This window comes from Oncorhynchus mykiss, chromosome 1 (genome assembly GCF_057628025.1).
Source record: "Oncorhynchus mykiss isolate SJ-2025 chromosome 1, ASM5762802v1, whole genome shotgun sequence".
NCBI lineage: Eukaryota > Metazoa > Chordata > Actinopteri > Salmoniformes > Salmonidae > Oncorhynchus > Oncorhynchus mykiss.
This window is the reverse complement of record NC_143022.1, coordinates 63,101,559-63,164,975: the sequence shown is the minus strand read 5'-3', so window position 1 is coordinate 63,164,975 and position 63,417 is coordinate 63,101,559. Positions and strand designations below refer to the sequence as shown.

The following is a 63,417-nucleotide window of genomic DNA, read 5'->3' as shown; positions in this document are numbered from 1 at the left end:
GCTTCCGTCCTCCTCTGGGTACATTTAGCCTACTCAAACATCCGGCTCAAACAGAGGGATGCTATGTTAGCTAGCTGGCTATGACTATCCAAAACTGGAGCTCTTCTAAGTCAAGGTAAGCTAATGTTTTACTAATTTATTGTCACCGGGGCCCACCCGTGTAACTGCTAAACTGCTTAGTGACTGTACACTGTACTGCATGATTGTAGCGGGTTTACTAACGCATTAGTTCTAATAGCTACAGTATGTTTAGTATGCCACGTTACGTTAGCTAATATGGTGACAACAATGTAGGTTGTGTGTAGTTGTCAACATTTATGATATGGTTTGGCTTTGCCACGTTTTTTTTGCCTGGTTACAGGCTAACTGATGTGTTGTGCATTGAAGTCCACAAGCGAAGGGAAAAGGTGAGAGGAGGAGAGAGTAAACGTGAGAAGGAATACAACGTTGCTGCTATGAAAGTGAACTGTGTATTCATTCCACCGATTCTGTTGAAAAACTTTTCTTAGAACGGAAGCAAACGGAACGAAACTGGGCTAAGCACACCTGAATGTGGCCAATAGAAACTCTCGTTTGCAACTGTTGGACAAATGATTACACCCTAGATCAGCTAGATGCAGTGTGGTTGATTCTGATATTTTCCAATTGGGAAACTCTGAGGTCATTTTTCTACAACGTCTTTCTAAGTCAGAAATGTCCAAGTTGTCTTGAAAGCTTCATAAATTTCCCACTCTAGCTAATTAGCTGGCTAACACTATCTGTTAACAGAGTCAAGTTTACCAATAAAAATCTATTTTTGGATGAGTCATTTCTGTTGCATGTAAATACATTATCAGTGGAGGATCCTTAGAGGAGGAAGGAGAGGACCATCCTAATCAGTGAATTTCAGAAGTAATTTAAAAAAAAAACATTAAAAAGTTATCCTTTAAGATAAAACTATACTAAATATATTAAATAAAACACACTGTTTTGCAATGGCTTACAGTAGTCTCAACAGCACCCTCTAGGCTAGCATGGTGTAGCCGGAGGACAGCTATTTTCTGTCCTCCTCCGGCTACATTGACTTCCATACAAAACCTAGGAGGCTCATACTTCTCACCCCCTTCCATAAACCTACTTGGTAATTTGACGATTTCCGGAGGATGTCCAACCAATCGATGCTTTTGCAGTATGAACTGACACGTTGTCCATCCAATCATAGGAACAGATCATTAATCTAGTGTGGTGTATTGGGGTTGGGCTGTAGAACATCATGGGGGTCATATGTGTGGAGAGGCTTGGTGACTCGGTGACATTGACAGTTAGAGACTGAGATAATATCCCCAAAAAACGGTTAGATTAAAATGAGTTTCTTCAAATTACAGGAAACAAATTAGGTAAATTATATATATTGTTTTCTTGGTTTTAGAACTTAATTTTTGTGTTGAGTTTATTTATTTCAGTTTGCTTTGCTAACTTTAGTAACAAGAAGCTAGATAGCTACCAGAGTGCAGTTTTCTCTGCCAGAATGCCTTCCTACAACAATGTAGCACATTTATTTGATTTTTATTTTATTGCCCAGATCAGATTCAAGCTTCTGGGAAAAAACTGCATCGATCATGTAATGCACAAAGGTCTGCATATTCCAACTGCGCAACACAACGAGAAGGTACTGTAAGAATAAACTGGGATGTTCTCAAGCAGTTTATCGACACTACTGTATTTCTGGCCAAATCATTTTTGGCTTTTCGGGGGCACGATGAAAGGGAAGTTCCTCTTACAAGGAGCTTGCAGAGGAAATTGCACTTTACAATGCTTTACTTACTGAGCATGTGGAAGATCCTACGGTCTTCTCTGGAATGTCAAAATCAATTCAGAATGATTTAATAGCTTTCATTGCATCATCCATTAAAAGTGAGATTAAGAGGTTGACTCAGCTCATTTTTTCACATGGCAAATGGATTAAACCACAGACATCAGCTGTAGCTCGCAGTTGTCAGTTTTCATCAGGTATGTGGATGATCAGTGCTTTATTCTAGAATGTTTCTGGGCTACCTTGATACGTCAAGAGGGTGAGATGCGCAGTTTGAGTTTGACTTTGTGAATTCTCAGATGTCTGAGTTTAATTTAATGGAGAAACGTGTTTGCCCATTATGAAGACGTTGCTGTAATGGACTGTAACCGCTAGTTCTATTTGCAGCGGAGGAAATTACTTTATGGAGAGCGAATTACATTTTCAAATCAGTGATTCATGTGTAACTCAATGTATCTGCTATTTGTATTTACAGCTAAGTCCCCTCCTGTTCCCTGATTAAGCCATGATGGCCCTCTCCACTCCACTACCAGTGTCAACACTCTCCTGACATGAACTAAAGCCATGTCTCACGTGCCCTCTCATCCACTGGTGCATTGAATGTTTCATCTCCATGCACTGTGAGTAGCCCTGTCAATTGACTCTACATACAGTGATGAGAGAAAATCAGATAAACACCATCACATTATTACACATCAATGGGATTTAAAAAAAAATCTTTGCTTGGACTAATTTATTCTTAGCTTTTTTTTGTCTGTGTTGTGTTATGTCTTCCCAGTCAAATCGTGTCCTGCCCCCAGTGGAAGAGTTGAGCTCTTCTCCAACATCATCCATCCATGATGAGCCTGTCCTGCACTGAAGCCTCTGAACACCTCAACCCCTGTCCTGGACTGAAGTCAAGCCTCCGAATACACCCCAACTCATACTCTCATTCAATCACTGCTGTGATATCTTCCTAACACTAAGTAGCCATCTCATTGCCCATAATATTTTAATATACATGTCTTTATTAAATGTTTTAGGTTAAAATCATTTATTTTTTGTAAACACGCATTATCACTTCCGTTGCGGTCTGCATCTATACCGTGGGTCTCTCATTCACCTCCATTTTTTAAATCACTAGCCTCCGCTTATGGTGTTCTAGCTATTCACTTTTCACACTTTGTTAATGTTTGTTTATTCCGTTGCTATGGTCACCGGCAGCAGTCATAGACAATAATCACATCATGACACATACAATCCCCTCTGATCCCCTCTGATCCCAGACCAGCTCACCAATAAGACAGAGATAATTAACATTATATGATTTGATTGGCTAATGGAAAAGGACCAGATGGAATGGAGTGCCAGGAACAGAGGCGATGCCACGTCAGAAAATTGCTACTGCTAGCATCCTTAATGCCGATTTAGGGAGTGTGTGTGTGTGTATGAGAGAGTGCAAGTGAGAGTGTTTGTAAGCGAGTGACGAGAGAGAGAGAGAGTGGTAGAGAGTAGAATGGATGTTAGGTCTTCTGGCCTCCTCAACCTGTACAGACTGCTTTCTCCCATCTTAAACACTCTGTATATAGAGCAGGCCATGCAGAGGACATTCAATAATATTGCATGTGACACAAATGGCTAAACCGCTCAGATACAGTGCCTTCGGAAAGTATTCAGACCCCTTGACTTTTTCCACATTTTTGTTACAGCCTTATTCTAAAATTGATTAAATAAATAAAAATACTCAATCTACACACAATACCCCATAATGACAAAGCAAAAACAGGTTTTTAGAAATGTTTGGAAATGTATTAAAAATGCAAAACAGAAATACCTTATTTACATAAGAACCCTTTGATAACAGAGACTTGAAATTGAGCACAGGTGCATCCTGTTTCCATTGATCCTCCTTGAGATGAGTCCACCTGTGGTAAATTCAATTGATTGGACATGATTTGGAAAGGCACACACATCTATATAAAAGGTCCCACAGTTGACAGTGCATGTCTGAGCAAAAACCAAGCCATGAGGTCGAAGGAATTGTCCGTAGAGCTCTGAGACAGGAATATATCAAGGCACAGATCTGGGGAAGGGTACCAAAAAAGTTCTGACAGAGCTCAATAGTTATTTTGTGGATATGAAAGAACCTTCCAGAAAGACAACCATCTCTGCAGCACTCCACCAGTCAGGCCTTTATGGTAGTGGCTAGACGGAAGCCAAATCTTCAGTGAAAGGCACCTGACAGCCCATTTGGAGTTTGCAAAAAGGTACCTAAAGACTCTCAGACCATGAGAAACAAGATTCTCCGGTCTGATGAAACCAATATTTAACTGTTAGGCCTGAATGCCAAGCGAAATGTCTGGAGGCTACCTGGCACCATCCCTACGGTGAAGCATAGTGGTGGTAGAATCATGCTGTGTGGATGTCTTTCAGTGGCAGGGAATAGAAGACTAGTCAGGATTGGGTCAAAGATGAACAGAGCAAAGCACAGAGAGATCCTTGATGAAAACCTGCTCCAGAGTTCTCATGACCTCAGACTGAGGTGAAGGTTCACCTTCCAACAGGACAATGACCCTAAGCACACAGCTAAGACAATGCAGGAGTGGCTTCAGGACAAGCCTCTGAATGTTTTGGGAGTGGCCCGGACTTAATCCCAATCGAACAGCTCCGGAGAAACCTGAAAATAGCTGTGCGTTGCTGCACCCCATCAAACCTGACAGAGTTTGAGAGGATCTGCAGAGAAGAATGGGAGAAACTCCCCAAATACAGGTGTGCCAAGCTTGTCGCGTCATACCCAAGAAGACTTGAGGCTGTAATCGCTGCCAAAGGTGCTTCAACAAAGTACTGAGTAAAGGGTCTGAATACTTATGCAAATATAATATTTCATTTATTTTTATTGGGTATTGTGTGTAGATTGAGGGGAAAAAACAATTTAATACATTTTAGAATAAGGCTGTAACCTAACAAAATGTGGAAAAAGTCAAGGGGTTAGAATACTTTCCGAAGGCACTGTACATTATTCATTACCTGACTACACCACGCTTAGATGGCTACTGAATCATCATCTTTTAATCTAGCAATATGTCCCCATGGGATATTGAGGAAATCAGTGAGAGTAACGGGAGATGACTGGATGTGGTCTGTTAGCAGTGCCGAGTCTTGGTTTTGCTATAGAGTAGGGCAGAGTCACGACATGTTATTAGCCAATGTTAACATGTGACGAAGGTGGTTTTACATGTCGAACCACTCTTGCCTAATAAGTCATGTTGCCTGAGACCTGTAGACTTGTGTTAGCTCCCTGAACTAACATAGCCATACGATTAGCCAAATTACATCGTACTTATAAGCTAAAGTCTAGTCACTGTTAGCTATGGTTTACGCCACCAATAACATAAAGGCACGCATCACATCATCATATTACTTTTTATTTAAGTAAAAAGAAACCGGTCACGTTTCAAGTGACCAGTTATCTCCCACGAAACACTGTTTTAAATACACCAATGCATTAAAAATGTAAAACAGAAAGCTAACTCCACGGGATATACTGTAGTAAAATAGTGGGATCCTTCACAGGACAGCGCAAGATCAGTTGTTCATAAACTAGCTACATTGTTGTAGAAGTACTGTCAGCTTTAAAATAGCTCAGAGCATCACATAAAACTAGCTCTACATGTACTGTATACATAGGAAATGCTTAACCAGGACATAGTGTTAAGTCAGTGCGTTATGTGAGGAGTGTGACATGTTAGCTGGCAAGATTTCCGCATTCAGTCTACTGTCTACTACTACTATATGTTAAAAGTATAATTTTTCAATACCTATGTTCAAGTATAAAGTTTAAACAGATATATTGACGACCACACCCCCAAAGACAATCTAAGGAATCTCTAATGTTAAGATCTATTAGAACCAATTCTGGTCTACACACCACTTGTTATATGTTTAATAGCGGTATTAGCTTCCCAAGGTAATGCCTAGACTCTAGCTCACCATGCTAACAGTCTCACAGATGATCCAGTTGGTTTCAAGAATGGAATATAGAATTCATATATACATTGTTCTTCATTATACCACAGGTTTTAGAGTGCATATTGTCTAAATGTCTATGGAGATATTGTCCTCCGTCTGTCCATAATCTAACCGTCTCCTCCCCTCCAATAGGAAGGTAAGAACCGTTGTCCAGCGGTGTCCTAGTGACCGTTGCCGAGTCTCGCAGGTAGGTTTGAAGTAGGTTGTAGTCCCCATGGCGATGGCATCAAACTGTTCTGTCAACAGCCAAGCCTCCCAAAGGATTGTCAGAGCGTTCATTATTGTCAATGTGACCACCCAGAACTGTTTAGCTACTGCCCTAACCAACGACTGGTCCTCAAGGGACACCACCACCACATACAGGTGGTAAATTGCCGCAGCCACAAAAAGGAGGTGTGCTGCGGCCATGGAGAGGATGAAGATGATGAAGAGGCGGTGGTTTCCCCTACCAATGCAGCGGTTCAGGAACAGGCAGTGGTGGTCGTAATCCCTCACACACACATCACACAATTTGCAGTGTTTAGTATGGTCCGGCTGGAACAACTAGAGAAGAGAGGGAACAGCAGTGAGAAACACTTCCTGTTTGAGTGGTTAACTTGAGAAGGGATAGATGCGGACCAGATTGATGTCAAATCCGTCACGATTTATGTATTTAAGTTACATTTGGATATATGTCTGTTTTCGTGCATTAAAATGTAGAAGATGTCCCTTTTCAGATTTAGAAGAAGTGACTACTAAATGCTAATTCCCGTTCGTATAATTAGATGGTGGTAGTCGGTTGTTTTTTTTAACCAATGCAGTTGATTGGTAATGATATCAAATCAAACCAAATCAAATTTTATTTGTCACATACACATGGTTAGCAGATGTTAATGCGAGTGTAGCGAAATGCTTGTGCTTCTAGTTCCGACAATGCAGTAATAACAAGTAATCTAACTAACAATTCCAAAACTACTGTCTTGTACATAGTGTAAGGGGATAAAGAATATGTACATAAGGATATATGAATGAGTGATGGTACAGAGCAGCATAGGCAAGATACAGTAGATGGTCTCGAGTACAGTATGTACAAATGAGATGAGTATGTAAACAAAGTGGCATAGTTTAAAGTGGCTAGTGATACATGTATTACATAAGGATACAGTCGATGATATAGAGTACAGTATATACGTATGCATATGAGATGAATAATGTAGGGTAAGTAACATTATATAAGGTAGCATTGTTTAAAGTGGCTAGTGATATATTTACATCATTTCCCATCAATTCCCATTATTAAAGTGGCTGGAGTTGAGTCAGTGTCAGTGTGTTGGCAGCAGCCACTCAGTGTTAGTGGTGGCTGTTTAACAGTCTGATGGCCTTGAGATAGAAGCTGTTTTTCAGTCTCTCGGTCCCAGCTTTGATGCACCTGTACTGACCTCGCCTTCTGGATGATAGCGGGGTGAACAGGCAGTGGCTCGGGTGGTTGATGTCCTTGATGATCTTTATGGCCTTCCTGTGACATCGGGTGGTGTAGGTGTCCTGGAGGGCAGGTAGTTTGCCCCCGGTGATGCATTGTGCAGACCTCACTACCCTCTGGAGAGCCTTACGGTTGAGGGCGGTGCAGTTGCCATACCAGGCGGTGATACAGCCCGCCAGGATGCTCTCGATTGTGCATCTGTAGAAGTTTGTGAGTGCTTTTGGTGACAAGCCGAATTTCTTCAGCCTCCTGAGGTTGAAGAGGCGCTGCTGCGCCTTCTTCACGATGCTGTCTGTGTGAGTGGACCAATTCAGTTTGTCTGTGATGTGTATGCCGAGGAACTTAAAACTTGCTACCCTCTCCACTACTGTTCCATCGATGTGGATAGGGGGGTGTTCCCTCTGCTGTTTCCTGAAGTCCACAATCATCTCCTTAGTTTTGTTGACGTTGAGTGTGAGGTTATTTTCCTGACACCACACTCCGAGGGCCCTCACCTCCTCCCTGTAGGCCGTCTCGTCGTTGTTGGTAATCAAGCCTACCACTGTTGTGTCGTCCGCAAACTTGATGAGTTGGAGGCGTGCGTGGCCACGCAGTCGTGGGTGAACAGGGAGTACAGGAGAGGGCTCAGAACGCACCCTTGTGGGGCCCCAGTGTTGAGGATCAGCGGGGAGGAGATGTTGTTGCCTACCCTCACCACCTGGGGGCGGCCCGTCAGGAAGTCCAGTACCCAGTTGCACAGGGCGGGGTCGAGACCCAGGGTCTCGAGCTTGATGACGAGCTTGGAGGGTACTATGGTGTTGAATGCCGAGCTGTAGTTGATGAACAGCATTCTCACATAGGTATTCCTCTTGTCCAGATGGGTTAGGGCAGTGTGCAGTGTGGTTGAGATTGCATCGTCTGTGGACCTATTTGGGCGGTAAGCAAATTGGAGTGGGTCTAGGGTGTCAGGTAGGGTGGAGGTGATATGGTCCTTGACTAGTCTCTCAAAGCACTTCATGATGACGGATGTGAGTGCTACGGGGCGGTAGTCGTTTAGCTCAGTTACCTTAGCTTTATTGGGAACAGGAACAATGGTGGCCCTCTTGAAGCATGTGGGAACAGCAGACTGGTATAGGGATTGATTGAATATGTCCGTAAACACACCGGCCAGCTGGTCTGCGCATGCTCTGAGGGCGCGGCTGGGGATGCCGTCTGGGCCTGCAGCCTTGCGAGGGTTAACACGTTTAAATGTCTTACTCACCTCGGCTGCAGTGAAGGAGAGACCGCATGTTTTCGTTGCAGGCCGTGTCAGTGGCACTGTATTGTCCTCAAAGCGGGCAAAAAAGTTATTTAGTCTGCCTGGGAGCAAGACATCCTGGTCCGTGACTGGGCTGGATTTCTTCCTGTAGTCCGTGATTGACTGTAGACCCTGCCACATGCCTCTTGTGTCTGAGCCGTTGAATTGAGATTCTACTTTGTCTCTGTACTGGCGCTTAGCTTGTTTGATAGCCTTGCGGAGAGAATAGCTGCACTGTTTGTATTCGGTCATGTTACCAGACACCTTGCCCTGATTAAAAGCAGTGGTTCGCGCTTTCAGTTTCACACGAATGCTGCCATCAATCCACGGTTTCTGGTTAGGGAATGTTTTAATCGTTGCTATGGGAACGACATCTTCAACGCACGTTCTAATGAACTCGCACACCGAATCAGCGTATTCGTCAATGTTGTTATCTGACGCAATACGAAACATCTCCCAGTCCACGTGATGGAAGCAGTCTTGGAGTGTGGAGTCAGCTTGGTCGGACCAGCGTTGGACAGACCTCAGCGTGGGAGCCTCTTGTTTTAGTTTCTGTCTGTAGGCAGGGATCAACAAAATGGAGTCGTGGTCAGCTTTTCCGAAAGGGGGGCGGGGCAGGGCCTTATATGCGTCGCGGAAGTTAGAGTAACAATGATCCAAGGTCTTTCCACCCCTGGTTGCGCAATCGATATGCTGATAAAATTTAGGGAGTCTTGTTTTCAGATTAGCCTTGTTAAAATCCCCAGCTACAATGAATGCAGCCTCCGGATAAATCGTTTCCAGTTTGCAGAGAGTTAAATAAAGTTCGTTCAGAGCCATCGATGTGTCTGCTTGGGGGGGGGGGGATATATACGGCTGTGATTATAATCGAAGAGAACTCTTGGTAGATAATGCGGTCTACATTTGATTGTGAGGAATTCTAAATCAGGTGAACAGAAGGATTTGAGTTCCTGTATGTTTCTTTCATCACACCATGTCACGTTGGCCATGAGGCATACGCCCCCGCCCCTCTTCTTACCAGAAAGATGTTTGTTTCTGTCAGCGCGATGCGTGGAGAAACCCGTTGGCTGCACCGCTTCGGATAGAGTCTCTCCAGTGAGCCATGTTTCAGTGAAGCAAAGGACGTTACAGTCTCTGATGTCCCTCGAATGCTACCCTTGCTCGGATTTCATCAACCTTGTTGTCAAGAGACTGGACATTGGCAAGAAGAATGCTAGGGAGTGGTGCACGGTGTGACCGTCTCCGGAGTCTGACCAGAAGACCGCCTCGTTTCCCTCTCTTTCGGAGTCGTTTTTTTGGGTCGCTGCATAGGATCCACTCCGTTGTCCTGTTTGTAAGGCAGAACACAGGATCCGCGTCGCGAAAAACATATTCTTGGTCGTACTGATGGTGAATTGACGCTGATCTTATATTCAGTAGTTCTTCTCGACTGTATGTAATGAAACCTAAGATGACCTGGGGTACTAATGTAAGAAATAACACGTAAAAAAACAAAAAACTGCATAGTTTCCTAGGAACGCGAAGCGAGGCGGCCATCTCTGTTGGCGCCGGAAGTACGTAAACTTGTGTTGGGGTTGACATCCATACAAGCATTATACTCCAATTTGTGCCTCAACAGAGTGAAATACCCCTAAATGTAGGCAAATTTTGCATGTTTCCATGGCAATTCCATGGTTATGTTCGATTGACTTGTTTATCGCATCTATGCACTTCTATAAATCATATCATAAACACAACTGTTTTAAGCAGGGGTTGGAACCGGTTCAGGGAAAATACCTGAAATAACTGAAAACCGTAAAATAACTACATTTGAGGAACAGAACCAGAGCGAAAGTGATCTATACTATTCCATAACAGAACAGTTATTTTAAAAGCATGGGAACCGGTTAACGTTCTGGGCATTATTTTTTCCAGTCCCACAAAAAAACGCAACAAGGAGTCTATGCAAAGCCCTTGCTGTCACTCAAACGTATTCCAGTGTCTGCCTGCCAGCTGGAAGTTTTTATCAGTGTGTAGGCCATCTGCCTCTCCCCTCCCTCGGAAGCATAGTCTACGGCAGCTACTGACGTTACAAGCATGATTCAAAAATTAGGGAGATTTTTTTATTAGAATGGATTTACTTTTCAATGCTAGTTACAGATACCACAGTTATCACGTTTCACAATGGATTTATTAACTACGGAAAGGTAATTCTCTAAGTCCAACGTTAGTGAAACCAACTCGCTGAAGTTCAAAGACATTCAAAAGTTCCTTCATAGAAGCCACTCCACCGTATGTGTATAATTCCATGGGCCTTGTTCAGATATTGTATGTCATAACAACAAGATGCCCAGCGCGCTCTGCAAAATTTCAGTTGCATCTCGCACACCCTACACTTGTTGTCCAACGCATGTAGCTACATAGCAAGCTGTTCTATCCATTGGTTAAGTAATTTAATGTCTAGCTAAATGTACAAAAATATAGTTTTGAGGTTTAAAAAGGAACAGAAAGAAACTATATAAACCATTACTATGTTTTGGTTAGAACCGATTCAGAACTTTATTTTTCTGGTCGGAACGGAATCCAAAAAAATGATGGTTACGGTCCAAACACTTAGACACACCCTAACACCTCAGCCTTCAAATGAAGTGGATATTTCTGTTGACGTCTCATGACGCCTGAGGAGTATACACTTGGAGGGCTAAGAAGGAAGGAGTCCCTATATCTTGACAACAAAAAAGGTAAAGCGGTTGACCAGATGTTTTCAACTTCACCTGGAAAAATCGTACACATTATATTAGGCAATTTGTCGTTATGAACTCATGAATATGGTGGACACAATTTTGTAGATTTTCCTACTTTGAATAATACTTTTAAGATTAATTGTAAAGAATCCTACTTCAATTTGGAATTTCATCCCTCATTATTTCTTCTCCCGTTTTGGTGGCTTCAATTTTGTTACTTTGTAACTATAACATTGATAAGATTCCTGCAAAATGATCTGCTTTTCATAGACAAGTATTCGTAGCGTGGTCGTTAATATATAAACATAATTTTTCCCCTCAGGTATTTCATTTGGAACAGTAAGGACATTTTGTATAGAAAGTCTTTCTTTTTTAACAACTGGTTCAATAATCATATCCTGCTGGTGAGTCAACTTTTTAATGCAGAAAGATTGTTACTCAATTATGAGGATTTTTTTTTATCTCGTTACAATATCCCTGTAACACCTAGAGAGTTCGCCATAGTCTTTGATGCTATTCCATCTGGAACTCTCATGTTATTTAGAGGTGTAACCAGACCTCACCTTCCTGACCTACCCTTGCTTAATCCAGTTGACTCTCCAATAGGGAAAATATGTTTCTCTCCTTGCTCCCTCAGAACAACAGATCTATTCGTGCTTTATTTCAAAGGGATATTGTATCCATCCCTTATGTCACAAGTTAATGGAATACATTATCTGTTGGGAAAAAAAGTCTGGTTATTACCACACATACTTGCTTGTTAACAAGGTCAAAGGAGGTCCCTTTCAGAACGATCCATAAGTATTACCCAGCGAATCCTTACCTGAAGAAAGTCAAAAAATACATTAACATTGATTGTACTTTTTGTGTTGAGCACCCAGAAACAGTTTCACATTTATTTTGGCATTGTCTACATGTCAAACAATTATGGAAAGATATTCACGGTTTTATAATCGTTAATATTCTTGATGACTTTTGTTTTTTAATGGGAGAATGTGCTGCTCGGTTTCCTTAACCATAATAAAGATAAAGAAAAACAATTTTACCTTATAAATCTAATTGTGCTAATGGCAAAATTTCATATTCAAAAATGTAAATTCACTAATAAAAAAAACACTGTTCTCTATAAGGAAATCGAGCAGTATATTAAGACCATTATACATTATTTTAATAAGAACGCTGTTAAAACAATCAATATGTGTGCATCTTTTAAGGTCTTTCTATAATCTGTCATTTGTTGTACCCCCTAGCATATGTTATCATTGTCTGTATAGTTCTTGTATGTATACTGATTTTTCTCCAAAAAAAAGAAAAAGAAGACAGGAATGATTTTTAAATGGGCCACCCTTGGCTGGAAATTTGTCACTCATTCATCACGCGATGATTGTGTTTCCAGCCACCGGTAACTTGTGGGTGCTTTATATGCACTACAGTCAATTATGAGTGTATGTCTACATATTAAATATTTCATTATTAATATAAGCCTACTGTGTAATAGCTAGCAAATAAATTAGCTAACTAACGTTAGCCTGCCTAGCTGGAACTTCAGAACTGGAACTTCAGAACAAGGGAAATGTTTCATCTCTACAATTTCCAAAAGATAACCAAACAAAACAATTTACTTTTTACGTAGTAGCAAAATGTCTAACTTATTTGCATTTGTTTATTCTTGTATGTTGACTTCTCCATTGATATATATTTTAAAAAGTTTTCGCAGACTTTTCTTAACGGATGTACAATCGCCGCGAATTGAATTATGGGGAGTTTCAGGCCAGGAGTGAACATAATGGTACACTCACAAAGCTGACTAAAACCGAGGGCTGAGGGGCTTACGTTACAAACTTCCCTTGCTTGGCTACTCATTTGGAACACCCGCCAAGATGGCGACGGGGATTTCCCCCAAGGGCATAAGTGGATGAGGGTCTGTCTTTTAAGTGTTTGGACTGCAACCGATGGTTCTGTTCAGAATGAAACGATTGGAAAGTAATTTTGGTTCCAACCCCTGGTTTTAAGTGACAGTGTTGGCAATTCCCCAAAAATACCCAAAATTCAATTAAGTAACAATATATTTTACATTTGAACAAAACATTTACAGAAAACTCAGCTTATTACATCTGCTGCTATTGATGAACACCACTGTAAAACATTTTATTTTATTTTTTTAAGTTGAGTTAAGTTTTAAATCAAGGCAATCTGCTGCAACACGATTTTTAGTTAACTAAATTTTGGGGCAGGAGAGTTCTGGGTACATACATTTCTTTGTTGTCTCAACACATTTGCCAAAGTTGAGTAATCTAGATAAAGAAAACTGCTGACTGGATCGAGGCGCTGTTTGGTGAGCATTTAGGAAATGTAGTTCTCTGTGGATGTGCACAGTTTTGTTCGGGAATATGGAGGATGGATGAAAAAAAGATGTGGGAAAAGGCATTGATTAATGGATTGGTTCTCCTCACCTCACAGTAGATGCAGAACCTCTGAGGATTCTGTTTTTTCTCCAGCAGGTCTGCTATGGAGGAGAAGCGAGGATCTGCATCTCCCGGTCCCAGCTCCCCAGGATCCTGGGTTAGAATCTTCCAGAACATGGCCAAAACCATAGAGAACTGGACCAGCGACACATGACCCAGAACACTATCCCCCCACAAGCGTCACAGCGGGTTAAGGCTCAACCAACAATATACTACACGTAGGCCACACATTTTTTTATATACAGTGGGGCAAAAAAGTATTTAGTCAGCCACCAATTGTGCAAGTTCTCCCACTTAAAAAGATGAGAGAGGCCTGTAATTTTCATCATAGGTACACTTCAACTATGACAGACAAAATGAGAAAAAAAAATCACATTGTAGGATTTGTTATTAATTTATTTGCAAATTATGGTGGAAAATAAGTATTTGGTCAATAACAAAAGTTTCTCAATACTTTGTTATATACCCTTTGTTGGCAATGACAGAGGTCAAACATTTTCTGTAAGTCTTCAAGGTTTTCACACACTGTTGCTGGTATTTTGGCCCATTCCTCCATGCAGATCTCCTTTAGAGCAGTGATGTTTTGGGGCTGTTGCTGGGCAACACAGACTTTCAACTCCCTCCAAAGATTTTCTATGTGGTTTAGATCTGGAGACTGGCTAGTCCACTCCAGGACCTTGAAATGCTTCTTACGAAGCCACTCCTTCGTTGCCCGGGTGGTGTCATAGTTGAAGTGTACCTATGATGAAAATTATAGGCCTCATCTTTTTAAGTGGAAGAACTTGCACAATTGGTTGCAGACTAAATACTTTTTTGCCCCACTGTAGATATTTATACACATATATATTTACATACACTCAATTAGTATTTGGTAGCATTGCCTTTAAATTGTTTAACTTGGGTAGCCTTCCACAAGCTTCCCACAATAAGTTGGGTGAATTTTGGCCCATTCCCCCTGACAGAGCTGGTGTAACTGAGTCAGGTTTGTAGGCCTCCTTGCTCGCACACGCTTTTTCAGTTCTGCCCACACATTTTCTATGGGATTGAGGTCAGGGCATTGTGATGGCCACTCCAATACCTTGACATTGTTGTCTTTCAGCCATTTTGCCACAACTTTGGAAGAATGCTTGGGGGTCATTGTCCATTTGGAAGAAAAGTAATTTTTCCAACAATTGTTTACAGACAGATTGTTTCACTTATTATTCACTGTTTCAAAACTCCAGTGGGTCAGAAGTTTACATACACTAAGTTGACTGACTTTAAACAGCTTGGAAAACTCCAGAAAGTGTATCCTTCCTGTTTGGCCCTGTCCGGGGGTGTCCTCGGATGGGGCCACAGTGTCTCCTGACCCATCCTGTCTCAGCCTCCAGTATTTATGCTGCAGTAGTTTATGTGTCGGGGGGCTAGGGTCAGTTTGTTATATCTGGAGTACTTCTCCTGTCCTATTCGGTGTCCTGTGTGAATCTAAGTGTGCGTTCTCTAATTCTCTCCTTCTTTCTCTCTCTCGGAGGACCTGAGCCCTAGGACCATGCCCCAGGAATACCTGACATGACTCCTTGCTGTCCCCAGTCCACCTGACCGTGCTGCTGCTCCAGTTTAAACTGTTCTGCCTTATTATTATTCGACCATGCTGGTCATTTATGAACATTTGAACATCTTGGCCATGTTCTGTTATAATCTCCACCCGGCACAGCCAGAAGAGGACTGGCCATCCCACATATGCTCTCTCTAATTCTCTCTTTCTTTCTCTCTCTCGGAGGACCTGAGCCCTAGGACCATGCCCCAGGAATACCTGACATGATGACTCCTTGCTGTCCCCAGTCCACCTGACTGTGCTGCTGCTCCAGTTTCAACTGTTCTGCCTTATTATTATTCGACCATGCTGGTCATTTATGAACATTTGAACATCTTGGCCATGTTCTGTTATAATCTCCACCCGGCACAGCCAGAAGAGGACATCCCACATAGCCTGGTTCCTCTCTAGGTTTCTTCCTAGGTTTTGGCCTTTCTAGGGAGTTTTTCCTAGCCACAGTGCTTCTACACCTGCATTGCTTGCTGTTTGGGGTTTTAGGCTGGGTTTCTGTACAGCACTTTGAGATATCAGCTGATGTACGAAGGGCTTTATAAATAAATTTGATTTGATGGCTTTAGATGCTTCTGATAGCCTAATTAACATAATTTGAGTCAACTGGAGGTGTACATGTGGATGTATTTCAAAGCCTACCTTCAAACTCAGTGCCTCTGTTTGACATCATGGTTAAATCAAACAAAATCTGCCAAGACCTCAGAAAAAAATAGTAGACCTCCACAAGTCTGGTTCATCCTTGGTACCACGTTCAATAGTATGCAAGTATAATCACCATGGGAACACGCAGCTATCATACTGCTCAGGAAGGAGACGCGTTCAGTCTCCTAGAGATGAACGTACTTTGGTGCGAAAAGTGCAAATCAATCCCAGAACAACAGCAAAGGACCTTGTGAAGATGCTGGAGGAAACCGGTATAAAAGTATCTATGTCCACAGTAAAACGAGTCCTATATTGACATAACCTGAAAGGCAGCAAAGCAAGGAAGAAGCCACTGCTCCAAAACCGCCATAAAAAAAGCCAGACTACGGTTTGCAACTACACATGGGGACAAAGATTGTACTTTTTGGAGAAATGTCCTCTGGTCTGATGAAACAAAAATAGAACTGTTTGTGTTGGTGCTTTGTTGCAGGAGGGACTGGTGCACTTCACAAAATTGATGGCATCATGAGTGAGGAAAATTATGTGGATTTATTGAAGCAACATCTCAAGACATCAGTCAGGAAGTTAAAGCTTGGTCGTAAATGGGTCTTCCAAATGGACAATGACCCAAGCATACATTCAAAGTTGTGAAAATTGGCTTAAGGACAACAAAGTCAAGGTATTGGAGTGGCCATCACAAAGCCCTGACCTCATCGTGTAGAAATTTTGTGGGCAGAACTGAAACAGCGTGTGCAAGCAAGGAGGCCTACAAACCTGACTCAGTTACACCAGCTCTGTCAGGAGGAAAGGGTCAAATGTCACCCAACGTATTGTGGGAAGCTTGTGGAAGGCTACCCGAAAAGTTTGACCTAAGTTAAACAATTTAAAGGCAATGCTACCAAATACTAATTGAGTGTATGTAAACTTCTGACCCACTGGGAATGTGATGAAAGAAATAAAAGCTGAAATAAATCCTTTTCTCTACTATCCTTCTGACATTTCACATTCTTAAAATAAAGTGGTGATCCTAACTGACCTAAGACAGGGAATTTTTACTATGTTTAAATATCTGGAATTGTGAAAAACAGTTTAAATGTATTTGGCTAAGGTGTATGTAAACGTCCGACTTCAATTGTATGTATACATTAGGCAGTACAGTATCACTAAGATAAAGGATATTAGGCGGCAGTATTTTGTAGTAGAAACAGACTAGAGAGTGGAACAGTCCAGCTATCATAGTCCCTAGGTAGACGGGGTTGGCCAACCTGCAACACAACAGTTAATGGAACAAAGAACAATACAATGGATGAATATAATGTATAACGCAGACATACACAAACACACAGTTAGGCCACACATAGACACACAGTCTGTACCTCTGGTAGGTGGTCATGCGGTGTAACTGGGAGAAAATACTCCTGGCCAGCCAAGGGAAGAGGACGGCGCACGTTATCCCTCCGTAGCCCCCCAACATCGCTGCGATAATCAGAATCACTCCTCCGATCAGACACGGGAAGAATAATGTCCAGTAGTACAGGACTGGACGCACGCACACACACACACACACAAAGATCCACGCATGCACGGATACACACAAACAATTATACACATTAACATGATTCGTTGGCACACAATGTTTATTACAGTTAAACTTATCACAGCCTCATTAGAGACTAAAGGCGTAGCACTAACTTGGTGACTCTTCAGGTTTGCTGAAGGGTGGCTCCTTCATGTAGCGGGTCAGTAGTTTGGCCAGCTGCAGATGTCTGTGGAAATACAACCCCAACACAGAAAGTGATGGTGGTATGGCAATGGGACAGAAGAGGTTGACAGTGTGATATATTCCTGGGTGGTATTTGTCACACAATGGAAAACGTTAAAACTTTTTGCACCTGAAAATAAAAGTTCCTTATTAGACAAGTCCCTGTTTTTGTCTGTTGTCCTCCGTGTTGTGCCTAATTAATACCCAGGTAAAGGTTAGAGCTATTGCGACCCACCTGAATGTCCTTCCCTGCCTGCAGAGGTCCAGTGGCGTGTGTCCGCTGTAGGTCTTCAAGTGTAGTATCCTGAAGCCTGATCTCTGTAGTAGCGTCCAACACATCTCTATACAGCCTCTCTCTGATGCCACATGGACCGCTGTCAACCCATCCTCATCCACAGTCTCTACCATACACCTCTGACACACACACACATTTTAAATAGTGAGGCAGCAATCCTAAATAGTTGAAGGGTACTGCAGCCGAGTGCTCCATCGGGCCCCAGCTCTTTCAGCAAGCAGCGCATGTTACAGAGGTTGTGCACTTGTTCACCTCTGACTGACTTGAACAGACCTGCCTGGAAATATGGTGGAACTCCCACTTTCCTCCGCCTCCACTAATTTAAAGATTTTACATTTGTGGGAAGTAGTGAATGAGTGCACACTCCAGGAGAAAGGAGATATCGTGACGCACCTAACTCTGTAAGGTAAACTCCATAGCAAAACTCCACAATAGAAAGGGAACATGGTCATCATCAGACTTACTCTCCAAGCATTAAGTGTGTCCACCTCACCTTGTTTCGGAGCAGGTAGCGGATCACCTCGGTGTTGCCAGCATCAGCAGCCAGGTGTAGAGGTGTGACATTGTACATGTCTCCATCGCACCACCTGAACATTCCCGTCTCCCACAGGTACTGCATCGCAACACTAGGAGACACGACGCGGGGTAAGTGTGCGCGTTTGTGTGTGTGCGTGCGGGCGTGACATATGTCACTGATGCACAACACACATACATACTTGGTTCGAGAAAAAGTATGTGAACCCTTTGAAATTACCTGTACTTCTGCATAAATTGGTCGTAACATTTGATCAGATCTTCATCTAAGTCACAACAATAGACAAACACAGTCTGCTTAAACTAATAACTCAAACAATAATATGTTTTTATGTCTTTATTGAAAACACTGTAAACATTCACAGTGCAGAGTGGGAAAAGTATGTAAAACCTTGGACTTAATAACGGGTTGACTCTACTTTGGCAGCAATAACCTCAACCAAACATTCTGTAGTTGTGGATCAGACCTGCACAATGGTCAGGAGGAATTTTGGACCATTCCGCCTTACAAAACTGTTTCAGTTCAGCAATATGCTTGGGATGTCTGGTGTGAAGCACTCTCGAGGTCATGCCACAGCATCTCAATCGGGTTGAGGTCAGGACTGACTGGGCCACTCCAGAAGGACTATTTTCTTCTGTTGAAGCCATTTAGTTGATTTACTTCTGTATTTTGGGTCGTTGTCCTGTTACGTCACCCAACTTCTGTTGAGCTTCAATTGGTGGACATATAGCCTTACATTATCCTGCAAAATGTCTTGTTAAACTTGGGAATTCATTTTTCTGTCGACAATAGTAAGCTGTCCAGGCCCTGAGACAGCAAAGCAGCTCCAAACCATGATACTCCCTTCACCATACTTTACAGTTGGCATGAGGTTGATGTTGGTGTGCTCCTTCCATTCAACTCAACTTTTGTTCCATCTGTCCACATAATATCTTGCCAGTAGCACTGTGGAACATCCAGATGCTCTTTTGCGAACTTCAGATGTGCAGCAATGGTTTTTTTTTAGACGGCAGTGGCTTTTTCCGTGGTGTCCTCCCATGAACACCATTCTTGTTTAGTGTTTTACGTATCGTATACTCATAAACAGAGATGTTAGCATGTTCCAGAGATTTCTGTAAGTCTTTAGATGACACTCCTAGGATTCTTCTTAACCTCATTGAGCATTCTGCGCTGTGCTCTTGCAGTCGTCTTTGCAGGACGGCCACTCCTAGGGAGAGTAGCAACAGTGCTGAACTTTCTCCATTTATAGACAGTTTGTCTTAGTGGACTGATGAACATCAATACTTTTAGAGATGCTTTCGTAACCCATTCCAGCTTTATGCAAGTCAAATTTTTTAAATCTCGGGTCGTTTGAGATGTCTTTCGTTCGAGGCTTTGTTCACATCAGGCAAAGCTTCTCGTGAAGAGCCAACTAAAAAATGTTTTGAGTGTTTTTTAAAGGGTAGGGCAGCTCTAACCAACATCTTCAATCTCGTCTCATTGATTGGACTCCACATTAGCTGACTCCTGACTCCAATTAGGTTTTGGAGAAGTTATTAGCCTAGGGGTTCACATACTTCTTCCAACATACACTGTGAATGTTTAAATTATGTATTCTAATATAGACAAGAACAATACAATAATGTGTGTTTGTCTGTTGTTGTGTTTTAGATGAAGATCAGATCTAATTTCATGACCAATTTATGTAGAAATCCAGATAATTTCAAAGGGTCCACATACAGTTGAAGTCGGAAGTTTACATACACGTATGTTGGAGTCATTAAAACTCGTTTTTCAACCACTCCCCAAATTTCTTGTTAACAAACCATAGTTTTGGCAAGTCGGTTAGGACATCTACTTTGTGCATGACACAATTAATTTTTCCAACAATTGTTTACAGACAGATTATTTCACTTATAATTCACGGTATCACAATTCCAGTGGGTCACTAGGTTACATACACTAAGTTGACTGTGCCTTTAAACAGCTTGAAAAATTCCAGAAAATGATGTCATGGCTTTAGAAGCTTCTGATTGGCAAGTTGACATAATTTGAGTCAATTGGAGGTGTACCTGTGGATGTATTTCACCGTTACTGAACCAGACAGGACTGGCAAAAAAATGCTCTTCACTGACGAGTCGCGGTTTTGTCTCACCAGGGGTGATTACAGTGGTTAGAGCGTTGGACTAGTAACCGAAAGGTTGCAAGATAAAATCCCCGGGCAGGCAAGGTAAAAATCTGTAGTTCTGCCCCTGAACAAGGCAGTTAACCCACTGTTCCCATCCAGTCATTGAAAATTAAAAAAATTGAAAACAAGTCACGGTTTTGTCACACCAGGGGTGATGGTCGAATTCGCGTTTATCGTCAAAGGAATGAGCGTTACACCAAGGCCTGTACTCTGGAGTGGGATCGAGGGTCCGTCATGGTCTGGAGCAGTGTGTCACAACATCAACGGACTGAGCTTGTTGTCATTGCAGGCAATCTCCATGCTGTGCATTACAAGGAAGACATCCTCCTCCCTCATGTGGTACCCTTCCTGCAGGCTCATCCTGACATGACCCTCCAGCATGACAACGCCACCAGCCATACTGCTCGTTCTGTGTGCGATTTCCTGCAAAACAGGAATGTCAGTGTTCTGCCATGGCCAGCGAAGAGCCCAGATCTCAATACCATTGAGCACATCTGGGACCTGTTGGATCGGAGGGTGAGGGCTAGGGCCATTCACCTCAGAATTGTCCGGGAACTTGCAGGTGTCTTGGTGGAAGAGTGGGGTAACATGTCACAGCAAGAACTGACAAATCTGGTGCAGTCCGAGGACCCCCCCTTGTTCAGGGACACATTATTCCATTTCTGTTAGTCACATGTCTGTGGAACTTGTTCAGTTTATGTCTCAGTTGTTGCATCTTATGTTCATACAAATATTTACACATGTTAAGTTTGCTGAAAATAAACACAGTTGATAGTGAGAGAACGTTTATTTTTTTGCTGAGACAGACAGACAGACACACACACATGTAATATTATGTAGCTATGTGTGTGTGTGTGTTCTTACATGTTGCCTCCAGACACTCCATGGTGTAGGGCGGTTTTTCCCTGATGGTCTACTATGCGTAGATCAGCTCCATGCTGCATAATCTGGTGCATCACATATACATTACCATGCCTGGAGAGACACAGACATTACAGTCAATAATAATTACTAGCATTAATAGTAAAATTAATTCTTTACTAGTGCTAGGAACACAAGCTTTTCGCTATACCCGCTAAATATGTATATGCGACCAATACAATTTGATTTGCACTTGATCACTCCCCCTCAAGGATTTCAAAGCATTGGACTGATGTAAGCACAGGCTGGAGGGAGGTTCCACCATATTTCTTACACCAGTCCATTCCTTTCACATCAATGAGGGGGAGTGTACAAGTACACATTTCAGGGAGAAGAGGGAGAGACGGGGGCATTTCTAGATGCTCCAGGGGCCCAACACTCTTCCCCTAGTCCCTTTCCATAGATCTAATAGGACTGGATAGGGGGACCTATTCAATCCATTAAAATCTGCAAATACTGAAGTGGTAGGAGACAGGTAGCGTTACTGACCTGCAGGCTAAATGGAAGGCCGTCATTCCTGCATCACAGGTCAGGTTGGGGTCAGCTCCATTGCTTAGCAACAGGTTAACTATCCAACGGTTACCTTGGAGGGCCGCAAAGTGGAGAGGAGTGAAACCACCCCAGCCTACACACAGACGCAGATACAGACCGACACACAAAGATGATTAGGGTGCTACAACTGTAAATGATCCCATTTATTTTATTACTTAGTCACTTCCAACCTAACCACCCAAAGAGCAGTAGGTCTACTATTGTCTCTATACCACGGTCTTTTTGGCTGCTGTGACTTCCTGCCATACTGTCACAGGAGGTCTGTCTGAAAGGATAGACTGATTATCAATGATCTGAGATGAGTAGTTAAACTAGACATGACAAAATCCCAACAAGAGACATCAGGAGTCGGTTTTCAGCAGTCATCTAAGAACAGTGTGTGGTGATGCATTCTGGAACTGTGATGCTGGACCTTAAATTTTGTATGATTTTAAACTAGGTGGAATATGGCCAGTAGTGGTGTTAACCAATCTTACCATCTTAACACACACACACACTGCTCAAAAAAATAAAGGAAACACTAAATTAACACATCCTAGATCTGAATGAATGAAATATTCTTAAATACTTTTTTCTTTACATAGTTGAATGTGCTGACAAAAAAAAAAAAATCACACACACATTATAAATGGAAATCAAATTTATCAACCTATGGAGGTCTGGATTTGGAGTCACACTCAAAATTAAAGTGGAAAAACACACTACAGACTGATCCAACTTTGATGTAATGTCCTTAAAACAAGTCAAAATGAGGCTCAGTAGTGTGTGTGGCCTCCATGTGCCTGTATGACCTCCCTACAACGCCTGGGCATGCTCCTGATGGATAGAGCAAGACATGATGTCCCAGATGTGCTCAATTGGATTCAGGTCTGGGGAACGGGCGGGCCAGTCCATAGCATCAATGCCTTCCTCTTGCAGGAACTGCTGACACACTCCAGCCACATGAGGTCTAGCATTGTCTTGCATTAGGAGGAACCCAGGGCCAACCGCACCAGCATATGGTCTCACAAGGGGTCTGAGGATCTCATCTCGGTACCTAATGGCAGTCAGGCTACCTCTGGCGAGCACATGGAGGGCTGTGCGGCCCCCCAAAGAAATGCCACCCCCCACCATGACTGACCCACCGCCAAACCGGTCATGCTGGAGGATGTTGCAGGCAGCAGAACGTTCTCCACGGCGTCTTGGGACTGTCACGTCTGTCACATGTGCTCAGTGTGAACCTGCTTTCATCTGTGAAGAGCACAGGGCGCCAGTGGCGAATTTGCCAATCTTGGTGATCTCTGGCAAATACCAACCGTCCTGCACGGTGTTGGGCTGTAAGCACAACCCCCACCTGTGGACGTCGGGCCCTCATACCACCCTCATGGAGTCTGTTTCTGACCGTATGAGCAGACATATGCACATTTGTGGCCTGCTGGAGGTCATTTTGCAGGGCTCTGGCAGTGCTCCTCCTGCTCCTCCTTGCACAAAGGTGGAGGTAGCGGTCCTGCTGCTGGGTTGTTGCCCTCCTACGGCCTCCTCCACGTCTCCTGATGTACTGGCCTGTCTCCTGGTAACGCCTCCATGCTTTGGACACTACGCTGACAGACACAGCAAACCTTCTTGCCACAGCTCGCATTGATGTGCCATCCTGGATAAGCTGCACTACCTGAGCCACTTGTGGTAGCATGAGACGGAGTCTACAACCCACACTAGAGTGAAAGCACCGCCAGCATTCAAAAGTGACCAAAACATCAGCCAGGAAGCATAGGAACTGAGAAGTGGTCTGTGGTCACCACCTGCAGAACAACTCCTTTATTGGGGGTATCTTGCTAATTGCCTATAATTTCCACCTGTTGTCTATTCCATTTGCACAACAGCATGTGAAATGTATTGTCAGTGTTGCTTCCTAAGTGGACAGTTTGATTTCACAGAAGTGTGATTGACTTGGAGTTACATTGTGTTGTTTAAGTGTTCCCTTTATTTTTTTGAGCAGTGTATATACACACACATATACATATGTATCAATATCTGCTGCCTGTAACAAAGCAATTTGCTCATGCATGTTTGATGCTGCAAAGCGATAGCTGTGTGAAAAAGGCTTCTGGAAAAGCTCTGACAACAATCATCTCAGTATGATCACCTCTGACATACTTATTATTCAGCATTTACTTATAGAAGTTAAGAACAAATTCCCGAGAATAACGATATGATAATTTAGGCACACTACCCGGATGTGGCCTTAGAATAGTGTGGTTAGCCCAAAGTCAGTTTCCTCCTTAACTGAAGAAGGCGGGAGAAAATAAAAAAAATATGCATACATTCTTTATGAAACACCATTTTCCACTACCATGCTAGAGTGGCTATTGCTAGTCCCGGATGTCGCGTACCACGTTAAGCCAAGTACCGCGTTAAGCCAATCAAGTTTTAGCAGTCTGTATTTTCACCCCTGGTCTGATAATTTCAAAATGAAAAACAGCCCAAGGCCATTATTCCTCCTCCTCCACCAAACTTTACAGTTGGCACTATGCATTGGGACAGGTGGCGTTTTCCTGGCATCCGCCAAACCCAGATTTGTCTGTCGGACTGCCAGATGCTAAAGCATGATTCATCACTCGGAACGCGTTTCCACTGCTCCAGAGTCCAATGGCAGCGAGCTTTATGCCACTCCAGCTGACACTTGGCATTGCGCATGGTGATCTTAGGCTTGTCTGTGGCTGCTCGGCCATGAAAACCCAGTTTGGAACTCGGTAGTGAGTGTTGCAACCGAGGACACACGCTTCAGCACTCTGCATTTCCGTTCTGGGAGCTTGTCTGGGAGCTTTTATTGATCACATGGTTAGCAGATGTTAATGTGAGTGTAGCGAAATGCTTGTGCTTCTAGTTCCGACCGTGCAGTAATATCTAACAAGTAATCAAACAATTTCACAACAACTACCTTATACACACACAAGTGTAAAGGCATGAATAAGAATATGTACAAATAAATATATACATGAGCGATGGCCGTGCAGCATAGGCAAGATGCAGTAGATGTTATAGAATACAGTATATAGATGAGATGAGTAGTGTATGTAAACATTACATAAAGTCGCATTGTTTAAAGTGACTAGTGATACATTTAAAGTAGCTAGAGATTTGAGTCAGTATGTTGACAGCAGCCACTCAATGTTAGTGACGGCTGTTTAACAGTCTGATGGCCTTGAAATAGAAGCTGTTTTTCAGTCTCTCGGTCTTTGATGCACCTGTACTGACCTCTCATTCTGGATAATAGCGGGGTGAACAGGTAGTGGCTCGGGTGGTTGTTGTCCTTGATGATCTTTTTGGCCTTCCTGTGACATCGGGTGGTGTAGGTGTCCTGGAGGGCAGGTAGTTTGCCCCCGGTGATGCGTTGTGCAGACCTCACTACCCTCTGGAGAGCCTTACGGTTGTGGGCGGAGAAGTTACTATACCAGGCGGTGATACAGCCCGACAGGATGCTCTCAGGATGCCAAATTTCTTCAGCGCCTTCTTCACCACGCTGTCTGTGTGCGTTGACCATTTCAGTTTGTCCGTGATGTGTACGCCGAGGAACTTAAAATGTTCCACCTTCCCCAATACTGTCCTGTCGATGTGAATAGGGGGGTGCTCCCTCTGCTGTGTCCTGAAGTCCACGATCATCTCCTTTGTTTTGTTGACGTTGTGTGAGTATTTTCCTGACACCGCACTCCAAGGGCCCTCACCTCCTCCCTGTAGACCGTCTCGTTGTTGTTGGTAATCAAGCCTACCACTGTAGTGTCGTCTGCAAACTTGATGATTAAGTTGGAGGCGTGCATGGCCACACAGTCATGGGTAAACAGGGAGTTCAGGAGAGGGCTGAGAACGCACCCTTGTGGGGCCCCAGTGTTATGGATCAGCGGAGGGAGGCCAGTCAAAGTCCAGGACCCAGTTGTACAGGGTGGGGTCTTGGCTGATTTCTTTTGATTTTCCCATGATGTCAAGCGACGAGGCACTGAGTTTCAATGTAGGTCTTGAAATACATCCACTGGTACACCTTCAATTGACTCAAATGATGTCAATTAGCCTATCAGAAGCTTCTAAATTCATTACATAATTTTCGGGACTTTTCGAAGCTGTTTAAAGGCACAGTCAACTTAGTGTATTGTAAACTTCTGACCCACTGGAATTGTGATAAAGTGAATTATAAGTGAAATAATCTGTCTGTAAACAATTGTTGAAAAAATTACTTGTGTCATGCACAAAGTAGATGTCCTAACTGACTTGCCAGAACTATAGTTTGTTAACAAGAAATTTGGGGAGTGGTTGAAAAACGACTTTTAATGACTCCAACCTAAGTGTATATAAACTTCTGACTTCTGACTTCAACTGTATAAAGAAATGTCCTCTCACCGTCAACTGCGTTTATTTTCAGCAAACTTAACATGTGTAAGTATTTGTATGAACATAAGATTCAACAACTGGGACATAAACTGAACAAGTTCCACAGACATGTGACTAACAGAAATGGAATACTGTTTCCCTGAACAAAGGGGGGTCAAAATCAGAAGTAACAGTCAGTATCTGGTGTGGCCACCAGCTGAATTAAGTACTGCAGTGCATCTCCTCCTCATGGAGGCACTAGATTTGCCGGTGATGTCTGGTGAGGACCTGCCTTACAACAGGCCTACAAGCCCTCAGTCCAGCCTCTCTCAGCCTATTGCAGACAGTCTGAGCATTGATGCAGGGATTGCGCGTTCCTTGTGTAACTCAGGCAGTTGTTGCCATCCTGTACCTGTCCGGCAGGTGTGATGTTCGGATGTACCGATGTGTTGTTACACATGGTCTGCCACTGCAAGCACGATCAGCTGTCCGTCCTGTCTCCCTGTAGTGCTGTCTTAGGCGTCTCACAGTACGGACATTGCAATTTATTTCCCTGGCCACATCTGCGGTCCTCATGCCTCCTTGCAGCATGCCTAAGGCACGTTCACGCAGTGGAGCAGGGACCCTGGCCATCTTTCTTTTGGTGTTTTTCCAGAGTCAGTAGAAAGGCCTCTTTTAGTGTCCTAAGTTTTCATAACTGTGACCTTAATTGCATACCATCTGTAAGCTGTTAGTGTCTTAACGACCGTTCCACTGGTGCATGTTCATTAATTGTTTATGGTTCACTGGGGATAAAAATAAACAGAATAGAGGTAAGCACAGGCAAAATCCTAGAGGAAAATCTGGTTCAGTCTGCTTTCCAACAGACAGTAGGAGAGAAATTCACCTTTCAGCTGGATAACAATAATCTAAAACGCAAGGCCAAATATACGCTGGAGTTGCTTACCAAGACAACATTGAATGTTCCTGAGTGGCCAAGATACAGTTTACATTGGCTTGAAGATCTATTGCAAGACTTTAAAATGGCTGTCAAGCAATTATCAGCAACCAACTTCACAAAGCTTGAAGGGTTTTTTAAAAGAATAATGTGCAAATATTGTACAATCCAGGTGTGCAAAGCTCTTAGAGACTTACCCAGAAATACTCACAGCTGTAATCACTGCAAATGGTGATTGTAACATGTATTGACTCAGGGCTTGAGTACTTTTGTAATCAAAATAGTGTGTATGTATATATATATTTTTTTTTACAAAAAAGTTAGAATTTTTCTTCCACATTAGATTATTTTGTATAGATCGTTGACATAAAAATTACAATTAAATCCATTTTAATCCGACCTTGTAACACAATTTGTTGTGTTACAAGGTCGGCTTAAAATGGATTTAATTGTAATTTTTTTGTGGAAAAAGTCAAGGGGTGTAAATACTTTCTTAAGGCATTGTATATACATCTTATTCTAAAATTGATTGAAAAAAAAATCCTGATCAATCTACACAAAATACCCCAAGATGATAAAGTGAAAACGGGTTTAGAATTTTTTGCTAATTTATAAAAAATATTTTAAAAAACCAGATACCATATTTAAATAAGTATTCAGACCCTTTGCTATGAGACTCTAAATTGAGCTCAGGTGCATCCTCTTTCCATTGATCATCCTTGAGTCCACCTCTGGTAAAAATGGTCAATTCAATTAAATCAAGTCAATTAAGAACAAATTATTATTTACAATGAAGGGGATTAAACATTTAAATGTAGGACAAAACACAGATCACGACAAATGACACCACAAATCTACATAAAGAGAGACCTAAGACAACAGCACAGCATGGCTTGGGGGTAGAAGCTGTCTCAGAGCTTGTTGGCCCGAGAGCTGATGCTCCGGTATCCGGTACCGTTTGCCGGACGGTACCAAAGTGAAAAGTCTATGGCTTGGGTGGCTGGAGTCTTTTACAATGTTTCGGGCCTTCCTCTGTTTTAGTAGCAAAACGGTACTGTTTGAACTAATGATTACACCCCAGGGTTGAAAAAAATGGACCGCTGCAACCTGATTGAAAGAACACAGTATGCGACATCCGGGACAAGCATTGTAGCATGGTGTTTCATAAATAAAGTATGCGTATTTCCCTGTTTTCTTTTCGCCAATAAATCGAGTTAAAGAGGAAATAGACACCTTTGCAGCCTGAATGGACAATGTTATGTACGAACCGCTCCACGGGGATACATTTACTTGTATAGCCGGCTGCGCACGAAAAGGGTTGGGTTTGTTGAAATTGTCTCCGAAGCAAAAATATCTAGCTACCAGGCCTGTCCTGAGAACAGTCTTGGTTTCCACAAATGCTCTTCTGCAATATGGTAGGCTTTTGGATTTAAAAAAAGATCGAAAATAACATTCATTCCCCAAATGTGTGTACAGTAAATGGTTGGCTAATGCATACTACAAAATGCATAGGCAGGCCTATAAACGTACCTTTCTCTTTGAGGATAGATCGATCATGTTCAATGAAATGTGCACACTGATCAATGTTCCCTCGTTGGATACAGTCAAAAATGTCCCCGTCGATCCTAGGCATCGGATGCATAATGCGAATAATGTGACGCCTGACTATCACTCTGTCAATGTAAACAACACATCTTTACAGAGACGATACATTGTAACAACAATCATACGTTCATTTAGTAAAGACCCTTGTCTATCAAGGATTTTGATTTTTTTGTGGTTGTCTTTAAACTGTCTGCAGTCACGCATGCTACGTTCACGTTAGATTAGACTGCAGTTGGCAGGACAGACCCCGCCTAGCGCATCTGAATAGATATATTCACACGTGACCCGGCTCTGAGTTTTCCTCATCACGACTTGTGCTCCTAGAATATTTTATTTGAAAAGAAACGACTATTATAATGTTAATTTGAGAGACTCTGATGTTTATGTTTTATTTTGATCCAAATGAAATGGACCCTGATTGAACTTTCATTGTTAATTTGTTTCTTTCATGGGAAGAGAACAAACCCCTCTTCACATTATTTAAGATATAATTTAAATATTATTTTGAAATGATCAGTAAATGTAAAAACAAAAAAGCATTAAAATAATTAAAATAAATCTAGATATGTAATATGTCTGCTAGGTTTATGTACTCTTGTTTGTATATTTCAGTTTTTTTGTATTTGTTGTATTCATAATATATATGTATTTTTTAACTTGTGTTCCTAGAAATAAAACCATGCAGTGCTGGCTGCAACCTGGTCGCAGAGCATTTAGTATTATTCTGTATGTAAACCCAATACTCTCCATCTACTATGATATGTTATGGTGGTATGGTATTATTTTGTGGATGTCCATCATCTATTACTTACTATGTTATGAATTACAATTTGTATGATATGTTATGAATTTGCTAAAGCTACAAATGTTACAATTTTGCTAAACATATGACATTTTACTAATTCCAGTTTGTTGTGGCTAACGTTAGCTAGGTGTCTAGATGGCTAACGCTGACGTTAGCTAGCTGGCTAACATTCACTAGGCTAGGTGTTAGTATAAAGGGTTAAGGTTAGGGGAAGGGTTAGCTAAAAGGGAAAAGGTTAGGGGAAGGGTTAGCTAACATGCTATGTAGTTGTAAAGTAGCTAATTCGCTAAATGCTAAAGTTGTCCATGAGATTCGAATATGCAATCTTTGATTGCTAGACGTAACCTTCTGTCATATTTAACCATATCAAACACAACATATCAATCATACTATTTTTACGGTCCTGGATTTACTTTTACTGTTACGGCTAGTCTATGAGACGAGGCTGCGTATATGGATTTGTTGATTTATGTCAGAGAAACTGAACATCTCAACAATAAATCTCTTCCATTGAAAGACATATTAAAATGAATGTTGCTGGCATAGCCAACACTATGTTTAGCTAACTGTACAAAAAGTTTCTACCGTAGCTCGCAAAGTAAACATTATCAGCCAACAGTACATTGGCAAATGAGCCCTTTGCTGCTTGACAGGTAGAGCCCACAAAGTATGGGAAATGAACCTAAACCACTCATACTTGTCAGGTATAGTTCACTTTTATTTTATATACCTCAAATATCAAATTAATGGAGGCCAATATTGAGAAATATCATGAGGCTACCCTCACAAAATTTTCCATGAGCACAAAAAGCTTTATTTCTCTCAAATGTTTAAATCCCTGTTTGTGCGCAATTTATCCATTGTCAGGATAATCCATCCACCTGACAAGTGTGGCATATCAAGTAGCTTATTAAACAGCATGATCATTGCACAGATGCACCTTGTGCTGGGAACAATAAAAGGCTACTCTAAAATGTGCAGTTTGTCACACAACACAATGCAACACATGTCTGAAGTTTTGAGGGAGCATGCAATTGACATCTTGACTGCAGGAATGCCCACCAGAGCTGTTGCCAGAGATTTTATGTTCATTTCTCTACCATAAGCCACCTCCAACGTCGTTTTAGAGAATTTGCCAGTACGTCCAACCGGCCTCACAGCCCCTTTGTGTGGAAAAACTAATTCTGATTGTCTGAGCCTGGCTCCCAAGTGGGCGGGCGTATGCCCTCCCAGGCCCACCCATGGCTGTGCCCCAGCCCAGGCATGTGAAATCCGAAGATTAGGGCCTAATTAATATATTAAAATTGACTGATTTCTTCATATGCACTGTAACTCAGCAAAATCTTTGCAATTGTTTCATGTTGCGTTTATATTTTTGTTCAGTATGGTTGTCAATGGTTTTAGCGGAGCTGGGGGTCTACTTGCCCCTAGGTTCAAAACCAGTAGAACATTCCAACCCATATGGACAACGCTGTAGAGCTGCCTAAAAAAGAACACAAGAATTGGGTTTTATTGAAATGATAAACTCTGAAGAAATACAGTATGTTGGTAATGTTTAATAATAACCACTTGTTGAATTTACTGTTAAGAAAGTCAGTGGCTAAAAGTAGGGGATGCGAAAGACATAGTTAATGGGAATTTTACTGGACAGTTTGAGCGAAAGATACAATGTATAGGCCTAAGGCCTATTATTTTATGATAATCCAGGGTTGTAATTCTCATCAGTACCCGCTGCTCATTTGAAGTTTACACACCAGAAGATGGTGCTATCTACCAGGACTTAGTGGCAGGCTTCTCACACAGCACTACTAACTATAGTGAGAGCCATGTACTTCTTCACCCATTGAAAAACCTACAGCATTACACAAAGTGATTGCCTTTGATGTACAATTATTTATTATCTATTTTATAGTCCTTAGAGTGTATATTAAGTGAGAATAAACTATCAGTACTTATAAAGTAATTATTCATATGGACATATTTCCATACCTTGAGGTGTATAGGGAAGTGCAATATCACAGAAAATATTGTTGTTGATGTTTGGCAACACTTTTTCCCTGCTATCATCATCATCAATATTAGTAACATGACAGGTCTATAACAAGCCAAACAGGTCTCAATGTGGAGTGAGGGACCAGAAGGAAAAAGGAGCAGCGGGAGGCTCCCATGGGATGAAGGTGGAAGATGGTGGAAACAGATGTTCTGTTCAAAAACTAATGGTGGGTCGGGTGAAGATGAGAGTACAGAGAATGAGAGGGCTACAGTCGTGAAAAATAAAGGAAACAAAATCAATGTTGCCTGGAGGATTCGTTCGAAGTCACGAGGAGTATCATGGAAGAGTTGGGTAAGGTGACGTCAGTGAGAACAACAAGACCTGTTCTTACTCGGATTTGTTGTGTGTTCCGCGGAACAGAAGAAGTGTGCTTTTGTGACATGGTGGTGTTGGGCCCAGGTACAGAGAATGGACCAAATGAGGAATCAGGATAAACATAAATAATTCCTGAAAATAAGGTAAAAGAAGGATCACAGTAATACTGAAAAACCAACAAGGACTCGAAAACTTACTCAGGCGACAAACACACAGAGCAACCAAAATCACGCTTCTGCAAACATGGACAGAAAACACAGCTCTTTTCAAAGGGAAATCATAATGAAATGATAAGCAACACCTGAGTAACAAAGAAAGTATCTATGGTTGTCTCTGCCACCCTCTGGTGCCTGAAAGAACCATGACACTTTTGTGCCTCAAAATTATTTTTGAATGGAATGTTTTGTGTATGGATTTCCAAAGCAGGGCCCCTGTCAAGGGAGTTATTTATGGAGGTTGCGCAGGAATTAAATCGGGAAATCACATAAAATATGCCACATCCACCTTATCAAGATACGTTTTGTTCCGTAAGAGAGAAAACAATTCTCCATAAACAACCTGGTTACAATACATTTGCATGGTAAACATTGCATTTCAATAACACATTAACATTTCCTCGATCAGCCTCTAATTCTCTACCTGACTGTCCTGTTTCAACAGGCTGCCCTGGTGTTGTCTGACACAGGAGTGTCTGGGCTGGACTGGGCTGGACATTGTCTGACTTGTAATTTCACTCTTGCCCGTCTGTTTTCTCACACTCAGGTACATGTACAGTAACAAGTGTCTCCTATTTATCCTGTGTGTAACTCCCTTTTCTCTCTGTTTGTTAAGAATGGCCTTGTCATCCTTTTCTGTTTCTATAGTAGTACTGGCAACCTAGTATTGAGTTTCCTGTTGAACAACAGCTCTCCAGGAGAGTAGTCCGGTAGATTAACAAAGCTAGATATGGATCAGTCTTTGAGTCAAGAGCTTTCTTAAGCAGTAGTTTCACTATTCTGACATCTTTCTCGACTAATCCATTAGACTGTGAGTACAGTAGGTTTGATCTGACATACTTGAACCCCTACAGTTTAGCAAAATCACTGAAAGCCGAACAGCTGAACTGTGTAGTGTTGTCCGTATGGACTACCCCTGCGACCCCATGGTGAGCAAAGAATGACAATGTGAGTTATCATCTGACTAGCAGTAGTGTTCTTCAGTAAGGGTAGGAAACAACACATTTGCCACACTGATCCTCCACACGGGGGCCCCTCAGTGGTGCATGGTTAGTCCCCTCCTGTACTCCCTGTTCACCCATGACCGAGTGGGCAAGCACGACTCCAACACCATCATTAAGTTTGCCGACGACACAATGGTGGTAGGCCTGATCACCGACAACGATGAGACGTAGAGCCTATAGAGAAGAGGTCTGAGACCTGGTAGTGTGTGTCCAGGATAACAACCTCTCCCTCAACGTGATCAAGACAAAGGTGTTACGTTCGTCGATGGAAGGATCGGACCAAGGTGCAGTGTGGTAGGCGTACATTTTAATATATTAAATGAACACAGTTAAAACAACAAATACAAAATGAAACGTAACGTCTAGTAGGGCTAAACAGCACAGTACCAAAAACAAGATCCCACAAACTACAGTTGGGACAAGGCTGCCTAAGTATGATCCCCAATCAGAGACAACGATAGACAGCTGCCTCTGATTGGAAACCATACCCAGCCAACAAAGAAATAGAAAACAGATTGCCCACCCTAGTCACACCCTGACCTAACCGAATAGAGAATAAAAAGACTCTAAGGTCAGGGCGTGACAGTACCCCTCCCAAAGGTGTGGACTCCGGCAGCAAAACCTGACTATGGGGGAGGGTTGGGTGGGCATCTAGCCTCGGTGACGGCTCCGGTTCGGGACGTAGACCCTGCTCCACTCGCGGATTCCTCCACATCCGTGAAACTGGACCGTGGATCATCACCGGAGGGTCCGGACCGTGGATTGTTGCCAGATGAACCGGACCGTAGATTGTCGCCAGGGCCTCCGGACCATGGATCGTCGCCTGAGGAACCGGACCGTGGATCGTCGCCGGAGGAACCGGACAGTGGATCGTTGCCGGAGGAACCGGACCGTGGATCGTCGCCGGAGGAACCGGACCGTGGATCGTCGCCGGAGGAACCGGACCTTGGATCGTCAGCGGGGACTCTGGACCGTGGATCGTCGCCGGGGACTCTGGACCGTGGATCGTCGCCGGAGGCTCCGAACTGGGAACCCCCGCTGGAGGCTCCGGACTGGGAACCATCGCTAGAGGCTCCGGGCCATGGATCATCACTGGAGGCTCTGGGCCATGGATCATCACTGGAGGCTCCGGGCCATGGATCATCACTGGAGGCTCCGGGCCATGGATCATCACTGGAGGCTCTGGGCCATGGATCATCACTGGAGGCTTCGTGCCATGGATAATCACTGGAGGCTTCGTGCCATGGATAATCACTGGAGGCTTCATGCGTGGAGCTGGCACAGGACGTACCAGGCTGGAGACACGCACTGGAGGCCGGGTGCATGGAGCTGGCACAGGATATACTGGACCGTGGAGTCGCACTGGTGGTCTTGAGTGTAGAGCTGGCACAACACATCCTGGACAAATGACCACCCTCGAACGGCAAGTGCGGGGAGCTAGCACAGGATGCATTGGGCTGTGAAGGCACACCGGAGATACAGTACGTATGGCCGGCGCAGGATATCCTGGACCGAGGAGGCGCACTGGAGACGAGGCGCGCTGAGCCGGCACCACCCGTCCTGGACAGATGCCCACTTTCGCACGGCAAGTGCGGGGAGCTAGCACAGCACGCACCGGGCTGTGGATGCGCACTGGAGACACAGTGCCTATCACCGCAAAACATGGTGCCTGACCGGTCACACGCTCCCCATGGTGAGTACGGGGAGTTGGCTCTGGTTCAAACACTGGCTCCGCCAACCACCCCGTGTGCCGCCCCAAAAACTTTTTGGGGGGACTGCCTATCGGGCTTCCATCGTGGTCGCGAACCCCGGTGTTTTCGTTGTTCCTCCCTTGCTGCCTCCGTCTGCTCCTATGGAAGGTGATCCTTTCCGGCCAGGATCTCCTCCCACGTCCAGGATCCCTTACCGTCCAAGATATCATCCCATGTCTAGGATGTCTGCTCCTCCTGGCCACGCTGCTCGGTCCGTTTGTGGTGGGATCTTCTGTTACGTTCGTCGATGGAAGGATCGGACCAAGGTGCAGCGTGGTAAGCATACATTTTAATATATTAAATGAACACCAAAAAAACAACAAATACAAAATGAAACGTAACGTCTAGTAGGGCTAAACAGCACAGTACCAAAAACAAGATCCCACAAACTACAGGTGGGAAAAGGCTGCCTAAGTATGATCCCCAATCAGAGACAGCGATAGACAGCTGCCTCTGATTGGGAACCATACCCAGCCAAAAAAGAAATAGAAAACATTGATTGCCCATCCTAGTCACACCCTGACCTAACCGAATAGAGAATAAAAGGCTCTCTAAGGTCAGGGCGTGACAAAAGGAAATCGTGGACTACAGGAAAAAGGAACGCCGAGCATTCCCCCATTCTCATCGATGGGGCTGTAGTGGAGCAAGTTGAGAGCTTTAAGTTCCTTGGTGTTCACATCACCAACGAACTATCATGGTCCAAACACACCAAAATAGTCCTGAAGAGGGCATGACAACACCTTTTCCCCCTCAGGAAACTGAAAAGATTTGGCATGGGTCCTCAGATCCTCAAAAAGAGCATGGTTGCATCACCACCTGGTATTGCAACTGTTTGGCCTCCGACGCAAGGCACTACAGAGGGTAACTAGGGCCAAGCTTCCAGCCATCCAGGACCTCTACATCAGGCGGTGTCAGAAGAAGGCCCAGAAAATGATCAAAGACTCCAGCCACCCTAGTCATAGACTGTTCTCTCTGCTACCGCACGGCAAGCGGTACCGGAGCGCCAAGCCTTGGTCCAAGAGGCTTCTACCCCGAAGCCATAAGACTGTGAACAGGGGGTTATGAACATGTCTTGGTTTAAATCGTTTTAAATTGGCACTTGTGATTTTTGCGGTATTTTGCCAGGACGCTGGGAAAGATTTTCAGGAAAATAAGAATCCCAAGTGTGTATACCAAACATTAGGAACACCTTCCTAATATAGAGTTTCTTGAGGGTATGGTCAGGGAACATAATTACAAATCATTTGTAGACAGCAAATTGTACACAAGAAGCCCAAACGCTCTCTCCCCCTCTACTCTCTCCTTTTATATCATCCATCCCTAATGCTAAATCCTTCTCCCTCCTGTCTCCTGATTCGGCCTCTTCGACCCTACTCTCCTCCCTTTCCGCATCCTATGACTCGCACTGTCTCCTTTCCTCCAGGCCAGCTCGACCCTCCCATCCCGCTCCGTGGCTGAGTGACTCCTTGCGAGCTTACGTAACAGGGCTGCGGGCAGCTGAGCGAAAATGGAGGAAAACTAAACTTCCGGAGGACCTATTATCCTTTCACTCCCTGATCTCTACCTTCTTCCTCTGTATCTGCTGCTAAAGCCACTTTCTCCCACTCCAGATGTCAAGCTTCTGTCTCTAACCCTAGACACTCGTTTCCACCTTCTCCATATGACTGAATATCTGGTGTTTTGTGTCACTTCCACTTTTAGAGGCCTTAACAAACGCTTCCAAGCTGGCAGCAACTACAAGGCAAAGCAGACCAAAATGACATGGCAAAATGCTCAAGATTTAAGACTTTCTGCCACCCCAATCTGTACCCTATACATTTTAAATTGATGGGGCACTACTACCACCACAGGTGAACAGGCTCGTTGGAATGGCTGGTGCGGAAAAGGTGGAATGGTATCAAATTCATCAAACACGTGATCTCCATGCGTTTGAAGCAATTCCATTCGCTCCATTTCAGCCATTATTATGAGCCGTCCTCCTTTCAGCAGCCGCCACTGACTACCACATACAGTTATTACATTTCTACGGCACTCTCACTAATGGGTGGAACAAAAAAAAGCCTCTTACAAGGCACGTCTCAAAATACAACCTTGTGTGCCTCCCACCACCAGATGGCTCCTCTCCTCCCCGCACTCATCCCTTGTACTCTCCAAACAACCCCCTGCACCCCTCCCTACATTCTCCCTCTTGCCCCCCAGCCACCTCTCAGGTTAACAGGCCATGAGGTGATTATGTCTAAGATGATGAAGTAGAGTCTGTTGTCGTAACTCTGTTAACACATACACCGCATTCATAAAACACCACTGTACAGAGGCTACGCATCGATCTCACACACTTACACACAGATATGTCCATGTTTATGGGCAAACACACACACACACACACACACACACACACACACACACACACAGCCCATCTATCACCTAGAGGAGCACGTCTCGCCAGCGTAGAGACCACATTGTTTTAAGATGATCTTATTTGCCTGTGATGTGATTTTGATTACAAATAAAAAAATGTAGGGTATTACAAACCACTTATATATCTCCACATCTCAGCTCCTAAATAGAAAACCCTCTCATAATATTCGGACAATTCTGCGCTTCCAAACTTGATCAGTGCATTCAAAAGCAAACATTGTCATTGCAGCTGACATAATTTTTTACCCCAAATTCATCAGGGGGATTTCAATGGCTGCACTTTGAGTACTTACACCCAGTATGTGACCTGTCTAACAAGGAAAAATAAGATCATTGACTTATGTTACGGCTCGGTCCCCAAAGCGTATTCATCCTTGGCCAGACCTCCACTGGGTGGATCAGATCGTAACACTGTTTTTCTACGACCAACTTATGTGGTGTGTTAGGACAATCAGAAATCAGACATTGCCAAATGGGTACTTTCCTACATTTTCACGCAGCAGGCCAGTTAGATCTACTTCTATGCTTGCAGAGGCACGCATGCTCCTTCAATGTTATCAGGACAGAGAAACCAGACTCATACTCATTGCTCATGGAGCACTCCAAACAAAAGACAATGAAAAGATTGACAAAACTCGCAATGGTTATGAAATAAATAAAAAGCTTGCTTCTCACAAGTGTAGTAGGTTGTGAACTCCACAAATAACGTTTCCACACCGATAATGTTAAACGACTGGAATTCTTTTGAGTCATAAAAGTGCATTGAAATGACTTAGGAACTGTGCATGCTTTGCAGAGGTGTGTGGCGACTTAGAGACACCAGTTAGTCCTCTCTCTCAAACCCTTGTACTTTTTTGTCTTATGTTGCAACTACCCCATATTTTCCAGGGATATTCTTATCATGTTACTGAATGTATCCCAGAGTATTTTTTCAGATTTTGTTATCAACAAATACGGCGAAAAGTACAGCAAATGCTAAATGTACATCAAATCAACAGTGTAATGTTTGGATTCAGCCTTGTGTCAGGTGAACTGTTCTGTCCTCACCTTTGGTCTACATGATCTCCAAACTGTTCCCTTTCATTTACTACCATGGTTATGCGTATGCTTTCCATATTTCTTCTGTAAGAAACATTTAAATGTAGCCCTATCCATAGAGGCCAATTCACACGAGTGTTCTGTTTTAAAAAAAAGTGGTTGTCATATTGTCAAGTTTTCTAGCTAGCTTCTAGTCTAGTGTGTTTGATATGCAATGCGATCTCCTCCTAATGAACAGTGTTGAGTGTCCTGATGAGAAGGCAAACTTTTCTAGCTATGCCAGGTAAAAATCGGGCGACATGAGCTCATTGTTACGGAGGTATCCAAATGGATGTAAATAGAAAAACAATTCAAACGCGCATAAAGAGATCTGCACACCTAGATTGTACAATATTTGTTCAAGTCTTGCCATAGGTTACCATGCCAATTTAAGTCAAAACTGTAACTAGGCGACTCAGGAACATTCAATGTTGTCTTAGTAAGCAACGCCAGTGTACATTTGGCCATGTGTTTTAGGTTATTGTCCTGCTGAACAGTGAATTTGTCTCCCAGTGTCTGTTGGAAAGCAGACTGAACCAGGTTTTCCTCTAGGATTTTGCCTGTGCGTAGCTCTATTCCATTTATTTTTATCCTAAAAAACTCCCTAGCCCTTTTGACAGTACATGGGTGTGATCATTCTACAGTGTTCCCTGCAGCGTACGCTCAAACCGGTTTGATTAGAATGCTTATTTAGAACATCCGGTTTGAAGCAACAGTAACTGTTTGAGCTGGCAACACTGTTTTTTCCACATAAATATTTTGCACGAACACATTCCTTACAACGTTATGTCCTGAATGTGACCAGTTTATTTTTTGGATGCAATGTTCAGACATTGACATATTTACCTAGCTCTTGACTGACAGAAACCATAATATGAATTAGCTAATATAAATTACTATTTACAATTCATCACATCACGGGTGAGCTCATCATTGATCTAAATAATCTGACGTTGGGTAGTTTGTGCATGCCACCATGTTTGTTTTTTCAGGTCAACCAAAGATAAGAAGAGGAGACAAGATGCGTTTGGTCTGTTTTCAGTATGCATGTTGAAGGGGGTGTGTCATCTACCATCATTCACTTCCGGAAAGTTTACTCGAAAGATGAGTGAACCATTACTCACCTCATTTTGTTATAACATCTTTTGTCTGATAGACATTTACCTGACACCCAGAATGGTGCCACACATAGCTTGGGAAATAGCTTAGCATTAGCTCATCATAATCAGTACAACCTTCAAAAAGTATTTTACACACATCATATGTCCATTACAATCCATGCAAGAATCGTAAAGCAAGATACCAGTACTGTCACCAGCACTCTAAAACATGTGAATAAAACAGTAAATACATTATGCTCCACACATACATACGGTATACTACAGAAGAAACAACAATATATACAGAACATAAGGCACTTACTTTGACTGGAACGCATACATGTCCAAAGTTAGTATTTGTACAGAAAACAACAAGGAAGGCAATAGGAGCGCCATCCAGAAAATGTGACAGGGGGAAAAAGTTTGTGCTAGATTGTGCAAATGTCTGCATACCTGATCGGGGGAAGCACTGGGGAGGTGCTTGGGCTCTCATTGAAGAGAGAAGTTTGTCCCATTCAGCAAAGCCTCAACTTGATCAAGACAAAGGAGATGATCATGGACTACAGGAATGGAGGGCGGGGCATGCCCCCATTCTCATCGACGGGGCTGTAGTTGAGAATGTTGAGAACATCACCAACAAACATCACCAACAAATAATCGTGGTCCAAACACACCAAGACAGATGTGAAGAGGGCTTGACAACACCTATTTTCCCTCAGGAGACTGAAAAGATTTGGCATGGGTCCTCAGATCCTCAGAAACACTCTACAACTACAGCTGCACCATCGAGAGCATCTTGACTGGTTGCATCGCTGCCTGTAAAAACCCGAGGAAATCAGCTCCAAGTGATTTTAATTCGGGAAATCTGAGCGGCAGGTAGCCTAGCGGTTAAGAGTGCTGGGTCAGTAAGCGCTGGGCCAGTAACCGAAAGGTTGTTGGTTCAAATCCCCAAGCCGACTAGGTGGAAACTTAATCCTAATTGCTCCTGTAAGTCACTCTGGATAAGAGCGTCTGTGTCAGGTATTCTAGGAGTAGTGGGTTTGGAGACGCAAAGGACAATAGTATTTATTCCGGTACAAAATGGTCACGACAAAAACACTAGGCGCATTAAACTGACCGGCCCAAAAACAGGACCCAAACAGTCAGGAGAAATTAAATACAAATGCACATCCACAAACCAACAGAGGAACAAGACCGCACAAAAGCAGGCGGGCATAACGGGCTTAAATAGCCCTACCCAAAACCCAAACAAGAAACAGGTGTAACAAAACTAACAGAAAAGGAAAAGGGGATCGGTGGCAGCTAGTAGACTGGTGACGACGACCGCCGAGCGCCGCCCGAACAGGAAGAGGAGCCACCTTCGGTGGGAGTCGTGACAGTCTGCTAAATGATGTAAATGTAAAATGTATTTTCACACATAATAGAGAGACACGTCATCATATACAAATGTAAGAAAGGTTTGAAATTATTATGTTTTAGTCAAATTTTAAATCTGTTCGGACTTCTTGGGGTCAATTTGCAGTCTACAAATGACTTGTAATTGTGTCCCCCCCCCCCCCACCCCACCCCCACCCCCCACCCCCACCATCCGCTAAAGAAGAAATTGTTCCGCGATATGAATTGCCAAGTCTTGGTCCAAAGGGCTTTGGGATAGATGCTGTTAAGAAGCCTTAAGACTGCTGAAAAGCGAATCAAATGGCTACCCGGACTATTTGCATTGACACCCCCCTGTTTTGTTTTTCGGTTGTTTTTTTACACTGCTCTACTTGCTGTTTATTATCTATGTATAGTCACTTTACCCCTACCTACATGTACATGTTACCTCAATTACCTTGACTAACCTGTACCCCCGCACATTGACTCAGTACCGGTACCCCCTTCATATAGCCTCGTTTTTGTTATTTAACTTTATTTAATAAATATTTTCTTAACTCTTATTTTGCTTAAAACTGCATTGTTGGTTAAGGGCTTGATAAGAAGGAATTCACGCTAAGGTTGTATTCGGAGCATGTGACAAATAATATTTGATTTAATTTGATTTGATAAATTGTCCGCAACAGTGAAATTGGCTACTTCAATATGAATTAATGAGGATGCGGAACACACCTCAATTCAAATTGTTGTTAGAAAACAAAATGTCAAGTGAATAAGTTGAAATACAGCCTATAGATAATTAGCAGGTGTCTTGGTTTAAGGGCAGCGCAGGTTAACTGTCCTGTTGAGTAACAATCCAATTTTGGAACAGTGAGTGTATTCTGACATCAAGCACATAAAAAAAAAAACTCACGCTGGGGGCGACCCTTAGAGATATTTGGAAGTCATGCGTGAAAAGGTTAGTCCTTGCTGAAGACAAAGCATAACCATAACACAACGCAGCCACCACCACCACGCTGAAAAATATGAAGTGATGTGTTGACTTTTTTCACATTTTGTTATGTTACATGCTTATTCTAAAATGGATTAAATCATTTTTGCCCTCATCAATCTACACACAATAACTCATAATGAGAAAGCAAAAAGAGGTTTAACATTTTTGCTAATTTATATATATATATAAAAAACTGAAATATCACATTTACATAAGTATTCAGACCCTTTACTCAGTACGGGCTCTTGCTGGGCTACTCAAGGATATTTAGAGACTTGTCCTGAAGCCACGTTGTCTTGGCTGTGTGCTTAGGGTTGTTGTCCAGTTGGAAGGTGCGCCTTCACCCCAGTCTGAGATCCTGAGCGCTCTGGAGCAGGTTTTCATCAAGGATCTCTCTGTACTTTGGTCCGTCATCTTTGCCTTGATCCTGACTAGTCTCCCAGTCCCTGCCGCTGAAAAAAATCCCCACAGCATGATGCTGCCAATGATGCTGCCACCCCCATGATTCACCATAGAGATGGTGCCAGATTTCCTCCAGACGTGACGGTTGGCATTCAGGCCAAAGTGTTCAATCTTGGTTTCATCAGACCAGATAATCTTGTTTGTCATGGTCTGAGAGCCTTTAGGTGCCTTTTGGCAAACTCCAAGTGGGCTGTCATGTGCCTTTTACAGAGGAATGGCTTCCATCTGGCCACTCTCCAATAAAGGGTGCTGCAGAGATGGTTGTCCTTCACGAAGGATCTCCCATCTATCTCCACAGAGGAACTCCGGAGCTCTGTCAGAGTGACCATCAGGTTCTTGGTCACCTCCCTGACCAAGGCTATTCTCCCCTGATTTCTCAGTTTGGCCGGGCGGACTCTTGGTGGTTCCAAACTTCTTCAATTTCCGAATGATTGAGGCCATTGTGTTCTTGGGGACCTTCAATGCAGCAGAAACGTTTTGGTAACCTTCGCCAGATCTGTGCTTCGATACAATCCTGTCTCAGACTCTACGGACAATTCCTTCAACCTCATGGCTTGGTTTTTGCTCTGACATGCACTGTCAACTGTGGGACCTTATATCGTGCCTTTCCAAACCATTTCCAATCAATTGAATTTACCACAGGTGGACTACAATCAAGTTGTAGAAACATCTCAAGGACGATCAATAGAAATAGGATGCACCTGAGCTCAATTTCTCAAAGCAAAAGGTTAGAATGCTTATGTAAATAAGGTATTTCTGTTTTTATATATAATACATTTGCAAAAACCTTTATCTTTGTCATTATGGGGTATTGTGTGTAGATTGCTGTGGAACAAAAAAATATGTATTCAATTTTAGAATAAGTCTATAACGTAACAACAGCCATTAAACTCTGTAACTGTTTTAAAATCACCATTGGCCTCATTGTGACAATGTTTAAATGCTATAACACAACAAAATGTGATAAAAGTCAAAGGGTGAGAATACTTTCTGAAGGTACTGTATCATTGTAACCAGTAGACTTCAGGGAACACGAAATAACATTTTAAAAGGTTTAAATGTCAAACAACATTTAAAAAGGGGTGAAAACATTGACAAAAAAAGAGTAATCTGACACTTTTTCAACCCCTTCTGTGCAAAAAAATATGTAAAGGCTACTTAATATACACCTAGTGGCCAGTTTATTAGGTGAACCACCCCGTTCACGGAAATGGTTGTCTCCAGGACCTTCAGAACTGATTGGAAAGAGGGGGAGAGAGAGTTAAAGAAGAATCACATACTATATTCTGACTCCATCCGTGCTTTAGTCCTTTCTGACTATTTAACGAACAATGCAGAGGATGTTACATTATAGAGATTCAATGGATAAGGCAGAGAGATACCAGTTAACGTGTTTGCTGAGGAGATAATATGGAAACAATACAGGCATAAATCCAGGTCCTTGAACCAATACAGAATTAACCCTTTACAGGACAGCACGAACAGAAAAGCCTGGACCAAGCTATTCAGTTCACAGTCAGTATTCAGATGTATGAGGTATGTGAATATGCAGTCCAGAAACAATGATGACCAGCGGCTAGATATGTTATGAGTAATAATGTACAATGCATTCAATTGCCTTTCGAGAAGCTAAATCGAAGTCCTATCTCTTTCGTGGTTCTGTTCAGTCAATTAAAACAAGCAGGTCATGAAGAGATGAAAAATAGTCCAGACATAAATAAATCACTAAATCATAAATGATTTGGGGCAACCATTGTTGAGGACAAAGCTAAATGTGATAAGCTTCCTGCTAATTTAGTGGTCTAATCCATCAGATATATAATGGAGTGGCAGAACGCAGGGAGAAATGTGATTAACAAGAATTGGAGTAATCACAACGGCTATCAACACACGCCAACCCAGGTCACACAATTGGATTGCATGCGCTTTAACCAAGTTAACACACATAAACACACTCGCGCTCACACACACACACACACAGATCGTCTGCGAGTTAGTACCCCTTTCACTCTGATCTATAAAAATGGACACATACAGTAAGACGCTAACTCATTTAGACCTAATCAGGTTTATCAGCCATTCTCTGATGTGAAAGAGGTCCTAATCTTCAGAGAGCTACAGAACAAGGCTGGAGGGGTAATCAAATAGCACCCTGGCTAACAGCTAAACCTGTATTAGCGAATCAATCTGCATTTGTCTGTAATGCAATAAGGCTCCCGGAGGATGAGATAACAAATTCACCGGCTTATTATGCTTTAAATGTGTTACAATTTGCTACAATTAGATGTGAAAATGAAATCTGCAGATCAGTCCATTTCACCTCATGCTTTAGCAGACTGTGTTGGACAACAATCCATAATACATTAGAGATGTGTGTGTGTGTGTGTGTGTGTGTGTGCGTGTGTGCGTGTGTGTGTAAACCTGCAGCAGTTGTTGGGACTCATGTTTAAGGCCCAGCTCCTGTTGTGTAGAGGATCAGAGAGCTCCTATAACCGTAGACATGAACTTGTAGCTGCTCCAGGTCCTCTGTACTACTCATATAGGAAGATCTTTCTGTAGGGAGCCATCCCTCTACCCTCAGTGAGTACACTATCGTAAAAAAAAAACATTATTGGGTGTATCTACAAATGGCCTGTACAGGTCCGGAAAGATACATGCGTTCTTTTGTTATTTTTGTTTTTCACTGCCTGCAAACACACTGGATGATTCAGAATCCATTGAAGAGCTTGAAAGATTCATTGACGAGAGATACTTACGAGCTCAAAGAAACATGTTGCTGGTTTCGGAGGATTCAAGCACTGTTAAGGACAACAAACCCAATCAACAAATAAAACAAAGCCAAATTGGCCAAGCAGTATCAGTGAAAGCATCGAACCAACCCCAAGCAAGAGGGGACGCTTGGAGAGGGGGGGAGAGGTTTACGGATATGGATGTTGACTTGTTGAAATCCATGAAATGAAAGCTTGCCAAACTTGATACCTTGGATATACTACGAGAGGACAACAATGCATTATGTGCCAGTCTAGAATTCAGCCAATGTCAGATTGATGATCGAAGGAAAGAGAACACGGAGCTGAAAGGTACTGTAGACTCAATTTATGGCAAGGTGGAGGTGGTGCAAAGGGAGAACAAACAACTTAAAGAAACCTTGCTTGATGTAAAGTGTCAATCAATGCTGGACAATCTTTTCAATGCTGGACAATCTTTTCAGTGATACCGGAGAATGACAACAGCAGAAGCTGTAAGGACACTGTCCCAACTCAACTGAAACTGCCCACAGATGTCGCGCGTAATGTCACTTTCTCCAGAGTCCATAGAATGAGTAAGGCATCTGGAAATAGGCCACGGGATATTAGTCGATGTTTTGAACATTTTAAGCAAAAGGAAATGGCGAAAAGCAGGGGCAGAGAACTCAGAAACACTGATTTTGGAATGAATGATCACTTCCCCACTGAGATCAGTGAAAGGAGAAAAAAAACTGTATCCCATCAATTACATGTTGTGTATTTAACCTTCTGTTCCCCCTCATGTCCTTGTGGGTGATTGTTGTAAGTGCTTGTGCTCATCTGTCCTGGTGTGCGTTGGGTTATGTACCCATTTATTTTATTAGTCTGTTTTCCAGGGTTTTGTTTGTTAATAAACTGTGCTGTTGGAAACAGTTATTGCTCTCCTGCGTCTGACTTCTCTGCCGCCAGTTCGCACCCCTTACACTAACAAAATACATGAGGTTTTTAACTTAGTCAACATAAATAATATTCATATTTTAGCTTTGACCGAAATGCATTTGGATGCATATGTAAATTATGGGCAAATTAACATTCATGGATATAGTGTACTGAGAAGGGACATGTTGGGGGTGTAGCACTGTATATTCAAAATCACATACCTTTTAAGATGGATGAGGAGGGATGACCTTAATGTCAAATAGAGGCACCCATATTGGTTCAAGTACATCTGCTTCACCAGGCACCCATATTGGTAGAATGTGTGTATAGACCTCCTACGTCTAAGGTGTTCGATCTGGATGACTTATGCACTGGGTTTGACCTGGCCACAGACAGTAACAGAAATGTATTTATCTTGGGTGATTTTATTATAAATTGTGTCATAAACAGTGGGGCAAAAAAGTATTTACTCAGCCACCAATTGTGCAAGTTCTCCAACAAAAAAGATGAGGCCTGTAATTTTCATCTTAGGTACACTTCAACTATGACAGACAAAATGAGAAGAAAAAAATCCAGAAAATCACATTGTAGGATTTTTTATCAATTTATTTGCAAATTATGGTGGAAAATCAGTATTTGGTCACCTACAAACAAGCAAGATTTCTGGCTCTCACAGACCTGTAACTTCTTCTTTAAGAGGTTCCTCTGTCCTCCACGCGTTACCTGTATTAATGGCACCTGTTTGAACTTGTTATCAGTATAAAAGACACCTGTCCACAACCTCAAACAGTCACACTCCAAACTCCACTATGGCCAAGACCAAAGAGCTGTCAAAGGACACCAGAAACAAAATTGTAGACCTGCACCATTCGTCGAACGACCGAATGGTACTCTGACATGTCCATTATAACAAGCTACAACTACGAAAGACTTTGATCTCTGGTGGACAAACCAGAAACTGTCGACAATCTACCCAGCAGACGGAACGGCGATCGCAGAGAGGGACAACAAAGGCATACAATCATAAATATGTCAATTGCAATTTATTTTCGAATGAGCAGTTGTTCATGTTCAAAGAATTAGCATTTCCATGAGTGTAGTTATCAACTCTGAATTTTCCCGCTCTTGAGATGTCCCCACCCCTTTCCTTTGTCTACCAAGCCGTCATATCAGTTTCATCCACTAGGGACTTTTCTTTGTGTCATGTTAGTAACAAATGTATGTGTGTGTTTATGTAATTCTGTGATTGATTAGTTAGGAAATAAATAATTAAGCCAATTTGTATATCGCTGATTCATGATGCTAGGGTTTGTGCAGATATCCAAGGGTTTGTGATGTTCAGGAATGAGACTGATGAGGTAATAATACATTAAGAGAAGACTAATCGATAAGATAAAATATCTGAAGCATTATATTCAGAAAATTGCAAATCTATAAACAACATTTTCCCGTGGTGCCCCGACTTCCTAGTTAATTACTATTCCGTGATTTGTTTAATTAATCACAGAATAATTACACAGAGAATTGAGAACAACAAGCTTCACATTATGACAGCAAACGCTGCAACAATTGGAAGGATCACAATAATTCAGAAATAACTAAATTAATGATATGATCATAAACTAAGTTAGGTCATCATTCGGACATGTGCATTGATCTGATCTTTAATATACCATTGCAATGCTTAAAAGCCAGATCAATACCAGTGGGCTGGACAGACCATAATATTGTGACCATAACCATGAACATCAAGGTTCCAAAGAAACCCCCAAAGATTGCGGTCAAAGGAAATTGAAACAATTAATCATGAGTTATTTTACAATGATTTGGCTGCTGTACCCTGGGAGCTGATTTATGTAGAGGATGATTTAAATCACGCTACAGAATGTTTTATTTATTTGCTCACTGAGGTTTTTATTTTATTAATTTTTTTCACCTTTATTTAACCAGGTAGGCTAGTTGAGAACAAGTTCTCATTCGCAACTGCGACCTGGCCAAGATAAAGCATAGCAATTCGACACACAACAACACGGAGTTACACATGGAATAAACAAAAACATACAGTCAATAATACAGTAGAACAAAAGAAAACAAAAAGTCTGTATACAGAGTGCAAATGAGGTAAGTTATGGAAATAAATGGGCCATGGTGGCAAAGTAATTACAATATAGCAATTAAACACTGGAATGGTAAATCGGCAGAAGATTAATGTGCAGGTAGAGATACTGGGGTGCAAAGGCGCAAAATAAATAGATAAATACCAGTATAGGGATGAGGTAGGTAGATAGATGGGCTGTTTACAGATGGGCTATGTACAGGTGCAGTGATCTGTAAGCTGCTCTGACAGCTGGTGCTTAAAGCTAGTGAGGGAGATTTTTGCAATTCGTTAGTCGTGGGCAGGAGAGAACTGGAAGGAAAGATGACCAAAGGAGGAATAATTACGGAATAATTGGTCCATTACGACCAAAGGAGTGCCCCAGTAAGAAAGAGTACTGTACAGTTGGGGCACGTCCATCTCCATGGATTGATGATGAATTGGGTGAGGCATTTTCTCAAATAAATATGGCAAAAGTCTTAGCAGCCAAATCTAAACTAGAAAAGGATTAACATAATTATAGAACACTACGTAATTATGCAGTTAAATTAAATTGTAAGAAAAAATATATATTTTACAAAAATGCTTTTATTGCTTGTAAAAAAATATTCTGAAAAGGTATGGGATACAGTTAAGGGCTTACTTAGTTTATCTATTTCATCATGCCCATCTAGTGTGAAGGTTGATGGGAGAAGAATCATTTAGCTTTTTTTTTTTAACAAAGAAAATATATTTACTGAGAGATCATTTAAAACGCCCATTCTTCCAAACAAGCTATTGTCCAATGGATTGATGATCATATTATGAGCAAAAAAAATATGTTATTTTAATCTACAAAGGGTGTCAAAGGAGGTGGTAAAGCTATTGAAGTCATCACCCGATGATAAATGTACAGGTTATGATCTTATGAACAATTTAATACTCTGCTATGCTGCTCCCCAGATTGCAGCTCCACTGAAATAAACAAATATGGGAATACATCAAACATAATGATCTGATTACAGCCAATGATCATGCTTATCGCAAAAACCATTCCACTGCCACTGCATTGGTTGACATGACTGACCAGTGGTTCAATGCTATGGATAATGGCAGGTTTGTGGGTGTATTATTTTTAGATTTTAGTGCAGAATTTGATTTAGTGCATCATGAAATAATTTTGACGACATTATTGCATTATTGGTTTAAGGAGGTAGCAATGAATTGGGTACAATCATATCTAACTGACAGGAAACAGTCCACCTATAGCAATGGGTAGTTTTCCACTCATGCTTTAAACTGTGGAATACTGCAGGGCAGCTGCCTTGGGCCACTTCTTTACTTAATACATACCAACAACCTTAATATATACCAACAAGCCTTATCTGAAACTACTATATTTGCAGATGATACTACAGTTTATACAGCAAGACAATCGGTTCAACAGGTACAGCAAGCTCTACAAGTAGATCTGGGAAATATCAGGGAACGGGTTTACCGTAGCAATCTTGTTTTAAATTCTAAGAAAACCAAGGTTATGTTGGTCTGTTCCACCAGGAAAAGGTCAACACGGCATGGGATACAATTAAGTATGGGGGAAGTACAAATTGAGGGAGTGGGAGAAACCATACTACTAGGTGTGCAGCTAGACAACTGCTTATCATGGTGGTCTGAAATAACACATCTACACAATAGTATGTAAAAAAAATCAAAATACAACTGCATGCATGATCAGAAGGATAGCTAAATATTTACCGGGAAAGATTCTTAAGCAATTAATCCAAGCATTAATTGAGAGTCAGGTGAACTACTGTTCTGTGGTCTGGGGAAATACAAAAGCAAGTGAAATTAGGAGGCTGCAGAATGCACAGAAAAAAGCAGCAAGGATTGTTTTAAGGTGGAGATATGGTTCTTCTGTTGTAGTCATGCTCAATTCTCTTGGTTGGTCATCAATCAGCAGATAATTGAAAAAAAACATGCTTATTTTATTTCACAATGTACACCATTTAAAACAGCCAAACTCTATTCACAACAGTATTCAGCTGGTAAGAGACAGACATTCAGTAAATTCTAGGAATAGATTGTTCACCATCTATGTGTTATCCAGACAGAAAAGAGAAATCGGCAAAAGAAATTGGATAATTTATCTGAGCAAACCAGAAACCTTTCAATAAATACATTCAAACAATACTTTAGAACCATTTAAATATAATAAATTGGGAGGTTGTGCGGGACTATGGTAGATGAAGGAATCAATCTATCAATTCAGACTGTTAGAGTATTTCTGGTCAATATGTCAGTGCATTATGTCTGTTTGTGTGTTGTATGTGTGTTATATGTGAAAATGATTGTAATATATTTTGTATTTCATGTTTAAGGAGTCTTGGAAGATTAGTCCAAATGAGGAATAAAATATCCTAACAAAATAAAGTCCCAAGTCATGGACTGACACAGAGAGAGCGAGAGAGAGATGTGTGTACATGATAGATCGTACCATTTCCTTGGATAGACACAAGTATGAATTAGACAGGAGAAAGACTAGAGTGGGATACAGACCGGAAAGTGGCTAGTGGTGGACCCAGGGATCTAACCAGTGCCTTTGGGGCAAATGTTGGTCGCACTATCGCAAGACCAGACTCCGACACTTACCTGTGTTTCTGATGGAGTGTAGAGTAGGGCAGCCACTACTCTGAGCATACTGGTGGTAAGAGATCTCTTACTGTCCTTTACAGCTGACTGATCTTGGGGACCTGACAGACAGAAAAGAGATCACTGTGTGTGAAAAAGTGTGAAAGGCTCTGTACTTTTGGCTCCATATAAGACTGTATATGTGATAACATCATCATTACAATTACACACGTACCTGCTCCTCCAGACTCACTGAGTATCTTGGTCTTCCTGCGTAGCTCTGCCAGCAGAAGTTTCAAAATATGGGAAAACTGCTGTAGTCTCCCGTCTGTCCGGGGCCGCCCATTCTGGACCCATTTCTAGTGGGGTCCATGTCCCGCTCCAGAGCCGCCACCGCGGACAGACGCCCAGCTAGACTCTCCCCTATAGGTTCAGGTTTTGCGGCCGGAGTCCGCACCTTTGGGGGGGGGGGGGGGGGGGGGAGGCAGTCTATGCGTGTTTTTCTATGTTGGGGTTTTGAGTTCAGCCTAGTATGGTTCTCAATCAGAGGCAGGTGTCATTAGTTGTCTCTGATTGAGAATCATACTTAGGTAGCCTGGGTTTCACTTTTGAGTTGTGGGTGTTTGTTTTCCGTGTGTGTTTGTTGCCACACGGTACTGTTTCGGTTTCGTTCGTTTCACGTTTATTGTTTTGTAGTGTTCAGTTTATGTCTTCAAATAAACGTTATGGACACTTACGACGCTGCGCATTGGTCCTCTGATCCTTCTCAGAAGAGGAGGAGGAATGCCGTTACAATACCATGTGATTATCTGAGGACAGTGCCCCGCTTACAAAATCATGCAAACATTTTCCAGCCAAGTATAGGAGTCAGGAAAGTCAGAAATAGCGATAAAATGAATCACTTACCTTTGAAGATCTTCATCTGGTTACAGTCACAAGAGTCCCAGCTACACAAATGTTTGTTTTGTTTGATAAAGTCCTTCTTTATATCCCAAAAACTCTGTTTTGTTGGCGCGTTTTGTTCAGTAATCCCCTGGCTCAAAGGCAGTCATAACATGCAGGCGAATACATCCTAATAGTACCGGTAAAGTTCGTCGAAACATGTCAAACGATGTTTATAATTAATCCTCAGGTTGTCTACTGTCTAAATAATCGATAATATTTCAACCGAACAATAGTGTATTCAATAGAAAGGAAAAACGAAGGGCGCGCAATCAGTCACACGCGCAAACCAGCTCTGCTTCATTCTACAGTCCACTGACAAAATGGTCTCATTCTTCCTCATTTTTCAGAAAACAAACCTGAAACAATGTCTAAAGACTGTTGACATCTAGTGGAAGCCATAGGAACTGCGATCTTGGTCCTAACCCATTACATGCTGTATAGGCATTCAATTGAAAACTACCCACATCAAAAAAATCCCACTTCCTGGATGGATTTTCCTCGGGTTTCAAAAAAATCCCACTTCCTGGATGGATTTTCCTCGTTTTTTTGCCTGCCATATCCGTTCTGTTATACTCACAGACATTATTTTAACAGTTTTGGAAAGAGTGTTTTCTGTCCAAATCTACCAATTATATGCATATCCTAGCTTCAGATGTCGATATACTGCCCCCAAGCCATAACAAGTGTAACGGGTTTCCTCCTCTTCGTCTGAGGAGGAGTAAGGATCGGACCAAAGCGCAGCGTGGTAAGTGTTCATGATGATTTTAATTAAAGAAAGCACTGAACACTGAATCAAAACAATAAACGATGACGTGAAATTACAAACCCGAAACAGTACCGTGTGGCCCAAACACTCACACAGAAAAAAACACCCACAAACCAAAAGTGAAACCCAGGCTACCTAAGTATGATTCTCAATCAGAGACAACTAACGACACCTGCCTCTGATTGAGAACCATACTAGGCCGAACACAAAAACCAACATAGAAAAACAAACAGACTGCCCACCCCAACTCATGCTCTGACCATACTAAAACAAATAATTAAATAACAGAACTATGGTCAAAACGTGACAACAAGCTAGCAGACTACTACACACTGTCAACTTGGAGAGGAATTTAAGAGATTTTATTGATTTTAAAAGGAGTCAACTGGATGGATATTTACCGTACACAAAGGGCAAAAAATATATATTGTATCAACCCAGTCATGAAGTAATTCAGAAAAGTTTCAATGTGTCTTATGCTGGTGACAAATCCAATTTAACCTCTGTGGATCAATAAAGTGTATTTCTTAAGTCAAACCTGTAGAACAATGGTCCCTGCCCAGCCCTGCTTCAGCACAGTCTGTGTGTAGTTCAGCTGGAACACCACCTGGACAGATACATTAAAGTGGTAGTTCACTCAAAAGTGGTGAATCTAAAGATTAGCAGGTTAGCAAATTACAAAATGCTGAATGGTTCAAATGTAGTGAACATATGGAATTGCGGAATGACTAAACATCGACTAATTATTTTGCAGTTTTGGTGTGTTTGTAACTAGTGTATACTAACTAGTGCCGAATACAACAGAATATCTACTTACAAGCCCTTACAAACAATGCAGTTCAAGAAATAGAGTTAAGAAAATATTTACTAAATAAACTAAAGTTACATTTTTTTAGAAAAAATAAATGAACACAAGAAAATTACATAACAACAATAAAGCTATATTATATACAGGGGCTACCGGTATCGAGTCAATGTGAGGGGGTACAGGTTAGTTGAGGTCATTTGTAAAGTGACTATGCATTAGATAATAAACAGTGAGTAGCAACAGTGTAAATACAAATGGGGGGTAGGGTCAAAGTCAATATTACGGGTGGCCATTTGATTAATTGTTCAGCAATCTTATGGCTTGGGCATAGAAGATGTTAATTTAAAGGAGCCTTTTGGTCCTAGACTTGGCGCTCCGGTACCGCTTGCCGTGCGGTAGCAGAGAGAACAGTCTATGACTTGGATGACTGGAGTCTTTGGATCTTCCTCTGACACCGCCTAGTATATAGGTCTTGGATGGGAAGAAGCTTGGCCCTAGTGATGCCTTGTGAGGATCCGCCGACATTTGGCTAATCTGCCTTTGCCATCGCTACTATTGGCCAACGTACAATCACTGGACAATCGCAGGACGAACTAAAAGCACGTATATACTACCAATGGGACATTAAAAAGTGTCATTTCTTATGTTTCACCAAGTAGTGGCTGAACAACGACATTAACAACATACAGCTGGTGGGTTTTACACTGTATCGGCAGGATAGAACAGCAGCCTCTGGTAAGACAAGAGGTGGAGGTCTATGTATATTTGTAAACAACAGCTGGTGCATGATATCTAAGGAAGTCTCGAGTTTTTGCTCGCCTGAGGTAAAGTATCTCATGATAAGCTGTAGGCGGATGTGGCAGGGCTTGCAAACCATTGCAGACTACAAAGGGAAGCACAACCGAGAGCTGTCCAGTGACACGAGACTACCAGACAAACTAACTTACTTCTATGCTCGCTTCGAGGCAAGTAACACTGAAACATGCATGAGAGTATCAGCTGTTCCGGACGACTGTGTGATCCCGCCCTCCGCAGCCGTTGTGAGTAAGATCTTTATACAGGTCAACATTCAAAAGGCCGCAGGGCCAGACAGATTACCAGGACGTGTACTCCGAGCATACACTGACCAACTGGCAAGTGTCTTCACTGACATTGTCTACCTCTCCCTGTCTGAGTCTGTAATACCAACATGTTTCAAGCAGACCACCATAGTCCCTGTGCCCAAGAACACCAAGCACCTGCCTAAATGACAACCGACTCATGGCAGTCACATCTGTATTAATGAAGTGCTTTGAAAGGCTGGTTATGGGTCACATCGGTCATGGCTCACATCAACACCATAATCCCAGAAACCCTAGACCCACTCCAATTTGCATACCGCCCCACCAGATCCATAGATGATGCAATCGCTATTGCACTCCACACTTCCCTTTCACATCTGGACAAAATTAACACCTATGTGAGAATGTTATTAATTGACTACAGCTCAGCGTTCAACACATGGCACCATCCTGGCCGTGTGGTGCCAGGACAACAACCTCTCCCTCAACGTGATCAAGACTAAGGAGATGATTGTGGACTACAGGAAAATGAGGACCAAGCACACCCCCATTCTCATCGACGGGGCTATAGTGGAGGAGGTTGAGAGCTTCAAGTTCCTTTGTGTCCACATCACCAACAAACTAACATGGTCCAAGCACACCAAGACAGTCGTAAAGAGGGCACAACAAAACCTATTCCCCCTCTGGAGACTGAAAAGATTTGGCACGGGTCCTCAGATCCTCAAAAGGTTATACAGCTGCACCATCGAGAGCATCCTGACTGGTTGCATCACTGCCTGGTATGGCAACTGCTCAGCCTCTGACCATAAGGTGCTACAGAGAGTAGTGAGTAAGGCCCAGTACATCACTGGGGCCAAGCATCCTGCCATCCAGGACCTCTATACCAGACGGTGTCAGAGGAAGGCCTTAAACATTTTCAAAGACTCCAGCCACCCTAGTAATAGACTGTTCTCACTGCTACCGCACGGCAAGCGGTACCAGACCGCCAAGGCTAGGTCCAAGAGGCTCTGTCCACATACTTCTGTGTATATTATAGTCCTAAATGTCTCATATTTCAAAATACATTGAGTCCTCTCGATTTACAGCATTTCCCCCTATCAGACAACAAAACAAATTCGAAAGTTGTCCAATTAACCCATACAGCGCTGTGAAGCGCTGAGCCTGAGCTCCGACGTCATGTATAGCATGTTACTGTACATCTCCTTGTGTCCCAATTTAGGTGCTTATCAGTGCCTGAATCTGTTATGTTCAACCCGTATATGGGTCTGAGTGTAAAGGGCTACAATGGGTTACCTATCTCCCTTCTTGAGATGTGGCATTTTACCTACAGTGACATACAGTGCCTTGCGAAAGTATTCGGCCCCCTTGAACTTTGCGACCTTTTGCCACATTTCAGGCTTCAAACATAAAGATATAAAACCTTATTTTTTTGTGAAGAATCTACAACAAGTGGGACACAATCATGAAGTGGAACGACATTTATTGGATATTTCAAACTTTTTTAACAAATCAAAAACTGAAAAATTGAGCGTGCAAAACTATTCAGCCCCCTTAAGTTAATACTTTGTAGCGCCACCTTTTGCTGCGATTACAGCTGTAAGTCGCTTTGGGTATGTCTCTATCAGTTTTGCACATCGAGAGACTGACATTTTTTCCCATTCCTCCTTGCAAAACAGCTCGAGCTCAGTGAGGTTGGATGGAGAGCATTTGTGAACAGCAGTTTTCAGTTCTTTCCACAGATTCTCGATTGGATTCAGGTCTGGACTTTGACTTGGCCATTCTAACACCTGGATATGTTTATTTTTGAACCATTCCATTGTAGATTTTGCTTTATGTTTTGGATCATTGTCTTGTTGGAAGACAAATCTCCGTCCCAGTCTCAGGTCTTTTGCAGACTCCATCAGGTTTTCTTCCAGAATGGTCCTGTATTTGGCTCCATCCATCTTCCCATCAATTTTAACCATCTTCCCTGTCCCTGCTGAAGAAAAGCAGGCCCAAACCATGATGCTGCCACCACCATGTTTGACAGTGGGGATGGTGTGTTCAGCTGTGTTGCTTTTACGCCAAACATAACGTTTTGCATTGTTGCCAAAAAGTTCAATTTTGGTTTCATCTGACCAGAGCACCTTCTTCCACATGTTTGGTGTGTCTCCCAGGTGGCTTGTGGCAAACTTTAAACGACACTTTTTATGGATATCTTTAAGAAATGGCTTTCTTCTTGCCACTCTTCCATAAAGGCCAGATTTGTGCAATATACGACTGATTGTTGTCCTATGGACAGAGTCTCCCACCTCAGCTGTAGATCTCTGCAGTTCATCCAGAGTGATCATGGGCCTCTTGGCTGCATCTCTGATCAGTCTTCTCCTTGTATGAGCTGAAAGTTTAGAGGGACGGCCAGGTCTTGGTAGATTTGCAGTGGTCTGATATTCCTTCCATTTCAATATTATCGCTTGCACAGTGCTCCTTGGGATGTTTAAAGCTTGGGAAATCTTTTTGTATCCAAATCCGGCTTTAAACTTCTTCAAAACAGTATCTCGGACCTGCCTGGTGTGTTCCTTGTTCTTCATGATGCTCTCTGCGCTTTTAACGGACCTCTGAGACTATCACAGTGCAGGTGCATTTATACGGAGACTTGGTTACACACAGGTGGATTGTATTTATCATCATTAGTCATTTAGGTCAACATTGGATCATTCATAGATCCTCACTGAACTTCTGGAGAGAGTTTGCTGCACTGAAAGTAAAGGGGCTGAATAATGTTGCACGCCCAATTTTTCAGTTTTTGATTTGTTAAAAAAGATTTTAAACCATCATTGGGCATTATATAGCCATTATTTATGGAAATACTGCCATGTGAAACCTGTTCTATTTGGCCCCATGGAGCTGGTTGGTGGGCATATTGGAAAACAGCTGCCTAATAGGCTAAATCTACAATGGCAATGTACCTAGACATCTTTAGTTGGACTTATTCTGGCTTGTAGTAAAAGTTTTGTTGTGTCATCATACAGGCATTTTGTTAATACAGGTTTGAAAGAGTGCGACCCAGTATTTTACTGCTTTGTGACTCACTGACACCGCCCCCCAGTTAGACACCGCCCCCCAGTTACACACAGGGAACTTTATTGAAACACACAGACGAAGGTGATCCTGGGGATGAAAAGTGGGAATGGTAGTGGTTCTGAAACAAGAGAAACAGAGGTAATGAATACACTGCCTGCAATACTATAACTGATAGCACAAACAGAGCAACAAGGCTATTAACAAGGGACGGACTGTATGAAAGTGAATATGCTGCCTGCACATATTACAATACATGTATACAAAGTCAGCATACCACAAAACTAACAACTAACTATTAAGAACAATATATACGTGCCACACATCTCACTTTGGGCACGCACACCATCCCACAAGTCCAAAGATATGAGTGAGTCCAGTTGTTCATGGGCAGCTTCTTGAGGGAGATTGCAAGTATTGTTTGACCTGTATAGTCAAGAAGATGGGCAGATGTCCTCCCCCCTAGTAACCTCCCTAGCAACCTATCAGGGCACAGGTCATACAGGTCAGCGAGAGTTTGAGAGGCAGGTTTATGGTACCCCCTAGACTCTCATGCTCCAGTCATGGGGAATGGGGAGGGGAGTGTGCAGCCCAGGTTGTGAGGTGCTAATAACAGTCATTGGCAGGGAATTTGTAATAAGTTGACCTATCTCCCTGCTAGACATAATACATTCTCAAGGGATTTTACCTAGAGTGACATGTACAGGGCTGGTTTTCTGTCACATTTTTTAAAGGTGACACAGTGTATAATATTGTATTACGTATCATTGTAACCAGTAGACTTCAGAGAAGACTTATAACGTTGAGTGTAAAAGGTAACTTTGTATTTAATACACCACTTTGAAAGCGAGAATGTAACAATTTTACTGCAATTTCGGATGTTTTTTTAAAATCATTGTTGTGATCATCAAGGTAAAAGCAAACACCAAAGTAGCTTAAAATACAAAACATTTTAAACTATTTGGGAGCCAGGTAGACCCAACACAAGGGAAGCTATGACCCACAATGTGCAAGCAGGCAAATGCATTTACACTTTTGACCTATTGGCTTTGCTGAAATGTGCCAATTTTCATGATGGTTTACCAAATCAAACCTTATGGTATTTCGGGGGACTTTATCTACTGTACTAATAATCTCCAAAGTGTTCCCTTTCATTTGCTACCTTGGTTCTGCATTTTCTTCACATTTTCTTTGGTTAGAAACATTTCAATTTGGCCCTATCCATACAGGATAGGGCCAAATTGCACAAAAGTAGTCTTAAAACACAACATTGTAGACGGTTACTATTAAAGTCATCAGTATGAACTTAGTATATCACCCTTCCTCAATCTAAATGCTGTCCTGTCTGTAATCTCTCTCCATGTATAGCGGTTGTCTGCCACTGATGCATCTTGGGAGTTGGCGTTTCCCAGCAGTGTGATGCAGTTCCTGTGTCTGGTACACAATCACTGCCCTGAGACGGACTACGGAGTTCCTACACACACTCGCCAGCACTTTGTTTCCCCCAGACGACACTGAGTTGTGTGTCCTTCTTCTGCTCTTCTTAATCTTCCTCCTGTGTTAGCATCAGACCTAGAATGGGGGTTTTGATAAATAGTGATGTTTTAGCTCTACTCTCCTCTCCCTCAGGGAAGGCACCTAAGGGGGATTGTCAGCCAACCAGGAAGCAGGTGTGTGACTTAATCCGTATCCTCTTGCTGGCCAGCCTGCTCAACATGCCTGCCAAGGAACACAAACACACCCTACTGCTGTTACTGGAGGTAGACACACACATACACACACACGGTGAACTTCCTAAATGACTGTCTTCCCCTGCTTTCTCCAGAAGGTGCCGCTCTTGGCCCAGCTATGAGACAGAGTGGCAAAGTATTAATTGAGTCACACATTGTAGTTAAACACCATGGGAGATGGAGAGAAGACAAGGCTGGCTGCTACCTTAGGAGCACATGTTCACCAATCTGTGTATGTGTGTTGCAGTACTCACCAGAAGGAGCGTTGTCGGGGCAGAGACAGGTTATCCAGACTGAACTGCTTGAGTTTCTCATGGAGGTCATCCACATGATCAGTCAGGAGGATGGACATAACACACACCTCAACACACAGGGTAGAGTACACACACACACAACTCAGGCACTCATGCACACACCTCACATACAATGCATTCAGAGAGTATTCAGAACCCTTGACTTTTTCCACATTTTGTTACATTACAGCCTTATTCTAAAATTGATTAAATTAATGTTTTTCTCATCAATATACACACAATACCCCATAATGACAAAGCGAAAACAGGTTTTTAGACATTTTTGCAAATCTATTACAAATGAAAACAGAAATACCTTATTTAAATAAATATTCCTTTGCTATGAGAGTCGAAATTGAGCTAAGGTGCATCCTGTTTCCATTGATCATCCTTGAGATGTTTCGACAACTTAATTGGAGTCCATCTATGGTAAAGTCCCACAGTTGACAGTGCATGTCAAAGCAAAAACCAAGCCATGAGGTCGAAGGAATTGTCCGTAGAGCGTCGAGACAGGATTGTGTCGAGGAACAGATCTGGGGAAGGGTACCAAAACATTTGTGCAGCAATGAAGGTCTCCAAGAACACAGTGGCCTCCATCATTCTTAAATGGAAAAAGTTTGGAACTACCACGACTCTTCCTAAAGCTGGCCGCCCAGCCAAACTGAGCAATCGGGGGATAAGGGCTTTGTTTAGGAAGGTGACCAAGATCTCAATGGTCACTTTCACAGAGCTGCAGACTTCCTCCGTGGAGATGGGAGAACCTTCCAGAAGGACAATCATCTCCACAGCACTCCTGCAATCAGGCCTTTATGGTAGAGTGGCCAGACGGAAGCCACTCCTCAGTAAAAGGCACAGCCCACTTGGAGTTTGCCAAAAGGCACCTAAAGGTCTCTCAGACCATGAGAAACAAGATTCTCTGGTCTGATGAAACCAAGATTGAACTCTTTGGCCTGAAGGCCAAGCGTCACGTCTGGAGGAAACCTGGCACCATTCCTATGGTGAAGCATGGTGGTGGCAGCATCATGCTGTGGGATATGGAGGAGTGGCTTCGGGACAAGTCTCTGAATGTCTTTAGCATTTTGCTATACTCGCATTAACATCTTCTAACCATGTGTATGTGACAAATAACATTTTATTTGATTTGATTTGCCCAACCAGAGGCTGGACATGAACACAATCGAACATCTCTGGCGAGACCTGAAAATAGCTGTGCAGCAACGTACCCCATTCAACCTGCCAGAGCTTGAGAGGATCTGCAGAGAAGAATGGGAGAATCTTCCCAAATACAGGTGTGCCAATCTTGTAGCGTCACACCCAAGAAGACTTGAGGCTGTAATTGCTGCCGAAGGTGCTTCAACAAAGTACTGAGTAAATTGTTTGAATACTTATGTAAATGTGATTAGCTGTTTTTTATGCATTTTCTAAAATTCTAAAAACCTGTTTTTACTTTGTCGTTATGGGGTATTGTGTGAGGGGGAAAAACAACAACTTAATAAATTTTAGAATAAATCTGTAACGTAAATTTTTTTTGAAAAAGTTAAAGGGGTTTGAGTACTTTCAGAATGCATTGTATGCACTCACGCATGCCCACACACACACACACACACACACACACACACACACACACACACACACACACACACACACACACACACACACACACACACACACACACACACACAAATGGAATTTCCATTTGGTAATGGGCAATAAAATATTGTATCCCTCAACAGACCTTTCTCCCTCTCCGTCACCAGACTCAAACTCCCAGAGACCTGAGGGGCAGATGGACACTTAGATGGAGAACATGGTATTTTTCAGTCAAATGTTTCTGGAGAAACTCTACAGCGACTTGTTTCTGGTTGAGCCAGAGAACCTGCTCATCTTCCTGGCTGAGCAGACAGTGTTGGTGGGAAACACTCTGAGTGCTATGTGCTGCCATGGCTGTAAGTAACATTACAGAATGTTCAGATAAAAATGATTGTCCTTCATGTACAGAGTAAGTAAGGAGTCATGTCAACTCTATTCATAAAATCTTTGGTGGCGTTCCAGGCTGACTACATTGCAGTCAGCTGCCGTATAGCTAACCACATCATTTGATATAGAAGTCTGATGTTCGTCGTGGCACGCAACTGCAACCGCTATTGCACGCAGTGCGACAGCAACGTAGTCTGCCGAGAACGCAGTTCTTCTACCTATTTGCAATGGTCTGAACTTTTCACCTGCTCTTTCCTGTCAGGTGCTGGAGAAAGGCCTGTCACATCAACACCAACCCAGGCCTCCTCTACCTCCTGTCCCGCCCACCACACACACAGGAAGCTGTCTTCAGCACACTGCGAGTGGTAATGGCGAGCTCGGACGTAGTCATGGCAAACTATAGCTCCAGAGTGAACTTCAACACCTGCCTACTGCACTGTCTGCTGTTTATATAATTTGACAGGTAGGTAACACGTGTATGTGTAACAGTATAACTTTAGTCCCTCCCCTCGCCGGGCTCAAACCAGGGACCCTCTACACACATCAACAACTGACACCCACGAAGCATCGTTACCCATCGCTCCACAAAAGCAACGGCCCTTGCAGAGCAAGGGGAACCACTACTTCAAAGTCTCAAAGCGAGTGACGTCACCGATTGAAACGTTATTAGCGCTCACCACCGCTAACTAGCTAGCCATTTCACATCGGTTACATATGCACATGTGTAAGCACCCATGCGCACACACACACACACACACACACACACACACACACACACACACACACACACACACACACACACACACACACACACACACACACACACACACACACACAAACATGCACAGGGTGTTGAAGAGTTAGTCATGTGATTGCTGTATGATTGGCTTTGTGATCATGGATGCTTTGCATTAATTGTAGGTCTATGCTGTGGGATATCGTTTGTGCCCTACAGTTGCCCAGAAGGCTTTGGGTGTGAAACGCACAAGAAACACCAGCGGAGAACCCTGTCTCATCTTTTCCCTATCAAGACTAGACGCACTACCACACTCAGCCAAGTACCTGACTCAGACAGAGGTCGTACTATGTGTGCATCTGTGACAGTAGTGACAGATGTCCCTGGTCGAGGCCTGCACCCATCACCCATTAGATTGAGCTGAGTGTGTGTTACAGAGCCGATGTCCCTAGTTGAGAGTGTGTGGTCTAAGATCCTGACTGAGAGACGCACCATTCTAGAAGACACCTATAAGTGTGAGCTTTCAGCCAATCAGATTTAGAGGATAGGGGAGGAGACATCACTCAAGGCTTGGCAGTTACACAAAGGTGAGACCACACACATGCATGGACGCACAAACACATCACTTAGGTATACACACAGGTGAGATGCAAGCCTGCACAGAATATCAGTTTTTTATGCCTGCCATAAAAAAGTGAAACACTTCAATATGATCTACTATTCTTGCTCAGGTCTGCACTTGTGTATTTTGTGTATATGTCTGACTTAAGGACTGGCTTACTGATTAATTGATTGATTGATGTTTTCTGTCTCGTCAGACAATATGAGGAAGCTGACTAGCAACCCCCAGAGGAAACGTGGTGTAATCAGCTCTGCTATTTGCTCTGTCCACAAATGACTGGGGAGCGAGACGGGCGCTGTGGAGGTAACATGACCAAACTACACTGTTTGTTGGTATTACTATACTTGTGAGGACCTTGAATGTGTGTGTCCTTAGGTGCATGTCGGTTCATTGGCTAGATGACATCTCTGTCACACAGGTGCCCC

At 42.6% G+C, this 63,417-nt stretch overlaps 2 protein-coding genes across 11 annotated transcripts; both read right to left on the bottom strand.

Annotated features, from left to right (window-relative positions):
• Positions 1–5,175: 5,175 nt before the first annotated feature.
• LOC110525910 (uncharacterized) lies at positions 5,176–52,841 on the bottom strand. 10 transcript variants are annotated; one of them, XM_090235799.1, is made up of 11 exons: positions 51,233–52,841; positions 51,019–51,119; positions 22,120–22,255; positions 21,574–21,684; positions 18,501–18,633; positions 17,948–18,126; positions 17,643–17,716; positions 17,327–17,489; positions 17,130–17,215; positions 13,712–13,902; positions 5,176–6,343 (listed from the first exon to the last, which is right to left on the bottom strand). In XM_090235799.1, exons 3-11 carry the CDS (start codon positions 22,143–22,145, stop codon positions 5,867–5,869), a joined length of 1,440 nt encoding a protein of 479 aa, XP_090091925.1. In that variant the 5' UTR covers positions 22,146–22,255; positions 51,019–51,119; positions 51,233–52,841; the 3' UTR covers positions 5,176–5,866. The 10 variants fall into 10 exon arrangements, with proteins under 10 accessions (XP_090091925.1, XP_090091915.1, XP_090091921.1 ...); XM_090235789.1 differs by lacking the exons at positions 51,019–51,119; positions 51,233–52,841 and adding exons at positions 25,417–27,305; positions 28,988–29,311; XM_090235806.1 differs by lacking the exons at positions 5,176–6,343; positions 51,019–51,119; positions 51,233–52,841 and adding exons at positions 11,893–12,081; positions 25,417–27,305; positions 28,988–29,311.
• On the bottom strand, positions 32,096–39,547 carry LOC149985604 (uncharacterized). The gene has a single exon (XM_090235833.1). It carries the CDS (start codon positions 35,487–35,489, stop codon positions 33,900–33,902), a length of 1,590 nt encoding a protein of 529 aa, XP_090091959.1. The 5' UTR covers positions 35,490–39,547; the 3' UTR covers positions 32,096–33,899.
• Positions 52,842–63,417: the final 10,576 nt, after the last annotated feature.

Bases quoted from the DNA above. Each gene is read 5' to 3' on its own strand.
- LOC110525910 (XM_090235789.1), bottom strand. From the start codon at position 25,702: ATGGTCAACGCACACAGACAGCGTGGTGAAGAAGGCGCTGAAGAAATT. The intron at 18,127-18,500 runs GTGAGGTGGACA...TGTGTGTGTCAG, and splicing joins GCTACCTGCTCCGAAACAAG to AGGTGTATGGTAGAGACTGT. The intron at 17,216-17,326 runs GTACAGACTGTG...GTTGTGTTGCAG, and splicing joins CGCATGACCACCTACCAGAG to GTTGGCCAACCCCGTCTACC.
- LOC149985604 (XM_090235833.1), bottom strand. From the start codon at position 35,489: ATGCTTACCACGCTGCACCTTGGTCCGATCCTTCCATCGACGAACGTA.